At 39.0% G+C, this 72,089-nt stretch overlaps 1 protein-coding gene and 1 long non-coding RNA gene across 2 annotated transcripts; one reads left to right on the top strand and one right to left on the bottom strand.

Annotated features, from left to right (window-relative positions):
• Positions 1-51,357: 51,357 nt before the first annotated feature.
• Positions 51,358-51,808, top strand: LOC147857170 (uncharacterized). Its single transcript, XR_015530571.1, has 2 exons — positions 51,358-51,496; positions 51,601-51,808. It is a non-coding gene; the product is annotated as an uncharacterized LOC147857170 (long non-coding RNA).
• Positions 51,809-53,247: 1,439 nt separating this feature from the next.
• SRS (Seryl-tRNA synthetase) lies at positions 53,248-60,618 on the bottom strand. The gene is made up of 10 exons (XM_087328640.1): positions 60,379-60,618; positions 59,278-59,438; positions 56,985-57,078; positions 56,741-56,889; positions 56,572-56,664; positions 55,238-55,417; positions 54,993-55,159; positions 54,597-54,731; positions 53,706-53,799; positions 53,248-53,615 (listed from the first exon to the last, which is right to left on the bottom strand). Exons 1-10 carry the CDS (start codon positions 60,578-60,580, stop codon positions 53,340-53,342), a joined length of 1,551 nt encoding a protein of 516 aa, XP_087184766.1. The 5' UTR covers positions 60,581-60,618; the 3' UTR covers positions 53,248-53,339.
• Between the last annotated feature and the right edge of the window lie 11,471 nt (positions 60,619-72,089).

The following is a 72,089-nucleotide window of genomic DNA, read 5'->3' as shown; positions in this document are numbered from 1 at the left end:
AGGAGCATTGGAACGCGGTCAAATGGATACTCCGGTATTTGAAGGGCACTTCAAATATGTGTCTCCGATTCGGCTCCGGAAAACCTCAACTTGATGGTTTCACCGATTCGGACATGTCGGCTGATGTGGATACCAGCCGGTCTACATCCGGGTATGTAATGTCATATGCAGGGGGAGTTGTTTCGTGGTAGTCGAGGTTGTAGAAGACAGTTGCATTGTCAACCACGGAGGCGGAGTACATGGCAGCTGTGGAAGCTGGCAAGGAAATCTTATGGATGAAGGACTTCATCGGAGAGCTTGGTATCCGGCAAGATGAATACCGGCTCTATTGCGACAGTCAAAGTGCCATCCATCTTGCTAAGAATGCGGCCTACCATTCCCGGACGAAGCATATCCAGCGGAGATATCACTGGATCCGGGAAAGAGTAGATGACCAGGAGTTCGCACTGACGAAGATCCACACGGCCGAGAACGGGTTAGATATGCCGACCAAAGTTCTGATACCCGACAAGTTGGATGCATGCCGGAAAAGGATCGGACTAGTAAGACACCCCATGCCGGAGTGAAGGGGGAGTTTGTTGGGAGACAGGTCCCTCCGGATGGGAAGGAAGAAGAATAGTGCCGATGAACAAACTCGGCCGAGGCCGAAACCGGATGGGGAGTACCCGGCTACGGAGAGCCGGATGGTGCAGACCCGGTGAGAACCGGATGAGGAGTACCTGGCTACGGAGAGCCGGATGGTGCAGACTCGGTGAGAACCGGATGAGGAGTACCCGGCTACGGAGAGCCGAATGGTGCAGACCCAGTGAGAACCGGATGAGGAGTACCCGGCTACGGAGAGCCGGATGGTGCAGACCCGGTGAGAACCGGATGAGGAGTACCCGGCTACAGAGAACCGGATGGTGTAGACCCGGTGAGGAATGCTCACCGGATGGTGTAGACCCGGTGAGGAATGCTCACCGGATGAAGAGACATATTCGTAAATATGTTTCTGAGAGTCCATCTAGGCTATATTTGTAAATAGCCGAAAAGTCATATTAGTATAAATATGACTTAGGGCAAACTTATATGTATGGTTATTCTTGTTGGTGCAAGAAGTGAGAGCGCATAAATGTGTACAGAGAGAGAGAGAGAAAAAGAGGTCGTTGCCTCTGTTGTAACTGCCGCCTGCGGCGAGGATCGTGAGCACGAGGTCGTTGCCTCCGTGAACTCACTGTTGTACATTCTAACATAGTGATAGTTTGCGGCCTGTGGGCTGCCGTGGTTTTTCCCTTAGTTTTGGGTTTTCCACGTAAACATCCTGTGTGCTCTTCTCTCCATTGTGTCGTGCATTATTTTTCGTTTTCTATGCATGATTCTAAGCTCGGTTGTGGCCGAGCGTTGCGTACACGGAGCGTTTTAGTTCCCGTCACTTGGAAGGGGCTTGTGGGGTTAGGGTGGACAAACAGTGGGGCTATGAGAAAAATTGCCTTGAGGGCATCAAAAGCAGTTCGCGCCGGGAAGGTCCAAAGAAATGGAGTATCTTTTCTAGTAAGGATGATTAGAGGTTGCATTAAAGAGGAAAAACCATTGATAAATCATCGATAGGAATTTGCAAAACCAAGAAATGATTGTACCTCTTTCAACCGAGTGGGGACAGGCCAATCAGTGATTGTCGCTACCTTGCGTGCATCCATTGTGATCTTGAAGGGTGAAATCATGTAGTCTAGGAATTCGACAGAGGTTCAATCGAATTCACATTTCTCACTTTTGGCGTAAAGCCCATGTTCCCGAAGTTTGGATAGAACCAGGCGGAAGTGTTGTGTGTACTCCTCTGTGTTGGAAGAAAAAACTAGAATGTCATCAAGGTAGATCACCACGAAGTGATCGAGATACTCCCGAAATATATTGTTCATCATATGTTGGAAGACTACGGGGGCATTGGTGAGACCGAAAGGTATTGATTTGTACTCGAAATGTCCATAGCGTTTCCGGAAGGCCATTTTCGACTCGTCTCCAGGCTTGATACGCACCACATTGTAGGCTCCCCGAAGGTTGATTTTGGAGAAATACGCTCGGTTCGAAGTCGGTTGAGGAGGGTTGGAATTAAAGGCAAGGGATAACGATTGTGTACCGTAATTTTGTTCAGAGTCCAAACCCTCATAATCCACACATAGTCGTAATGAGTTGTCCTTCTTCTTGACAAATAAGATTGGGGCCTCAACTAATGATTTGGAGGGTTGAATGAAGCCCTTGACGAGGTTTTCATCTAGTTATGTGCAAAGAGCCTCATATTCGGGTTCAGATAGCCCATAGATGGGCCTCAGCTGGTGATTTGAAGGCTTGAATGAAGCCCTTGGCAAGGTTTTCATCCAATTATGTGCGAAGAGCCTCAACTTGACAAATAAGATTGGGGCCTCAACTGGTGATTTGGAGGGTTGAATGAAGCCCTTGGCGAGGTTTTCATCCAGTTATGTGCGAAGATCCTCAATGGTGGATGTGAGCCATCTTGGAGTTCGATTGGGCAATCATAAAGGCGATGTGTCAGTAACCAGTCTGGATTTCGCTTTTCAAACACATCCAAAAAGTCGTTATATCTTGCGGGGAAATTGGTGACCGGAACAGAGACGTCCTGTGACACAATGGGCACAAAAGCGACCAAGCTAGAATCGGCCACAATAGAATCAATAGTGCCGGAGATTGAGTTGAAATAAGAAGAATGTGCACCCAAGCTGAAAGTAACCCCCACACAAGTAACGGGGTGGGGAGTCGTGACCAATCCACCATATATGTGTTTCCAATCCAGGAGAGCCCTAAAACAATCAGATGTCAAGGGGTTGCAATAAGGTAGAATGTTAATACCTCTTGGTGGACAGTGGCTTCGGTAACCACCCCCGAAGAGAGAACCCGCCCGTCGATAGTTTCAACGGATATGGGTTATGTTGTGCGGACAGTGGGGATTTTATGTGCTCGGATGAACAAGATATCGATAAAACAAGTAGATGCACCAAAATCGAGCAAGGCATGGGATTGTATTGAAGTAGAACCAAAACAAAGATTTACTTGCAAAGTAAAACCTCATGCTGGTGTGGCTGAATTGTAGGAGCACAGAGAAGTAGGGTAACAGAAAGTGTCTAGCGGCACAGCTCCTACTTGGTTGTTTTCCTATTGTCGAGAAACCTCCGCAAGACGTGCTTGGTGGGATTGATGACGAGGGTCGTGCATTGGATAGTGGCACATGACATGGTCGGGGGTACCACAATAGAGGCAGAGGCCATTGTCACGTTGATTTTGTCGTTGGGCATCCGTTAATGGTTGGAACCGAGCATGGTCAATCTCCATTGGGGTATGGGGGTCGACCTCCATCAGAGTATGGGTATCATTGGAGGATGGAAACCATGGCGTGCTTGGTGAAACTGATATATATAGCTTTGTGAGTGGAGCATTGTGGGAGGAAGATGGGAAGCCTTGAGTCCCCCATTCCTCCTATCGAAGCTCAAAAAGACGATTATCACATTGAATGGCTTGGGATATTATATGAGACAACGATGTGGGCTCCAAAAAGTTTAAGAGAAGAGTCTTGACATCGTTTCGGAGGCCTCGATGAAACTAGTCGCATAAGGCTTGGTCATCCTAGTTAACATTGCACGCGATTTGACAAAACTCTCAAGCATAGACCGAAGTTGGATGAGAGCCTTGTTGTAAGGAATAGAGCTTCGTGAGTGTTGTTCGTCGCCGGTCTATCTCTCTGAATGTGGCTTCAACCTCCACAAGGAAGGCATGAAAGTTGTCTAAGAGTGGGGATGAAGTTTCGATCAATGGTACAAGCCACGCTTGTGCCAGCCCAAAGAGAAGGGTGCCAACGAGGCCGATCCGAGAGAAATCGCTAGCATAATGTTGGGGTTGTAAGCGGATGATAAGATGAATTTGATTGATGAAGCTGCAAGATGCACCATGGAGCCATTGAATTTGTCAGGTAGGTTGACGCTAGGTTCGAGGACATATGAATGGGAGAGGAAGGAGTTGGGCTAGGTGTTGACGGAGGGTGAGGCTCGATGAGTGGGAGCACGAGCGGAAAGTAGAAGATCGACCCAAGGCTAAGAATCAAAATAAGACATGAGCCAATCTAGGCAAATGAGCCATTTCAGACGCAAGACGATTTGAACAAGTCAATCCGACCAACTCAGACAAGCCGGCCCATATAACATACGATCCGGACAACTAGCCAAATCAGGCTAGATCCTAACTTTACCTCTGTTGATTCGGCCATATGCTGATCGACTTGTAATCATAACTTTAGATTAAAATTGTAATCTAGGGTTACGGGGGAGATAACCCCATATCATTGTTTTTACATCCTTTTATGGGGGAGTTTGTTGGCATAATAGGACAACTCCTTCTATCTTGTATCTTAAGCGTGAACACGTTCTTAAGCTACAGTGTCATGAACTCAATGGAATGTAGGGGGTTGAACCCATGACCTCCTGGTCTTATTGGGCAACCTTACTAGTTGAGCTACATCCATCTATACATTATTGACTTGTATAAGATTCAACTTATTACATGTAGGTTAATCACTAGAACTTTCAAGAAACTTCTAGAGAATGCATCTTCATGCACTCTCTAGATGTTTCCTAGCTTACATGCATATCTCCACATTCTTGTATACATACTTGGGTGCACCTTGATTACAATCAAGGTGAACAACACCAGTTACGGAAGCATAATTCAGTTCTCGCCCTCTTGTCTACTTCCTCTCTCTCTTTCTTGCTCTCTTGTCTATGCTCTCTCTCTCTCTCTCTCTCTCTCTTAGTATTTAGCCTCGTCGTCCGTGACAGTTTGTTCACCTTCCTCTTCTTGTTACCATGTCCGACTTGGTCAACAACTTAAACCAAGTAATGGCAATCTTGGAACAACTTCAACTAGAAAATGAAAGCCTTCATCAATCATTACGAGAGCTTCAAAATGGCACATCCAACAACGTATGCTGCTCGTTGGATCCTCGATCTGTTTTCAGATTCGTTCGCCCCTGGATCGTCTCATCTCTAGTCGGCATCCTTGTTTAGTGATGCGTCTTCAAGCTTTTGGTATTCTGATTCTATGGACTTTGCCATTTCGGCTTGTCTGATCGGGTCCATCTTCGACTTATGTTTTGCTACTCGTTCGACACTCTTCTGCTTGGTTGCTTGTCGTAGTCCCATCATTGTCCTTAATGCTTGAAAGCGTTGTTCTAGGAGTGGTTTCGTCAAGCAATCGACGATGTTCACCTCGGTGTCGATCTTCTGGATTTCAAGCTTCTTCTCTATTACGAGCTCCTGGATATGATGGAACTGTACCGTCTTCCCATGATAGATTGGATTTCGAATGAGGTGTATTGCACTCAGAGAGTCACAATAAAAGGTCGGCTTTGGATGGTCGATTTGATTTGTCGTCGAAAAATCAACAGATAGTCGGTGCAGCCAGATTGCTTCCTTCGCGACCTCCAATGTTGTTATGTACTCTGCCTCTGTAGTGGACAGGGCCGTGCACTCTTGAAGCTTCGATCTCCATGATATTGTGCAGCTGCCACCATAAGTGAAAAGGTAGCCTAATGTCGAGTTTCTATTATCCATATTTCCGGCATAGCATGTTGGTATAGCCATCAACTTCGGCCGGATTTGCCGATCCAAAAGTCAGTTGTATGTCTTTGGTTCCTCTTAGATACCTGAAGATGTGCTTGACGGCCTCCCAATGCTTTCATTATGGATTCTACATGTACCGGCTAATGACCCCTACGCCATATGCAAGGTCGGGTCGGGTCGCCACCATCACATACATGACACTTCCTACAGCTGATGCATAGGGTATCTTTCCATTGAGCTTTCTCTCCTCATCTGTCGATGGAGAGTCTCTGTCCAATAGTCGAATTGATGTCGGAAGCAGTGTTGTGCTGGCTTCGAGTTCTCCATATTGAAGCAAGCACCTCAACATCTTTCGGATGTAGTTGGACTGGGAGAGCTAGAGGGTCTTTGCCATTTGATTTTGCTTGATCCTCATGCCCAATATATGTCGGGCTTATCTGAGTTCCTTTATCGCAAATTTCTTGTGAAGGTTCCACTTTAGTTTTCGATCTCGGCTTGATTGCTCCCTACAATTAGAATGTCGTTGACATATAGGATCAGGTAGATCTGGAACTCATCGGCCAATTGCCGAATATACAAGCATGGGTCAGGGCCAGACCAATGGTAGCCAAGTTGCCTGATGTAGGAGTCAAACTTCTGGTACCACGTCGAGGTACCACATCCTCGACGCTTGTTTTAAGCCATAGAGGCTTTTCTTCAATCGACAGACGAGGTGACCTTCCTCCCCGGTCACCGTGAAGCCTACCAGTTGAGACATATAGATGTCTTCTTCCAAGTGTCCGTGTAGGAATGTCGTCTTGACATCCAGCTCCTCAAGCTCTAGGATTTTATTCTCCACGACCCCAAGTAGGAGCCAAAGGGTGGTCATTTTGATTACTAATGAGAATATCTCGTCGTAGTCGACCCCATGTTCTTGTTTGAATCCCTTTGAGATGAGTTGAGGTTTGTATTTGGGCTTCTCTGAATCGGCAACGCAAACCCAATTGGTTTTGCTTTTGACATGTTGAATATTTCCAAGATCTTTGTCACATACTTTTGTTGTGGGGTAAAAGCATGCGAGTGGAAACACTATTATAGCTAATTAGCTACTAAAATGGCCATAGCTAATTAGCTATTTGTTTAGCTAGTCTTTTTTGTGGGAAAATCAAATATTTGAAAAACTAATTTATGAAAAAACTCAAATATTTGAACTTCTGTTTCAGACGTAGTGGATCTTGGGGAATAGCACCATCATCTAAGGTCGACTTCAATGTCATCAATTTCCTGTTTAGCCTAAGTTTGATTTTGAACGCAGATGGAGTACTCAGAGCACGAACGCAGACGTAGCTCCCGCAGCAGCAGAAAATTGACATTGCAAATTGAGAGCTACAACACAGAACCCTCTCGATCATCGTCCAGGTATGTTTCAGTTACAAAAACCCTAAACATTTGTTTTTTCTTTTTGACTACTGTCTGAACTTCGGTGCCGATTCATATTTCCCTAAAATCGAATAGGGTGAAGTCCTTGGAGTACTCAGAGCACGAACGCAGACGTAGCTCCCGCAGCAGCAGAAAATTGACATTGCAAATTGAGAGCTACAACACAGAACCCTCTCGATCATCGTCCAGGTATGTTTCAGTTACAAAAACCCTAAACATTTGTTTTTTCTTTTTGACTACTGTTTGAACTTTGGTGCCGATTCATATTTCCCTAAAATCGAATAGGGTGAAGTCCTTGGAGTCCCATACAAGGATGTCTCGCAGATCGGGGAGTAGCAGCAGGTGTGTTTATATTACTTTTTTTGTGTTTAATCCTGTCTTTAGTGATGATTGGGGTTTCTGATTGAAATTTCTGATTAGGGTTTTTGTTTATAAATTTCTGATTAGAATTTCTGATTAGGGTTTGTGATTGAAATTTCTAATTAGGGTTTCTGATTGAAATTTCTAATTAGGGTTTTTTATTATAAATTTCTCATTAGAATTTCTGAATAGGGTTTTTGGTTACAAATTTTGATTACAGATTAGAATTTCTTATTAGAATTTCTTAATAGGGTTTTTGTTTATAAATTTTTGTTTAGAATTTCTGATTAGGGTTTGTGATTGAAATTTCTGATTGAAATTTCTGATTAGGGTTTTTGATTATAAATTTCTGATTAGAATTTCTAAATAGGGTTTCTGGTTACAAACTTCTGATTACAGATTTTGATTAGGGTTTCTGATTTCAAACTTCTGATTATAGATTTTGATTAGGGTTTCTTATTTCAAATTTCTGAATACAAATTATGATTAGGGTTTTTGATTTGCTAAGTTAAAGATTTTGCACTATTTCTGTTATTGTTGATTGGGGTTTTTGATTCTGACATATTCTGATTTTGCACTACTTCTGATTTCTGAAATGATATTTCAGATGGCTTGTTCCTCCGTATTCGAGAGTGCTAAACTTCGCAAAATTTTGCGAGACAAAGGAGGACTTCCACGATACCTATGGTCTGTCACTCGAGGGTGTTGACCTTGCTGTCCTAAGTGATAAATTGATCAGTGATGTAGACTAGATGACAGTATATACAGTGCCTAGAGTCAAAGGCAAGGTCAAGCTGAAGCATGTACGAGCCCACTTGTACGATGATTGCATGAGGCTGCACCAGAAAGTTCATCAGGAGATCCCAGTCAACAATGAGTTGTCAGTTTCATTTCCTAGAGCATTTGCATATGAGTACTGCAAAACAGGGAAGGAATCCAGAGACCCTGAAATGTATATGGTAGCTTGGGCAGTCTATGGTGAGGCATCGGTAAAAAGATGCCGAAAGATGGGAACCTTGGCACAAAAAATAGACAGATTTTGGAGCATGGCAGCTGTTGATGCAACTACCGACTCCCAGCAAAACCGGGGGCATACACAACACCGACACCCAAGGAAAGCCAATGTCGATGATACAAATGAGACATTGGTTAGCTATATGCTAAAAAATGTCCATGACGCCTGTGAGACATTGGCATTTTTTAAGACTGATTTAGAGAAAGCCACAATGGCTTCTGCAATGGAGAGCAAAGTTACTTCCGCTGTTACAACGATTAGAAATAAGATTCAGGTAACTATTGTCTTGCTGGTATGTGATTGTGTTATAAATAACTTTAAGGTAAAATGTGCTAATCAAGCATTATCTGGAATAGGTTGCGCAACAGGAGCTTGAATTAGAGGGGCCACTAGATCCCTAGCGTAAAATACAACTGCAAATAGAGATCCAGGTTCTTTCAATGAACTTGGACCTTCTAGGTGTAAATACTATTGTAGATTACAATTTGGAAAAGCTTCAAGTAAGTTAACGATTCCTGCGCAAAGTTGGTGTATCTTTCTTAGACAGGAATAATTAATCGGTAAATTTCTCTATTGCATTGAAGGAACAATACATTCATCAAGAACATGTAGTTAGCTGCCTTAAGAAGCACCTACATTTTGTGGAGGGAATGGTAACGACCAGACAGGATTTGGACCTGAACATTATTGCTCGCTTACCAAATGAAGGAGAACCAAAAAATGATTTATTGACAGTTCAAGCACGTTGCATCGCTTGCGGGTTAGGTGTGGATGACAAAACTGCGTCGTTGTTGGTTCACCTACAACCATGTAACCACACATACCATCTGCTTTGTTTTCAACATGCCTGTCGAATTGCTGCATTCTGTTTGGGAGATTGCAGTACAACTCTTCCAAATGAGTGGAGAAAACTAACAGGTATACCATACTGTAGCTAATAAACTTAGTCTTTTCTAATTAGCTAAGCCGTAAAAAGTATGGAAACTATTTTGTTGCTATTGTTGTAGCTAATTAGCCACTACCATAGTTGATTAAAGCAGCTAATAGCTATCCTATTAGCTAATTAGCTACTGCCATAGTTTACTACAGTAGTTAACTAGCTAAGTGGTATCTAGTTAGCTACTAGCTAATTAGCTATCCTACTGGCAGCTAGTTAGCTACTAGCTAATTAGCTACTCATAGCTAATTAGCTAGTACCATAGTTGTGTAAAGTAGCTAATTAGCAATCCTACTAGCAGCTAGTTAGCTACTGGCAGCTAATGAGCTACTAGCTAATTAGCTATCCTAGTAGCTAATTAGCTATGGTACTAGCTAATTAGCTATCCTAGTAGCTAATTAGCTACTCATAGCTAATTAGCTAGTACCATAGTTGTGTAAAAAAGCTAATTAGCTATCCTACTAGCTAATTAGCTATCCTACTAGCTAATTAGCTACTGGCAGCTAATTAGCTATCCTAGTAGCTAATTAGCTACTGCCATAGTTGTGTAAAGTAGCTAATAAGCTATCCTAGTAGCTAATAAGCTATCCTAGCTACTACATAGTTGAGAAAGTAGCTAATTAGCTATCCTAGTAGCTAATTAGCTATTCTACTAGCTAATTGGCTACTGCCATAGTTGTGTAAAGTAGCTAATTAGCTATCCTAGCTATTACTATAGTTGAGAAAAGTAGCTAATTAGCTATCCTCGCTATTACCATAGTTGAGAAAAGTAGCTAATTAGCTATCCTAGCTATTACCTTAGTTGAGTAAAGTAGCTAATTAGCTATCCTAGCTACTGCCATAGTTGAGTAAAGTAGCTAATTAGCTATCCTAGCTACTACCATAGTTACTAAAGTAGCTAATTAACTATCCTAGCTACTACCATAGTTGAGTAAAGTAGCTAATTAGCTACCATAGTAGCTAATTAGCTATCCTACATACTACCTTAGTTGAGTAAAGTAGCTAATTAGTTATCCGAGCTACTGCCATAGTTGAGTAAAGTAGCTAATTAGCTATCCTAGCTACTACCATAGTTACTAAAGTAGCTAATTAGCTATCCTAGCTACTACCATAGTTGAGTAAAGTAGCTAATTAGCTATCCTAGCTACTACCATACTTAGTAAAGTAGCTAATTAGCTATCCTCGCTACTGCCATAGTTGAGTAAAGTAGCTAATTAGCTATCCTAGCTACTACCATACTTAGTAAAGTAGCTAATTAGCTATCCTAGCTACTGCCATAGTTGAGTAAAGTAGCTAATTAGCTATCCTAGCTACTACCATACTTAGTAAAGTAGCTAATTAGCTATCCTAGCTACTACCATAGTTGAGTAAAGTAGCTAATTAGCTATCCTAGCTACTACCATAGTTTAGTAAAGTAGCTAATTAGCTATCCTAAATAGCAGCCATGTTATTGTACAATCTTGTGGATTAAGGACGGCACATGATGTGTCTAGTGCTAATGACGCTGCAACAGATGAGGATATTGCTGCCAACGTGGCTGAAAGTAAGAGTCCTGCTATCACATCTCCTTCAGATCAGCTCCACCCTATTCTTTTGGAACAGTGTACTGAATTAGGCAACGATGTGAAATGCCATGAAATAGTGGAAACAACATGTAAAACTGAGGTTCACAACAACAATGTTTATGAACACTTGATGCAACATTTCTTCATATCTCAAGACCTTGATTCCACTAAACCGAGCCCAACTACTGAAAATGTCCAAACAGATCCCTCTGTACTTGAAAAGCTAGCGCAATTAACGGTTGATGTGCAATTAGCTGCTGAGGCGATGGGAAGGTTGTCGGAGGAGGACACACTTGCACATTGGGTGAAAGAAGCAAGGCTAAATGGGCAACCGACCAGAAAAAGGCTGAAGAAGGGGCCACGATCGGGAACAAGACCAGTTACTTGGTCAAGGGGCCCAGACGTAGTGGAACGAAATACTGTTTAGTTGGATATGATTGTTAGGTTAGGGATTTTGTTAGGGTTTTAGGAAGTTTTACTATCCTGTTGGACAAGTAAAACCTCAGATTGGTTGTTGCTTGATCCACATTATGTAATGGAACTCTATGATGTTTTTCCAAGATAATTTGAAGAGTGTTCTTCTATGACTGAAACTCTTTGATGTTTAGGATGTTGTTTTGTGAGACTGTTAGTTACTTTGTGAGTGTGAATATGTTGGTGTTTTCTGATGTTGCAGAGTCTAAAGAGTTTGATTCTATTGCTCGTAAGGCCAATGGCAGTGTGGATACTGTTGATGTTGTGGCGTGTTTAAAGGGCCCCATCTATAAAGTAGATGTAGCAACTAACACAAGTGATCTGGTCCCACAAGTTGATCAAGCACGTTGCACGGATGACTTGATGTTGCATGTAGATGCAGCATGTTGCACATATGACTTGATGTTGCAGGTAGATGTAGCATGTTGCACGGATGACTTGATGTTGCAGGTAGATGCAGCATGTGATACCAGTGGACTGATATCGAGCAGATCAGTAGCTACATGCACCGAGGTAATCCAAGGATTGATAACTAAGTCGACAAAACAAGAGCACCAGAATGTGAAGCCAGGCCCAACACAATCGACTAGGGGTTTGAAGAGGAAAAGGACGCCAGTTGTGTCGGCCGAACCTGAGCTGATTGAGATTGATCGTGTCCTACCAGAAAATGGTGTAACAGGGGCTTAGTTTCAGGAATGGAAACCTAAACCACTAGAAGTCAAAAGAAGAGACTTGATCTTCGAGCTTGATAAAGTCTTGATGAGTGTGAGATATATGCAGCCAAGGAGGGACGCGAATCAGTTTCTAGAGTGGGTTGTGCAATACTTTGATTTGTTTATTTGGAGTGAAAAACCAAAATCAGATGTGTGGAAGTGTTTAGCAAGATTCTTCCCAAAATGGCGAAGTCATTTTAAAGGTCAATGGGCACGAGAAAATTGTGAGCAAATGGAAGCTGCAAGATTCAAGAGACTTTTTTATTTTTGGGCTACTTGGCCTGAATATAATGCCGACAACACATTGATTTTGGATACAGAACATTTCCGACACTACTTCAATATTCGGAGATGTTGTCTCATTCTACCCGAGGAAATGCCTGAACAGTACTTGGTGCAAACAGTGAGCTGCCAACTAGGTGCATGGTTGTGGACTCCATACCGAGCTCGATATGCGGATAATATATGTACACTCGTTCCACTGACTAGCAAGAGCTTAGCTGTTTATAGGAGATTTGTAGACATTTCCAATGGTAATTTATAAATATGTAAAGAGATGACATTATTCAATGAAGAATTTAATTACTTGTTCCCACTGTACTTATCTATTGTGTAATTTGAGGAATATGTTGTAGATTGTTGATTTCATGCTATTGATGACTATTTAGCTATTGATAGCTAATTAGCTACATTTGTACAGCTAATTAGCTACTGATGACTATTTCCTATAACTTATAACTTAAAACTTAACAAAAAAGACATGATTTTATTGAGAAAGAAGCGTAGAAAGCAGATTGTATACAAGAAATTGATTCTCAAACGAATTTATTTAACTGTTTTCGCGAAATACATGTTTGCTTTACAAGAGAACATGGTAATTGCTACTTGTAGCTACAAATTCCATGGCATACTATTGTAAATACATTCATACACATTAGCACCAATAGTGTATAAACCTAAGCAGCTATTGTATTCTGACATTGGGACGTTGATGCACCTGACCAAATGAGAGTACATGTACGATGTTGGTTTGTCTTCTAACAACCTGTACACATATTCGTAGTCATCTAGTTTTGCATAAAAAATGCCTTCGATGTAGAATGTCCTAGGAGATACAAAATTTCCCCATGCATCTAGAATATTCAGCCTTGCACACTATTTATTAACCGTGCACTTCAATATATAGAAATCGGCACCCTCTAAATTGCCTTCTTCAGCATTTACAACGAAGTTATCCCCAACGTTCAAGACATCACTCAAAGTATCTCCAAGTCCCTCATATGTGAAGTCAGCATTCTGCCCTGTTTCTCCATCAACTGCTTCCTTATCATTCAGAGTGTGATACTCCCAATTCTGAATGTATTCTTTGTTTAGACAATATCTCCAATTTCCCTGCACACAATGGAAGCAAAATCAAGTCAATTCTCTAACCGCAATACAATGACCATCCAACCTGGAATAACCGCGAATAGCATGCAGAGATCGCAATTCGGGAATTCCTTGGCACTCCCAGGTCTTCTCCCTATTTACTTCATCTATCTTCACTTCCCAAAATTCACGTTTGATATCTCGGACTTGCGAGGAATAAACACCTGTTGCACTCGTTGACATATTTGTTCTTAAAAATTTAACTACATGTGATGCACAATTTATGTGCACACCATCTATCTTTAGTTGTTCATGGGTAAGTGCCCGCTTTATAACATCCCTTGCACCATCATGTTCACCTTTACCATGGCTAGACCCAAAAATTTCCATCTCATCTCCAAACCTGTTATAGCAGGATTCCTCCCCACAAAATAAAATGGATGTCGAGCCTGGAATTGTGACGCAGCTCCGTCAGACCAGACCCAATGTTGACTAAGCTCCAAACGTTGAGCTAATAACCACTGCCAATGTAACTTCAAACAGTGTTGGACGAACAAGGTATCATGCTTCTTATCATCAGAAATAAAGAAATGAATTACTTTTTTAACATCACCTGAAACTCGAAAATATGTTATGTGCACAAAAATGGTTACCTGAACTGAACACCAATGCATAGATTGAATTTCATTCTGTTGCTTGAAAGTATAATTCTCTGCGAAATCTACTACTGAAACTACTACATCATTTGGGAAATCAGATATGCAAGTCTTAAACTGATGGGTCTGCCATGAATAAATGAAGTTGTGTTTAATGAACTTTCCTAGAGATACTACAAACAGAGACACCAAATCCCTTGGTTTAAGCATCTTCTAAACTAGATCCTTTCTTTTACACACCTTTCCTTCGAAATTGGTGTTCATTGACTCAAATAAGTTCACAGATATCAATATTTCACTACTCAATTCATTTAGACACCACCTAAATCTAGTAGGGCCACAATCTTGACATAAACCCATGACACATTTATGACTATGGAGGATAGCGTCAGTTTCTCTCGGACACAATATTGAATCTAATAAATAACTCATGGAAGAGATAACGTGCTCAGATGATTTACACTCCTCTTGCGGGCTTGATCGACAGATTGGGCACCCACATGTGCAAACTGTATTAGTTAGGGATGCGCTATGGTGACGTAGTAGATTAACAGTCCTTCAGAAAACCCATCTATACATGGTAAATGCAACAACATGTGTATCGATCCTTTAAGCGTCTCACAAAGTGTGGCTTAAGAGACTCGAATGTTCGTAGTTGAACTTTGATATTTGGATGCACTCATTTGAACCTAATAAATAAATCGACCTGCGTAATAAAGGGGAACTAGTTATTCTCGTAACTAGTTAACTATCTTAGTAGCTAATTAGCTATTCTAGTATCTAATGAGTTGTTCTAGTAGCTTATTAGCTGGTCTAGTAGCTAATTAGCTATCATGGTAGCTAATTAGTTGTCCTAGTAGCTAATTAGCTATCATGGTAGCTATAGGATAGCTAATTAGCTGGTCTAGTAGCTAATTAGCTATCATGGTAGCTAACTAGCTCTCCTTGTAGCTAATTAGCTTTCCTAGTAGCTAATTAGTTATCATGGTAGCTAATTAGCTGGTCTAGTAGCTAATTAGCTATCATGGTGGCTAATTAGCTGTCCTAGTAGCTAATTAGCTATCATGGTAGCTAATATGCTTTCCTAGTAGCTAATTAGCTGGTAATAACGAAATTAGCTATCCTAGTAGCTAATTAGCTGTCCTAGTAGCTAATTAGTTGTTCTAGTAGCTAGTTACCTATCATGGTATCATAGTAGCTGTCCTAGTACCTAATTAGCTATCATGGTAGCTAATTAGCTTTCCTAGCAGCTAATTAGCTAGTAATAACTAGAGTAGCTAACTATCATAGTAGCTAATTAGCTATCATGGTAGCTAATTACCTATTCTAATAGCTAATTAGCTAATTACCTATTCTAATTAGCTATTCTAGTAGCTATTTAGCTATCATGGTAGCTAAAACCCTATTCTAATAGCTATTTAGCTATCCTAAAAGCTAATTAGCTATTCTGGTAGCTAATTATCTGGTAATAACTAAATTAGCTATTGAGAATAGCTAATTAGCTATCATGGTAGCTAGTTAGCTATTTTGGTAGCTAATTATCAGGTAGTAACTAAATTAGTTATTGAGAATAGCTAATTAACTATCATGGTAGTAGCTATTGAGAGTAGGCAGTTACCTATGTAGTAGTTATCCTACTAGCTAACTGAGGTAAATGTAGCTGATAAGCTAATTAGCTTTTCTGCTATCTGAGCTAATTAACTTTCCGTGTAGAGTCAAAACAAATGTTGAGATAAATGTAAATACCTTAGGTACATCAAGAAGATGAATGGGATGCTCCTCGTATTGATGTCTTCCAACACGTTTCCTGCATAAATCCTTTTTATTGGTTGAAACCCTACTCTCATTTGTCCAAAACATTGTGATTACATCCTTGATTTCAAATGTTATGGGTGTCATTAGCTTACATCTTGTAGTTAGCTTTAGTAGACTAGTTCCTTCACCCGAGGAAATTATACGGTTCATTGTATTGTACACTGTTTTTCTACTAACACCAATTACCTTAGATAGCTCAGTGATGTTTATATCGTCAACATCACTATTAAGTAACATCATTAGACTAGACCTTTTTAAGACAAGATCATCTTCTGACTTGCTCATGGATACGAAACTATTATAAAGATTATTTACTAAAATAGATGATATGTTTGCATTAAGACCATGACAATCAACTAAGTCCTTTATCGATGGATCATTACATATTCCATAAAGTACTACCTTCTTTTCTTCATTGTTGATGTGCTTGGTTTGAACATTGAAATAGTCTACAACCTTTCTCTCTATGATGGTAGTCGCATTAATTACATTCTCAGCTAAACTATCATTACCTTTACTAAGTGTGGCTTTCGTATCCTTCAACAATTGACGATGTTTCCTTTTTTTTTCTGCCCAATAGTTTCGTATGGCTTGTTGTGTCCTGATAGCATCATCCCTATCCTTATGATCATTGAGGGGTAATTCTAAACACCCTTCTTCCCCTTCCATTTGGCTGGACATATTAAAACCCTAAATTTCCAAAAAAAAAAACAAGTATTTAAGATGGCTATGGGCAACAACAATACACAAAAATATTCCACAATACACAAGATTAGACACAACAATACACAAGATAATCAATAGACAGAAAAGTTATTGCAATCCAAGACCAAACAGTAGAGGAGTTCACTCCGTTGGATCGAACAGTTGAGGAGGCGATCCAAGACCGACCAATGGCGACAACTGAGTGTAGATGTTGTCGTTGGATGAGTGAACTCCGTCAAATCGAAATGTGGAAGCAATCCAGGACTGGACAGTAGCGGCAACTGAGTGTAGAATGATGGAAATGGAGGAGAGAACCCTGTCAGATTGAACAATTACCGATGATGCTTGGAAAGCACAGAGAAGGCACCTGAGAGTAGAATGGCGGCAATGGAGTTGTTAACGTCGTCGGGTCGAAAAGTGGCAACAATACACGACCTTCACAGTAGCGGCCCTTGAGTGTAGAGTGGCACAGAGAAGAGAACCCCGTCAGATTGAACAATTACCGATGATGCTTGGAACGCACAATAGCGGCCCCTGAGTGTAGAGTAGCACAGAGAAGAGAACCCCGTCAGATTGAACAGTTACCGATGATGCTTGGAACGCACAGTAGCAGCCCCTAAGTGTAGAGTGGCACAGAGAAGAGAACCCCATCAGATTGAACAGTTACCAATGATGCTTGGAACACACAATAGCGGCCCTTGAGTGTAGAGTGGCACAAAGAAGAGAACCTCGTCAGATTGAACAGCTCTTTAATGATGCTTGGAACGCATAGTAGCGGCCCATGAGTGTAGAGTGGCGGTAGGTGGACTCGATAAGGTTTAGCAACAGTGGTAGCAACTAACCCACAATACTCAACTAGAGATGGCCTACGTGATGTGGCAAAGGATCATGCATAATGGACCTAGGAATTCGATATATAATTTATGGTACACATTTATGGTGCACATATCAATTTATGTTGCACATTTATGGCACTCATTTACATATGTAATTAAAACACTCTAGTATTTTCAATGGTAGTTTTTTGCATAGTTAATTTATTAATGATGGCTTTTTACTAAAATGACTATTTATCAATGGTAGCTTTTTGCATAGCTAATTAGCTATGTCAAGGACATAGCTAATTGTTTCCACTCGCATGCTTTCACCCTGTGACAACCATAGCACATTCTTAGTTCTGTCATGAACTATGTGCATCCCCAAAATTTGCCTTGCCGGCCCAAGATCTTTCGTGGCAAACGACTTGCCTAGTGCTTTCTTCAAGCTCATTATCTTCTTGGTGTCTTGTTCGACCACTAACATGTCATCAACATATAGCAAGAGAATCTAGAAGTTGCCTTCATCATACCTTTTGACAAACACACAATAATCAACTTGTGTTTTATGGAATCTAGCAATGGGCACGGTTCGGTTTCTTGACCTTGAAACCAAACCAACTATTCATAATAAAAACCAAACCAAACCATTTAAAATTTTTGAAGCCATTTAAACCAAACCGTTTAGAGCTAAACTGTTTAAACCAAACCACTTAAAATGTAGGTGAAACCAAACCGTTTACAAAAAATTTAGAACCAAACCGAAACCGGTTTAGCAAAAATCAAAACCAAACTAGTTTTTCATACAACAAAACCAAACCAAACCAAACTGTTTTGACATAATCCAACAAAAACGGATCTACAAATTGAACCAAACCAAATACTCTAGAATAATAAATATCATAAAATAAACAGAAATTCACACCCCATTTTCTGAGAATTACTAATTTTTAGAAAATGATAAGATATAACATAAAAAGATAAATGTTGTTTGGAATGATAATAAAATCCATATAGTAGAGTTCAAACTTTAAATCCAAATATGTAACTAAAGAATAACAATCCATATAATAGATTTTATACTTCAAATGAAGCATTTTCCAAATCCATATATGTAAATGAATGTTCATTTTCTCATTTCCAATCTTTTCTTTAAGTTTGAATTAGGGATTCCTCAAAGTATAAAATATGTAAAAGAATTAAGTAATTAACAATAAAAAATTTATAAAGAATCAAATAGAAAACAAAATAGTAAAAAGTATGTAGTAAAAATTATATTGACTTTGAGGATCTCCAACTGCAACCACCATAGTCAAGTCATTAACTTGTGAAGAATCAACATGATTCCTGTATATATAAAATACATAAAACATGTAAGTAATTAGTAATAAAAATAACAAGTAAAGTCTCAAATAAAAAACAACCAAGTAAAAAGTATGCACACCTTAATTTTCCTTTGACTATCATGTAAGATGTAATCTATTACCTCATCTTCACCAACAAGATCATCCAAATTCATTATTAGTTCTTCATAAGTAGTGTGAAAATTATCTGTCAACTAAACATTAGATTCTTTTAAAACATACATCCATGATCGAATACACATTTTAGCTTTGAATGTGCATGAATGGAGTTTGATCCTATTATCAAAGGTCACTTTTGCTGCTGAATTAGCCTCTTCCGCAGGTATTGTTGATGCCGGTACAATGAGGTAATCACATGCCATCCTATATAGTTGTGGCATTGCAGATTTATTATCATTCCACCATTGTAATGGATCCTTGTCTGTGCCAGCTGAAGGAAGTCTTATAAAGTGCTCAATTTCTTATCGTGAATCAGAAACAAGACTTTTATTATTTACACCCATTAATCTCCAAATTTTAGAGTTATTATTGTTTGGAGGTATTGTGGTTGAAGCCAACGATGGTTCGATATCACTCAAGAACAAGTGGTAATGGGATGTAATCATGCTTTCAACCAACTTAATATCTAACTCTCTTTCTATATGATCATTTGGAAGAGGCAATCTATGTAACGAATAAAAATAATTAAAACCCAAATAAAAGATTAGCAAGCATGATGACAATTGTAAGACATAAAGGTAAGCATTACCTGGGATCAAGAAACATTGCTATGCGAGATGGAATAGACTTTAATGATTCTTGATACTTAATAAATATTTTAAGCAATTCTCAGACGCACTTTGAAGCACCTCTTGTGTGAATCTAGATGATGTTGGAAGTGAAGAATCAAAAATTTGATTACAATAATTTAGTAAACAATTATATGCTAGCGATAATGTGGGATATCTTGACCCTCCTAGAAAAGTAGAAACCTCTACATGTGTATCTAGCCATTCCTCCATGGCATGTATATGACTCCAATCTTCTCCGGTCAAGACATAACCATTGAAATCACTTGATATTGTTAAATCTGAAACTATTAAAGTCAATACATCTCTATCCTTGATAGCTTGCCTAAACATTCCCAAGGTAGAATTCCATCTTGTAACAACATCAAGCCTTGGGGGTTCTCTTTCACGATGTTCAACTAGCCTAGCATACTTCCTAAATACTTCCCTTTGAACCTTACTAGATCTTATAGTATAGAGAACTGTTCTCAACTTTTCTGTTGAGGGTGAGATAACCTCTAATGTTGACTTGATGCCCAATTGAAAAGAATGTACCATACACTGTAACATATGTGACGGAGCCAAAATTTCCTTACCGTTGTCGTGCCTTTCGGCTCCGGATCGTTGCGTGAGTCGGGTGGGAACCGCCGAGGTTTTGGACTAGGAGAAAGAAGAATATGAGATGAGGCTAGTAATGAATAGATTATTAGAAAGAGAGATAGAAATTTCGTGAATCCCACGAGTGTATTGTATTCGATTAATCAATATTTAGATAAGAATATGTATTTAGATTGAAAGAAAGATATAAGAAACTTGTGAATCCCACAAGTATAGATTATATTATTTTCGTGAATCCCACGATTATATTAATCGGTTGGTGTTTTCGGAAATATATCCAATTTCCAAATATTTCACACACCTATTACATTGTGCTCCCCATCCTTATGTAGTGATGGGAGAGACTAAGCATAACTACATGCTTTTTCTAATATGTTCATGCACACTAAATGTGCATGTGATGCTTTTCTAATCCTTGCTTTTATTTGCTAAATATAGTGCTCATGCACGCTAGATGTGCATGAGTCACTTTTTAGTTGCTTGCGTTTTTCTATAAAATATTCACGCACTCTAAAAATGCACGATTTACCTTTTAATAAAGGTAGGTGCAAATAAAGCACTTATAGTTATTAAATCTATTTATAGAACACTAAAGATAAGGTAGCGTAATGGTAAAGTTGAGATTTGGCTACGTGGAGGTACAAGGTTCAAATCTTGCCCTATGCATGTGATAAATATCTTGATATTCTTATTTTATTTATTTATATGTAATTAAATCGGTTATATTATTTTTACTTTTTCACGTAGTGTTCGAAATACACTACGGCACCGTGTTCATTTTGTAACAACGTGCTCAACTCCTTTGCAACCGCTTGTGCATCACTAGCTCCATCAAAAATTGTAGCTAATAATCAACTAGAAATATTAAAGCATTGAAGTCGACGAAAGAGGGCATGTGCACAACGTTTCCCTGATCCTACACTTGGAAATACATGCACAAAATCCAATAACATTGACCTCGACCCTGCTGTCTCAAGACATGCCGAATGAAGTGTCATCGAGTAGAAGCCCTTTAGACTACTATTTGACCAGCAATCAAAAGTTATGGAAAATCTTGATTCGCATTTAGATAGCAAATCTATCACCTGATAGCGCAACACCACATACATTTCTAAGATGGAATGTTTAATCATGCACCTTGTCTTCGCTTGATATCCAGGCACAATTTGATGTATGAACTCCTTAAATTCAAGTGACTCCATATGTGCATGGGGCAATATTCCCTTCACAATATACTTTGTGATGGCACCATCAGCTTTATTCTCTAAAACATGAGATACTTTAGCAGACTGAATCGTCGGATAGACGATGCTTTTCTGCCAAATGCTTTGCTATAGTACCTGTGGAGGTTGTAGAAGACCAACAAATAGCACAATGATAGCATCATCGTCGAGGTGTGCAATTATCCATATAATATATTAAATGTGAGCATCTGTCCATGATGTGTGTTGCCTTTTTCTTCACCTGCTTGTAGTTGTTGGACCATGGCTAACATTAACTGAAGATGACTCCATTGTTGCATGAGTTTGAGATGATGATTCCATTTAATGTTGTTCCTATAAAACTCAATCAGCTCATATCAATCACTCAAATAGCACATATAGTTTCTTCTTTGCTATAAAATGTTATATAGAATTGAATTAGATTACTAAAAACTCACCCATAGAATTTCCTGGTTTAATCAGCACATGAAGGTCATCATGCATCAAAAGATTGAGCCTACTTACCAAGCATGTGGTAAAATGTTCCTAAATATTGTTTGTTGGAAGCAATGGCCCCGCTAATTCCCAAATGATAACAAAAAACATAGCCCAAGTAGGTTTCACTAAAAAGTTGTGTAATTGCGCAGGTTTCACTAAAAAGCCGTGTAATTGAGCTTGGTTATCTTTGAATTTTCTAGAATCTCCATTATATGGGTTTTTGTTAAATTATTTACATACTATACAAGAATTAACAAGAAAGATATCGGCATCACTATTAGCGGTTATAGTAGCAAAGCTTGAAGAAAGAAGCATAAAACAAATGGATGAACATATCCATTTAAGTTGTAACTTGTAACACAACCAAACAAGTCAGACTTCAATCATTATTAGATTATATCTTCTAATAGTTAATTCAACGATATATAGTAGGAAAACAAATAGCAAAGACATTATCTTTACACATCTCTATAGCTCACATACATCTGAAATAGATGATACATCCTCATCTATATCAAGTTTACCTTGGGAATCTTTCTAGAAGCAAGTGGTCCTTCAAAAAGAGTAAAGGATCACATCATGGATATGTACACACAAGCTTACGAAAAGCTAATAAATCAGAGTGTATCTCAGGCAGTATTGAGTACAGAATATACATCCATCCCTGTATATCATAAGGAAATCATTTAAATACATTGTTTCCTCCGTCAATAATAATATTCTTGAATATTACCAAAATACAACACCTATGTGTGAGAGAGAGGGTGTTCGATCCATATCTGTGTTATAGTAGCAACAGTAAGAGGTTGAGGTAGAAAAGTGGAGTGGAGTATGGAGGTATGATACGTGAGGAAGATAGAATGATAGGAAGAGGGATGAAGTTGGTGTAGCCTATTGCCGCCTGCATAGGGCACTTCCTTTTCGAACTTCTTGCACAGATGATTCAGTGAGTCGTGACAGAGGGATGAGGTTTAATTTTTAAAATTAAAAGTTGAAAGTGAGCACTAGAAAGTGGGAACTTAGAGACTAGTGTGAAAAATTAGGGCCCAAGGGCTAGCGGTATGTATGAACCTATAAACCTATAAACCGAACCACATATATAAGGAACCGATAAACCGCATAAACCGATAAACCATCAAGTTTAAAACCAAACCGACCTAAAACTTTTTAAACCAAACCAAACTGTTTATTTATATTTGAACCGATAAACCGGTAAGCCATAGTTTAATGGTTCGGTTCGGTTTGAGCCGAAACCATGCCCATTGCTAATGGAATCCATGTTCCAACATAAAGGATTCGAACTTCTTGTACCATTGGCATGGAGCTTGTTTCAAGCCATACAAGCTTTTCTAGATTCTCTTTAAATCCTTTCTTCACAAAACCTTTGAGCTGCTACATATAGATCTCTTCGTCTAATTCCCCATGCAAGAAGGTTGTCTTGACATCCAATTGCTCTATCTCCAAATTCATGCTGGTGGCAATACCTAGCACTATTCGAATGGATGTCATCTTTACGACTGGTGCGAAGATCTCATCAAAATCAACCCCTTTCTTCTGTTGAAACCCCTTTACAATGATCCAGGCCTTGTATTTGGGTGAGCTACCATCGTCCCCATTTTTCATCCTGAAGACCCATTTATTTCTCAGGGCTCTCTTACCTTTTAGTAGTTCCACCAATTCTTAAGTATAGTTCTAGTGCAAGGAGTCTATCTCATCTTGCATTGCACTCTACCATTTCTCTTTGCACTCGTCTTGCATGGCCTCCTCCTAACATTCTGGCTCATCTTCATCGGTCAATAAAACATATTGATTGGTGTATCATGGGGGTGCTCTCCTTTTCTTGAGCATATATCTTCCACCTCCCATTGTCAGCTCAGGTTCGGATGTCTCTGCCAACTATTCACTCAGCTCATGTTTATACATGTCGATCGGTTGTTGAAGATCGACCGACTCCGACTCCTATGCCTCAATTGACTTCTAGAAGTTGGTCGACTCCGACTCATACATATTAGTCGGTTGCTCCGAGTCGGCTAATTCCGATTTGGCTGTGCCGACTGGTTGTCTCCTACTAGCAGACTGTGTAGAGTCGACTAGTCCTGAGTCGATAGTAGTGGGAGTCGACTGGGAAGCCGGTTTCGACTTCTACTATTTCTAGTCCTCAATTATCTTTTCTTCCAAGAACACGATGTCCCAAATCCTCACCACCTTCTTTTTTATTAAGTCCCATAGCATGTAGTTGAATTCATCCTCCGAGTACCCTAGGAATATGCATGGTTTTGACTTGTTGTCGAGCTTTGACCTCTGATCCTTTGACACATGCATATATGTTAGACATCCAAACACCTTCAAATGCTGGTAGGAGACATCTTTACCTGTCCACAACCTTTGTGGGGCATCACCTTTTAGGGGCATTGAGGGAGACCTGTTGATCAAATAAATAGTCGTGTACATTGCCTCAGCCCAATACTATTTCGGCAGTTTTGCATGTTACAACATGCTCCTCACTCTTTCCATGATAGTTCGATTCATCCTCTCGTTTACGGATGGAGTTTTGGATGCCGTCGCCGGCCATGAAGTCTACAGTTTCTTAGACGGATCAAGCCCATTCAGCTTAGGGATCTTAGGCACTGTATATTTGAGTCGAATACCTTGGGACTTGCAATACTATTCGAACTGTCCTCTGTACTTGCCACCATTGTCGGTTCGGATAGCCTTCAGCTTTCGACCTGACTCTCTCAGCTCTGGCCTGGAACTCTTTGAAAAACGACAGCACTTGATCCTTCGACTTTAATACAAAAGCCCACAACTTTTTATTGTAGTCATCAATGAACGTTAAGAAGTATTGTCCTCCACGATGCGATGGAGCATCCATGTAGCACATCTGTGTGTACTAGTTCCAGTGCAAGTTCTCTTCTCTTTGGTGGTCTTGAGTGGAACGCGTCTCTATTTTTCTTTCCAACCAAGCAGTTGACACAACTCTCCAAGTGCACTCCTTTTACTTCTGGAAGAAATTTCTCATCAGCTAGGATATGCATGTCTCTCTCGCTCATGTGGTTGAGCCTCTTGTGCCATATCTCTCCACTCGAGTCAGCTGCCACATTTTCTTCGTCCTTGCACATCTTGGCATGCATCATATACAAGGTGCCTTGTTCAGTGCTCGGGCCACTATAAGATTTCCCCTACAAAACTTCCATTTGTCGTTTCGAAAACTACCACTATAGCCTTCATCGTCCATTCTTCCATTCGATATCAGATTCAGCCTAATATCTTATACATGTTGAGCATCCCTCAGGGTCAGGCGACAACCGATCGACGTTGTCAAGCATACACTTCCTATACCGACTATCTTGAATTCTCCATTATCTCCCATCTTTACATAGCCATAGTAACCGGCTGTGTAAAACAAGAAACACTCTCTCGAGGGAGTTATATGGAACGATGCACCGGAGTCGATCACCTAGGTACACTCTTCATTTGCAAGATTTTCACTCTCTTGCTCGCAAATGAGCAAAAGCTCTTCTTCTCTTGTAACCACGACAGAAGTTCCCTTCTCCTCAGGACTCTTTCTGGGTTCGACATCGTTTGAAGTACCTTTGTCTTTCTTAAGGTGTCAACAATCATTTTGGAAGTGTCTAGGTTTTCCACAATAAAAACATGTGAGCTTTCCTTTGGACTTGGATCTGGCCTAAGACTTTCTCTTCATTGTGTAAGTTCAGGACTATCATTCCTAGGAAACCGCTCACACCTCCTTCCATTCTTGCACCTCAACCTCTGATACCAGTTTGTTGGGAAATAGACCGTAGATCGACAAGAAAGATAGACAAAAAATATACAAAACATAAAACAACAAAATACACAGAGAGTACACAATATACAGTACACAGATTATACATGGAAATCCTAAACAGGGGAAAACCATGGGGCGAAAAAACTTCGACTATATACAGAGAATACAAGAGAAGGAGCAGATTACAATGACTCTACAGAACAGAGTATCCCGAGTTAGGGTTCTGGCAAGTTTTGCTCAATTATACCTACACACCTGTAGAACCAAGTATCCCGAGTTACGGAATAAGGGTTTAGGACTCAATGATCTAGCTCAAGGTATGGATATTATATTTTTGGCTGAAACATGGGAGCATGAGGCAAAACATATACCTAAAATAGACGGTTACCTCATAAAATCGATATGGCCTCACTCCAAAGGGAATATTGGGCGTGCCCAAATAGCATGTATCTACCATGAGAGCTTAGATAATTCTATCAAAGTATGCAAATATGATGACTATAAGAGATACATATGGATAGAGGTTAATTTGGGGAAAGAGAAGTTGTATATAGTTGCATGTTACATTCCTCACAAAGACTCAAACTACTATAGTAGGTTTGGGTTAGATTGTGATGATCCTTTTACAAAATTATGCCATGATATACTTTCGTTTGAGAAGCTTGGTAAAGTTTTAATTATAGGAGACTTCAATGCAAGAGTTGGAAATTTCCAAAATGTGGAGACATTTGAAGAAAATGTAGTAGAACATTGTCTAGTGCATGACTCCGAGGATTGTGTCATGTCAGATTATGGAAAACTTTTGATACATATGCTAAATTGCACAAACTTGATTATCCTAAATGGTATAAAGGCATTCCCATTAACAAATGTGCTCACATGTTTACCATCCTCAGGTGGAGGAAGTGTGGTTGATTATCCATTAATGTTGGGCCAGGCATGTGATCTATCATTGGTGAATGTGTTTAAAGTTTGTTCTCTATCTCCGGACTCAGACCACAAGCCATTGTACTTAGAGCTTGCAATTCCACATTCCACTAGATTCCCTGGAGTGAAAGACAAAAAGAGATGTGTCATCCGACCTTGCTACGAAAAAGCTAAGATGTATGCAAAGGAAATGGAGAACCATTTGTTAAATTTTTCTCTAAGCAACGATGTTAAAGAAAATTGGCAACATTTGAAGGATATAATCCTTAAGGTTGGATATCAATGCTTTAAGAGACATGTGAGTGGGTATAAGGTGTGTAGTTTTCCATGTAATTCTTGGTTCGACGATGAATGTAAGATGTATCTCAAATGGTTGGGAATGAAAAGATTGTTGCATGGCACATATACAAGAAAGTAGTGAGGAGAAAGAAAAGAAGATATTTCCAAATGCAAGAGATGAAAAAGAAAAATTTGTTTAAGCTCAAACCAAAATTAGCATGGGGACAACTCAAGGGTAAGAAAGAAGATGTGAAAGGTCACTTTACAAATGAAGAGATGCTAGACTATGTACAAAAGTTATATATGCATGAAGATGTGGCTCCTATGGTTGAGAAAATTGAAACTCCATGCACTACATGTATCGATATTGATGATGTCAATAAGGGAATAAAGAAGATGGCAAGTGGGAAAGAAGCAGATTCAACCTACGTCTCAAGTGACCTTTTAAAATGGACAATGCCATACACTCATCATTGGATAATGACAATTTTAGAGCAAGCTATAAAACAAGGATTTCCAAATGATTGGCTTATGAATTGGATTAAACCAATATTTAAAGCCGGAGATAGGAATCAAGTATCAAATTATCGTACAATAATGGTGAGCTCAACTATTGCTAAATTATATAGCACTATTATAGAGCAAAAGATAAGCACATGGGCTGAGAGTACAAGCAAAAGAGCACTTGGGCAAGCCGGATTTAGACCAAAACACTCCATCGTGGATCATTTGGTCACATTAAGAGTAATCATGGAAGAGAGTTGACTACAAGGAAAAACACTTTATTGTTGTTTTGTTGATTTCAAGAAAGCTTTTGATACCGTACCATGAAGTGAGCTTTGGAATAGAATGGTAGACATTGACATGCCATTAGCGTACCGAGTTGCGGTTGCACGCCTATATGAACAAGTTAAATGCCAACTAAAAATGGATAGTGGATTCTCAAAGCACTTCTTAAGTAACATGGGGGTCAAGCAAGGATGTCCACTATCACCCACACTCTTTGGCTTATGCATTGATAAATTAAAAGAAGTGGTGAATAAGGTTGCAAGAGAAGAAAGATTGAATGGCCCCAATTTGATGCAACATGTTATCTTATTGCTTCTATATACAGATGATGTGGTACTCTTCTCATATGATGTTGATAGTATGCAACATTTACTTAGGGTATTAGAAGAATTTTGCCATAGTAGTGGACTAGCAGTGAATGTGGAGAAAACAAAAATGATGGTAGTGCAAACCATCCAACCTCATCATTACCCTATGCTCACATATAAAGGTGAACATATACAATTTGTTCAAAGCTTTAAATACCTTGGTATTGATGTACCCGCCACAAATAAATGGAGTGCATGCTTTGATTCTAGACTCCAAGACGGTTGGAAATCATATTACCTTTTGGAGAACCAATGCAACCAAAGTGATACTTGTGGATGGGAAGTAAAACTAATGTTGTTCAATGCCATGGTAACTCAAGTATTGCTTTATGGAGTAGAAGTATGGGGTGGCACCATCTCTCTTAATGCATGGAACGAGAATGAGAAAATTCAAAAGATGTTTTTAAGGAGGCAATTAGGAGTTAAATGCACTACCTCTTACCAGGTTATGCTCTTGGAAACGGGTGTTTGGCCCATAGAACTATTGGCACTCCAAAGAGTATATAAATACATTACAAAAGTCAAGAATATGCCGAATCATCGATTACCACATCTTGCTTGGAATGTTGGATGTAAGCTACAAAAGAATCATAAAAGTAAGATTCTCTCATCTGGTTGGGTTGTTGACAAAAGGAAATGGTTTACAAGATGGGGTGTGGATGATCTTTTAGAGCTTTCGGGCAATGTTATGCAGTATGTAATGATTGAGGAAAGGTTGGTGGAATCATTAAGGATGAAGTGGGAGGATGCTAAGAGGACAAAGCTAGAATACTACATTACAGATGTCAACCCTCAATGTTGGTCTCAATATAAAGCAAGAATGTCTATTGATCGTATCCAACCTTATCTCATTACCAATATGAGTAGTAATGCTCGTAGAGCCCTTACACTACTTCGCACTCGATCTCACAAGTTAGGTATTGAAGTTGCATCATGGTATCAAAATGTAACGAATTTGAAGACATGTAAAGTATGCAATGAAGGCATGGTAGAGGATGAATGTCAGTTGCTCTTCACATGCTCGACATATAGTGCAATTCATTCAAGATATGTTGACATACTAAGAGGGAGTGATAACTTAAGTGCCATACTTAAGACACCACCTAGAAGGTTGAGCTCATGTGTATGCTTTACTAACACAAAGAGACTTTGTGCTTCAACGTATGAATACCCCTTCTTAGGAAGGAGACATATATCAAGAACACATGTATACTCTGGTCCCATAGGTCAAAATTGGCCTCTTTATGGACGATAAAAATTCTAATTCTAATTCTAATTCTAATTTTTGCGCCTCTTCCTACGCTCTCTTGCACACCCTTTTGCTCTCTACCATAGAAGCTCTATAAGCATCATCACTGTTTTTTCTTCACCTCATAAGTTTGCCCTAACCATCCTATTGATAGGAGGGATATGTTATTACTATTATTATTTTTACTCAATAATACCAGTGAATCGGCCGACTAATCGACTCGACTGACCGACCCACAAATTGACAGTCCCGTCGATTCAACTAACCGACTCCTATGTCGGATCTAGTCAATCTGACTCGCTGGTCGATCCGGCCGACCAACCAAACTTACTTCTCCCATTGGGAGGGAAAAATTCCTAACACAAAGTTCTTGGCAAATATATTACAAAAATGTTTGCCAAAGTTGATACATCCCGCCCAATATGGTTTTATTGCATGTAGGAATATATTGCATAATGTGTTGAATGTTCAAATTGTTGAGAAATCGATGCGGAATATGAATCACAATAAACGAACTACGCGTTGAAATACGAATTGCAGAAATACACCAGAAAAGACAAGATAAATAGATGTACACAGAAATTTACGTGGAAACCCTAAAACGGGGAAAACCACGGGAACAGAGTCTTCACTATATAGATAGTGGATATACACCACCGAGAGGAATACAACACTATGTCGAGTGCATCAGCCGCACAGGGCTCTTCACGTCTACGTTTACTCACACAACTATGGCACGGCTCACACACACACTCTCTGTCTCGCTCTCTCTCTCTCCCGTTCTACAACTTCTGTACACAGTTCTTCATTATCACTAAGGTTTGCCCTAGTTACGTATATACTTACGCAACTTTCTGGCTATTTACATACGTAGCCCTCATGGAGCGCACACTTAGACTATTTACAAGTATAGTCTCCCGAGTTGGCTATTTCCACGATTCCGGTTTCGGCCTCAGCCGAGTCCCTCCTCAACTCGGCTCCTCGACTGTCAGCTTTCCTGATGGTCGGATCTTCCTCCCACTGGAGGGACATATTCCCAACACAAATGACAATGGATTATGCACGAAACAATCATCAAGAATTGATTATGGTGCAATTAGATTTGGAAAAAGCTTATGACCATGTTAATTGGTCTTTTGTTTTTGGGTTAATGTATACAATGGGCTTTGGATGACGTATATCCCCCCTCATATTTTCATTGGGACAAGATGTGGTGTCTCAAGTAATGCTTAATGGGGGAGTACCATCAGATATTGCCCTCACAAGATCTGTTCGTCAAGGATGCCCACTTAGCCCATTGTTGTTAGTTATTGTTACTCAACCCTTGTTAGTTATGCTATCAAGGCTTGTAAAAAATGGTGACATTGTGGGTCTACACCTTCCTTCTACAGGGCAACTAGTAGCACAAGCTTTAGCAAATGATTCTTTCATGTTTCTACAAGCCTCATAGGGGAATCTTGAGAAGGGGATGCTTGTATGGAAGCAATTTACATTGGCTTCTGGATTACGTATTAATTGGAGGAAGTTTAGGCTCATATCATGTACTCAAAGGGATTTGGAATATTTAGGATGGCAAGGATCTGTGGTGAAGAAAAGCTATTTTTCGACACTTAGGGTATCCATTGGGAATGAATGTTACAAATGGTCAATTGATTGAATGGATTTCTAGTAAGTTAAGGGATAAGTTCATGTATTGGAAGTCACATTCTTGGTCATTTCATGTACGCTTGAAGGTTGTACAATGTATTATGGAAACCATGATATTATATTACTTGCCATTGTTGCCATGGACAAAGAAGGTTTTGCATTCTGTTTTGCAACCTCTTCGATATTTGTTGTGGAAGAAGAGGGATAAGATGGGAATCACATGGGTTGCATGGAATCATCTGGCAACCCCTAAGCGTTTGGGGTAGTTGGAATATCGGAATTATCTATGCATATGATGGCTCGTAGATTTTCATTATTACAAGACACGTGTTCAAACTCACAACCATGGATATCTATTGTTCAATATTTCATTGAGAACAAGGGTTTAACACATGGGAGGATAACGATTAAGGCTTCATGGTAGCAATTACTAAATGGATGTATATCACATAAGATTTCGGGCTCTTCATGTGTTCAACACTTGGTTATCTCATGGCAAGAAGCAGTCTTATTATGTGTATGGAAACCATCATCTAGTAGAGAGCATTATAATCCTTTGCGCTCTCAATTATTATGTCTTCTCGGTTATTATGTTGGCCAAGAAAGGAGAGATTGCACTCTCAGTTTAATTGTTTGTTTCGTTTGAGGGTTAAAGAGGTGGGAGATATAGTTGAGGCTCCATCTCAAAGAATTTTGGAGTTTGTTGAAGCGCGACAATTTTATGCATCCCGCCTAATTATGGGTTTATTTCGCAACAACTACAAATATTGCATTGAGGCAAGGTCCTTTACCTTTACCTCATTGGCTAATGTTTAAGGGGCCAGACGTCATTGTTACAAGTGACTACTAATCTTTTGTATCATTGCTCCATTGAGTCTCTTGGATGGCTATCATCTAAGGTTGAAGAAGAATGGAAAATACACAAATATGATAATGGGTGATGGAAGATCTCAAGACATAGTTGCCATTCTAAATTGCCAATTGTAGCAAAGGTCTTCATTTGAAGAGTTTTCATTGGGGGTTTGGACTTTGGGATTAGCTCTAAAGCGACGTGCACTTGCAACAGGCAAATTGCTTCTTTTGCACTGTTCAAATGGAAGATAATAGTCATCATTTTATACAATGTCCGGTTGCTTGTTAAATTTGGAGTTACATTTCTCAAATTTGGCAAGTTTTATAACGATGTTATTTGACGCCTAAACAATAGGGGGTGTTTGCACAATTTATAAAGGTTGGACCCAAAATCAGAGATGGAGGTCATTTTTTTTATTGGAGCAAGTGGAAATTCATTCCTCAATGGAGTGTTCGTCTTGCCTATTGGCAATTCAACATGTTCTACTACCCAAATGTAGTTAGTTACTTAGCGGGTGACTAAACTCACTCCATTCTGACCCCCACCCATTGTAAGTAGTGTTCTCTCTCTCTCTCTCTCTCTCTCTCTCTCTCTCTCTCTACATTGCAACTGTCAACCCTGAATGTTGGTCTCAATATAAAGCAAGAATGTTTATTGATCGTATCCAACCTTATCTCATTACCAATATGAGTAGTAATGCTCGTAGAGCCCTTACTCTACTTCGCACTCGATCTCACAAGTTAGGTATTGAAGTTGCATCATGGTATCAAAATGTTACGAATTTGAAGACATGTAAAGTATGCAATGAAGGCATGGTAGAGGATGAATGTCACTTGCTCTTCACATGCTCGACATATAGTGCAATTCGTTCAAGATATGTTGACATACTAAGAGGGAGTGATAACTTAAGTGCCATACTTAAGACACCACCTAGAAGGTTGAGCTCATATGTGTATGCTTTACTAACACATAGAGATTTTGTGCTTCAACGTATGAATAGCCCTTCTTAGGAAGGAGACATATATCAAGAACACATGTATACTCTGGTTCCATTGGTCAAAATTGGCCTCTTTATGGACGATAAAAATTCTAATTCTAATTCTCTTCTTTTTTTGTGAAAACACACAATTATATTAATAAATGTGTGTAAAAAACACTACTTACAATGGTGTGACCATGAAGTATGGTCACCCACTAACTACACTACACTACATGGGTAATAGAACATGTTGAATTGCCAATAGGCAAGACGAACATTCCACAGAGGAAAGGACTTCCACTTGCTCCAATAAAGAAAATTGCCACATTAGTACTCCCTTCAACTTTCGTAGATATGCTTTCACTCCATGTCTACCATCGAATACAAAAGCGTTGCGCATATTCCAATTATGACGCAATCCCCAATATCTCAAAAATAGAAAAACAATCTCCATCTCTGACTTTGGGTCCACCTATGTAAATTGTGCAAACACACACTGTCTAGGTGTCAAATAACACCGTGATAAAACTTGCCAATTTTGAGAAATGTAACTCCAAATCTTAGAAGCAATCGGGCATTGTATAAATCAATGAGTATTATCTTCCATTTGAACAGTGCAAAAAAAACAATTACATGTTGCTAGTCCACGACACTTTAGAGCTAATCCCAAAGGCAATCCTCCAATCAAAACTCTCCAAATGAAGACCTTTGCTACAAGTGGCAATTTAGAATGCCAACTACGTTGTAAGACTTGCCACCACCCATGATCAGATTTGTGTAATCTCCATTCTTCTTCAGCCTTGATGATAACCTTTGAGATGGAGCCTCAACTATATCTCCCACCTCTTTGACCCCCAAATGAAACAAACGATTAAATTGAGAGCATAATCTCTCCTTTCCTGGCCAACATAATAACCGAGAAGACATTTTCAACAACATCACTACTAGTTCTATCCAACGGTTTTTTCCCCTTATCTATAACCACCAAATTTTGTTTTTCCATATCCATAGATTGAGTTCCCTTATTCTTAGGGCCCAAACCTTGAAGTGAAACCTCTTTATAACCTGCTCTAGATGATGTTCCTTCATCCATAACAACCACCATATCTAACACACCAACATCTCTCCCAACTTCTTCCTTACCATTCCCTTCATTAGGAACCTCTATAGTTGAAGGACAATGATGACGGCATTCCACCATAAAGTGACCCCATTCACCACATCCAAAACAATGACCTGCAAATGTCTCCCACTTCAATTTAAAACAAAGTCTTTTCATTCCAGGTGTGTTCGTACGCACCCATCTTGGCCTCTTACGACTTGTATCCCATAACACACAAAATTTGCACTTATTTGTAACATTTGCATGTGGAGATACCAACACTTTACCCATTTGACTCATCAACTCTGGTAAAAGTGGCCAGAAAAAAGCATGCTTACAATCCACTATTACCCAAACAGGGCATTCTTGTTTCAACAAAGCATGATAGTCCACAACAGGGGACCATTGCATTACATGCACCAATCATTTATCAAAAAACACAAGAACTTTAGCCAACAATGCACTTCGATGTTTCAGTGAACGAAACACTACATCATAAAACCCTCATGGTCCTGCATATATATTTTCAACACAATTTGGTGACACGATTGTGTTCAACCATTGTTTAATCCAATTAATGTATGGGAGTTTCCCAATAAAAAACAATATAACTGCACGATCATAGAATACATCAAAAGATTGCAACACTACCTTAGCATCAACATCCACATCATGCACATCCTCATGATTGCATTCTTTCGCTGCATTTTCATTTTGTTCCACAATATCAAACAATAAGGTATTGGCAATTCCCCAAAAAGTATCCCAATTACAATTATCCTTGTCAACCTCATCTACATGTATTACTTCGGCATATGTTGCATTTTCCTCATTAATTTCCTCAATGCCCTTAAACCTCTCAGAACTTCCAATGTCTTCCCTTTCACGATTACATTCAGAACACGTTCGCGTTCACAAGTGGAAGGATCGTGCATAAATGGAAGGATAAGGGAAATTTTAGGGCTTTTTCAATGATTTTACAAAACACATTGATACCAGTATCATACATGTTCAAACATACTATGAAAAAGGTTAAAAATCCACTATTTTCGTGATTTAGAAGTAACTAAAAAAAGACGAATTTCAAAACGATACATTCTCAATTTATATCACAAACTTTACAACCAATGTTATTTTATAAGAAACGATTTTTTAGAAATCATAAGAATTCAAAACACATGCTTTTATATTACTCGATTTGTTACAAGCGGAATGTAGTTACACTTAATAGCCAAATATACATTCATGATCACTCCTTTAAGGAGAATCGCTACTATAACTAATATACAATGACGATTCCTCCTCATCATCCTCGGATGTACCAATCAGTGCATTATCTTCATCATAAACCAAATGGTTTGACTCTAGATTATATGTAGCAGATCTCGTTTGCCTTTGACTCGAGCCACCTTGTAGACCTGGTAATTTTTCTTTTATTATATCTATTGTTGACTTCCTTAATCGTCCGGCTTTTGTAAGTGTGAAGTCGTACACGATGATATCCACATCAGAGATATCAAGGGTTGAGGTGTTAAGAATGTTTCGCTTCCTCTTCCTACCTCCCCTTCTTGTTGGGCATTCAATCATCTCCAATGTATACTTACCTGTAAAAGCATTTGCACTTCTAGTGTTGTACCAATGAACATTTATAGACTTGATCGTGTTTTCTATTTCATGCATTAGCACTTCTAGAATTTTACCAACCCAAAATTGGTGGCCATGTGAGTTCTCATCAGTCGGCGTTGCAATCAACATCCCCGCGGTGAGCTCTTGCAAATTGCCTTGCCATCTAGCTTCGGCTGCTTTGGTCATCCTTGGTCCCACATAAATGTCTCTTTGTTGTGGATGGACTAAGCTGTCATTAATCGCATTTACTAGTTGCTCTGGAGTTCTATTTACGCGATCATGTTGCAGCGACCATGTGAATGGCGTTTCCAAATTCCAATTATCAACAGATACACAATTGTCTATAATTTCTTTTTGATCACTATAAAATACATCCCACCATGACGTGTCTTGTCGTGCGGCATATTTCTTGGTGGCCTCAATATGCTTTCTTTTTTCTTCTAAGGCTTGGAGCCATGACCGTTTTTGTTCTGATACCAAGTCGCTCTGCAACTGTCCTTTCTTCTCAATTGGCATTTGCTTAGCTCCATGGACAATTGTACTCGGCATACAAAGTAATAACTGGCAACCACCTTTAGGTTCCCATGTTGTAGAAGATGAATATTGTTTAGCATACAAAAGTGTAGAACCACTTATTCCATTTTTCTTTATCATAAAAATGTGATTGAAACTTATATTTTTTAACTGAGCAAGCACTTTAACATTCCCACCACCCCCATCTAATATATATCTCTTAAAGTCATATACCTCCTTCAAGTGTAACACTTTTGGGCGTGGTGTATATGCATCACAAATGACATCAAATAGTTTAGGTAAAGTGAAAGCATCATGCCGAGACAACTGTCTGGAGAATGTGCTAAACATCTGATCTATATGGTCATGTGTGTGGCCAACCAAAAGGAAATTTACTTTCACTTTCCTAAACAATTCTTGGTTGACCAACATACTTAGATAGCCAAATACAGTTGAATTTTTGTTCTCTCTAGCAGTATTGTCCAATTGAATGTATAGAACAGGGGGGAAAGGTTGGCCCCAAGACATCAAAACTCGGTGAATCACTGTAACTGTTAGGTTAGGGTCATTGTGAACATTGGGGTAAGTAATGAAGACGTAAGGTCGAACAGACCTATTATAAGCCAAGCATCCCACCAAGTGCATTTGAACAAGGCACTCATCATTGACATCTTTGGGGAGCCTCCGCATATGCGGCAAGCATGTCTTCTTCTGGTCCATGCCATCTATCATTAAGCACATGTATTGTTCGGGCCTCTTCAAACACTTCTCTCTATGATGCATCACCTTCTTTCGTTCTAAGGATTGTGCCTCACAATGCTCTTGTAGTAACTTCTTACTCGTATCCTTTTCCATTGATGTCTTTGCACCTTTAGCCAAACTTTTAAGATTTGCACAAATGGAGCAATGCCCCATACGTACTTTACGAGGAATAATAACATTTGAAAACCGAGCTCTCCATAATCTTGTGAATTGGCTATAGGTGATAGACTTATTACGTGAGCCCAACATATCAGATCGATAAACATCATAAACTTCCCGACGTGTATAATTATCAGAAAGGTGCATCCTACCTGTAGTGGGCATTACTTCACAATTTAACTGAAAGTAAGTTTTCATCCAACCAATAGCATGTCTTCCAATTGCACCTTTCATACTTGGAACCTCTTTACAATTGAGCATCTGATCCCCGCTAAGTAGACGTTGTTGTACTCTATGTAGCCGCATGTTACTAACACATAACGCAATTTTGAATGCAACTCTACATATCTGTTGCGCATGGAAGATATAATACTCGAATGATACTTTGATCCTCGTACATTTGTCAGATACTAGTTGCATATGTGACCCGAGGTAAGTGTCTTGCTCATCACCGGTCATCGAAAAATAGTATCGCCTTAATTCTCGCAACTTTGATTTTCCAATCATAGACATACAACCACGAGCACAACATATTTTTTTGACATCAAATCCAATCTGTTTATCTGATGTCACCAAGCTAAATCTAGCCAGACGAATTCTTCGTGGGATTCTTCTAATATGCATAGGGCTCCCAGATTTCTCTTCCTGCATAGAGGTTGGTGTAACCTTGTTACAATCTAATTCTCTGTTGTGACCATCGCCAATGTTATTCAATGTTTCCTGAGCACTACCTTCATTCTCTGTATCTTTATTAATATCGTATTCTTCAATAGAGAACTCTTCACATGTGTCATTATTTACATTCCCTGTAGATGAGCTCAGACAATATTCTTCGATAGAATATGGTGAGTCTATCGACAGACAATATTCTTCAATCGAATATGGTGACTCTGTCGACAAACAATACTCTTCAATCGAATATGGTGACTCTGTCGACAAACAATACTCTTCAGTAGAAAACGATGAGTCTGATGACAAACAATATACTTCAATCGAGAACGGTGAATCTTCACTCATGGCTTAAGGTCTAGATAGGGCTCTGTAAGTTATGTGCTTAGGGTAAGGAAAAAAACTAATAAGCTCCTCTCTAAACATATACTCCTCTCTAAACATAAATTTCTCTCTAAACAAAAGCCAAATCAATAGAATGTCTATATTATGTAATATTATATTAATACAATACATAAAAAATTTATTTTTAATAAAATAATTGTATTTAAAATATCAATTATTATTTAAACTACATCTATATGAAGTTAAATCAAGTATAATATAAATCTAATCATTAACAAGCCATAAATATGTTGGATTAATGTTAAAATCATTGGCTAATTAAAGGCACCCATTTTGATATAGAACCTCTCACTCATTGGTTCTTTAATGCTCACCATTTTAAATATTAGACTTATCAATCATTGGTTAATTCATGCCCACATCTTTAATACACAGCATTTGAGAGTCATAAAAATTGTTGCTTTTAGTAATCAATCATTGGTACATTCATGAACCTTTATCATTGTCTCCTTCATGACCTTTGAAGTCATTGCAGGTTGTTATGACTATAAAAGATTGATCAATATGTTAGTTTGACTTTGTAATCATTAATGCAATCATAAGTTACTCTAGTTAATGTGACTGTGGTTACCAACTAACTATCCTCAAACTTACCAACCTTGGTTAAGGTGACTATGGTTACTTTAACCAATGTGGTCAATCCCTATAAATAGGAAGACCTCGTCATATTTCACTCACAAGAGCGTACAGAGCATACAGAGCACACAAAGCACAAAAGCGTGATCTCCGCCTCCACTGCCACACGATCAACCATGTCTTCAAAGAGAATCGAGTGCGAGGACTCCAGGTAGGCCTCTGACACTGTGGACATTTTTGTAAATATGTTTTGTCGCTCAAGAACTCTATACGCCGTATCGAGTTCCTGTATACAATACAAACTTTATACAGGAACTCGATACGGCATATCGAGTTCATATTTTTTTTTTGCTTTTTAAACAGGAACTCGATATGGCGTATCGAGTTCCTGTTTAAAACCTACACTTTAAACACGAACTCGATACGCTGTCGTGCCTTTCGGCTCCGGATCGTTTGCGTGAGTCGGGTGGGAACCACCGAGGTTTTGGACTAGGAGAAAGAAAAATACAAATAAGGCTAGTAAAGAATAGGTATAAAGAGTTATAAGATAAGAATCTCGTGAATCCCACGAGTTTAGTACATTTAGTCAATATTTAGGTAGTAAGAGAGAATTATTTTAGCAAATTCGTGAATCCCACGAATATTTTAGATTGATTGATCATTATAGAAAAATAATCAACAAAAACTACAATGTGCTCCCCATCCTTATATAGTGATGGGAGAGACTAAGCATAGCTACATGCTTTTTCTAATACGTTCATGCACACTAAATGTGCATGTAATGCTTTTCTAATCCTTGCTTTTATTTGCTAAATATAGTGCTCATGCACGCTAGATGTGCATGAGTCACTTTTTAGTTGCTTGCGTTTTTCTATAAAATATTCACGCACTCTAAAAATGCATGATTTACCTTTTAATAAAGGTAGGCGCAAATAAAGCACTTATAGTTATTAAATCTATTTTTAAAACACTAAAGATAAGGTAGCGTAATGGTAAAGTTGAGGTTTGGCTACGTGGAGGTAGAAGGTTCGAATCTTGCCCTATGCACGTGATAAATATCTTGATATTCTTATTTTATTTATTTATATGTAATTAAATCGGTTTTATTATTTTTATTTTTTCACGTAGTGTACGAAATACACTACGACACTCGCCCCCTCCGAACCCGCACATCCTCCGGTATGTGCCGAAGTTGCCGATGCTCGTTGTCTCCCCTTCATCCTCCGTTTGTCCCGCTATGTCAACTTTGTCTCTCCATTTTGAGTAGGCCCATTCTTTCCACCCGAACCATTGTCGCCATCCGATCCACCATATTCTTTGTTCTCTCTCGTCATATTCTTGGCCCTTGTCATTCGTGGTAGTGTCTTTTACTGGCCTCTTTCTTGTCTTCATCAACCTTGACTTTTTTCCGGATCGCTCTCGTCCAATCGACTTTCGGTTTGATCGGCTTCCGATCGGATTCGTATTCGGCCGAATCGGAATCGGTTGTTCGGTTTCGATTAAGTCGGTCTCCTTCCGGCCCGGTTTCGATCTGTCGGTTTTGGTTTCGGTTGGCTTTCTTTTTCTCGTTTTCACCAGCCTCGACCGGTCCAACCTCCGGTTGAGTCGGATTAATAGCTTCTTTTCGGATCGGTTTCGTCCGATCGGCTTTCGGCTAGGTCGGCTTCCATCCATATTCGCGTTCGGCCAAGTCAGACTCGGTCGATCGGTTTTGACCGAGTCGACCCCTTTTCGGGTCGGCTTTCTTTTGGGTCGTCTTTCGACCGAATCCTCATTCGCCCGATTCAGCTTTCGTTTGTGTCGTCTTTCGGCCGAATTCTCTTCCTTTCGGTTCGGCTTTCTTTCGGGTCGACTTTCGGTCGAATCCTCTTTTACCCGGTTCGGCTTTCTTTCGGATCGGAATCCCGTCCGGATCACCTTCCATCCTAACTGGCTTCCGACTTTACCTTTCTTGCCGCCACCTCCCGTCTCTCCGGTCTTACGTTGCTTCTCAGACACAACCGCCGAAGTCTCTAGGATTAGTGGGCAGGAATCCTCGGTATTATCATCCTCCATTGTTTCACCCATAGCCATATTCTCGGCTATCTCTCCGTCATATGCATCGACTTCGACCTTTGTTTTCTCTCCGCCACCTTCCGTCTCTTCGGTCTCACGTTGCCTTTCGAACGCAACCGCCGGAGTCTCTAAAATCAGTGGTGGGGAAGTCTTGATATGGCCATCCGTCGTTGATTCGTCCATAGCCACCTTCAATTCGATGTCATCTTTCATGGTGACCTCCTCAATCAAGTCCTCCTTGCTCTCTTTCACTGCATCAATTATGCTTACCCCTTTTTCACCCGATGTTTCAGACACTTGTATTCTGAAATCTTCTTCTACACTTGGGTTATCGGCCTTATCCTTTGTCGTTGTTCTTTCGCAAGACAAGAGGGTAGCTTGTTTTACACCCTCTTCCGTCGCACCATCATGTTGTATTTCGGCCTTCATATCGGCTCCATCGTTTGTCTTCAATCGACCATCCTTCATCGGCCATGTCGTTGACAAGATTCTCATCTTCCTCTCATCATGTCTCCGGCATACCCTTTGGACTTCGGCCCAATCTTCAGTAAGACCATTTATACCTTCATCGTCTTCGAGTTCGATCCCGATGTCCATCCTTTCTTTTCGATCGATCGATTTTACGAACATTAGGACTTTATCTTCTCCCACCAATCGTTGTTCCCGCTCCGAGAGTCGAGCAAAACGATGCTCGAACTCTAGGAATGCTTGTGTTGCACTTCGGTGGGTCTTCTCCGATGCCACCCATTCGTCGAATTCTCGCCGATCTTTTCCCTTCGATCTCTTGTAATCATATGCCTCTCGTAAAGCTTCTTCGAAGGACCCCCATGTTGGATTTTGTTGTTGTATCTTGTAGATTCTTTCTTGTAACTCATCCGTGGCTACCCGATTGAAGGATGTCACTTGCAATCCTTCCGGTATCCCACATCGTATCATCTCCGCCTTGTAGTCACGTAGATAGCGTGACACATCGTTTCCGTTGAATTGTCCGTTTCGTTGTACGAGCCGCTTTACTGCCCCCGTGATCTCCGACATCACTCGTTGTTCTTGTAGCATCCGCTCGAACATCATCATCATCGTTATACTCATTGCCTCTTGTTGATTCTCCATCTCCTTGCCACCCGCCTTCACGTCGGGTTCACCAACTGTGTCGTGCCTTTCGGCTCCGGATCGTTTGCGTGAGTCGGGTGGGAACCACCGAGGTTTTGGACTAGGAGAAAGAAAAATACAAATAAGGCTAGTAAAGAATAGGTATAAAGAGTTATAAGATAAGAATCTCGTGAATCCCACGAGTTTAGTACATTTAGTCAATATTTAGGTAGTAAGAGAGAATTATTTTAGCAAATTCGTGAATCCCACGAATATTTTAGATTGATTGATCATTATAGAAAAATAATCAACAAAAACTACAATGTGCTCCCCATCCTTATATAGTGATGGGAGAGACTAAGCATAGCTACATGCTTTTTCTAATACGTTCATGCACACTAAATGTGCATGTAATGCTTTTCTAATCCTTGCTTTTATTTGCTAAATATAGTGCTCATGCACGCTAGATGTGCATGAGTCACTTTTTAGTTGCTTGCGTTTTTCTATAAAATATTCACGCACTCTAAAAATGCATGATTTACCTTTTAATAAAGGTAGGCGCAAATAAAGCAGTTATAGTTATTAAATCTATTTGTAGAACACTAAAGATAAGGTAGTGTAATGGTAAAGTTGAGGTTTGGCTACGTGGAGGTAGAAGGTTCGAATCTTGCCCTATGCACGTGATAAATATCTTGATATTCTTATTTTATTTATTTATATGTAATTAAATCGGTTTTATTATTTTTACTTTTTCACGTAGTGTACGAAATACACTACGACAATGCCGTATCGAGTTCCTGTATAAAAGAAGGCTCTGAACGAGAAAATTTGTGTTTTTGGGGTAACAATTAATTATTGTGTGGAAAAGATATCAAATTGTCTGTCAAAATCAGTCTTTTTTATGTTGACTTGCCTTACTTTTAAAAAAAAACATGCCCTAATTATAGGTGTTTTATGACCTACTATAGCTTAAAATAGTAGAAAATGATCCACAAATTGCCTTTATGATAGCAAATTCTCCTCAATATAGGTTTGGAATCTCTATAAGTCATACCTACTCTTTAAAAGAATATATAACCCTGTTTACTTATTACAATATATATTTTCTAGTTTGAATAGCCCTGCCTAGAATAGATTTTTGAATATAGGACTACCATGTACTCTGAATGCATGATTGATATTTTCACTTCACCACTAATCGCCTGCTAGTGAGAACTGTTCTTCATCTTCATATTTATATTTTAATATACAACCTTAATCTACGTGACCACCTAACTTATGTTTTTGCATATACTTTCTTAAATTGGTCGTTTGAGAACCTGTCGGACCGACCCGTGAAGAAAATAAAGCTTCGCATACAGGGTTCTCCAATCGAAGCCCAGACCAAGGTAGCTCCTGAGACCATGAAGAGAGGAAAAAAGCTTCTCTTCAACGAGGAGACAAAATCTCAGCCACATATTGATGTTAGCCAAAAGAAACTTGTCGCCGCTACTGGAGGTGAAGACCTTCCTGACCGTGATCTAACGGACAAGGAATGGTGTATGCAATATGTCGACTCAAAGAAAAAAGTCGTATTGTATACAGCAAAGAAGAAGGGGGAGGGGCAGCTTGGAAAGGAAACCCCATTTATGTATGGCCGTATTCTACGATTTGACTACAAAGATGCAGATTCAGCCAACATACTGGCAATGATAGAGTGCTCCAAGGGGGTACGTAAAGTGTTCCTTCCAGAAGACCTTTTAGTAAAGGAATCTTGTGGCCAGAAGCGTTCAAAAAAGATCTTGAAAGCTCACAAAACCTTATTGTTACCTTGAGGCCTTATATACAAGGCCATGTAACTCTAAGAGATGAAGTGCCCTCCCCATTGAAGGCCACAAAAAGGGTATCCAAAGTCCAGTCAAGACCACCAAAGAAGAAGACAACCAAAATGTCGGACACCGATTCAACAAGTGAAAACGAAGAGGAGGATAATAAGGGGACGTCAGGAGCTGAGCTGGCATCGGGTGTTTTGTCATCCGAGCAGAATAAGATAAGGAGAGAGTTAATGCAACGTAAACTGGTCAAGAAAGGGCAAGTGTTTAATTTGCCTATAACACACATCCATCGGCCCCCTATTGATGAAAAAACAAGTCGACGACCACTTGAGATTAGAGAGCCACACCGCATGCATGTTCAAAATCTCAAGAAAAAAATGAAAATTAATCCTCATGCCACTGTGGTGCCATTTATTGTTATGGTAGATCCTGAAGAATGTGGAACCATTGAAGATTTTGATATTAGAAAGCATGATCAATATAATTATTTTGTCATTGGTGGATCGCATTCAGTAGAGGCACGTCGGCAGCTTGTGAGAGAACATCCAACGACTTTCTTCTTCAAGTATGCCGAGTGCAAAATTTATGTTGGGCTCACAACCGAAGAGGCTAAGCTGTTGGCATTGGACCATAATAATGATAATGACTATAGGCAGAAAATGTCGTCCATTGAGCGTATACGGTTCTTCCACCACGAGTATTTAGACGTGAAACAAAAGTTTGGTGTGAAGTTACATCTAGGCCTACGACGTCAATGTCTGCATGAAGTCGGCATTATGGTAGATGATAATGTTAAGTCCGATGGTCTTCGAAAATATGAGTCTTGGTTTCAATTGGCGTTTAGAGATGGAGAAGTATGGGACCTACAAGATGAAATCTTCTCAATGTGGGAGAATAAGGAGGTAAAGGGTCAACGACAAAAGAAATGTAAGATTGACCCTCAACTAGAGTTAAAGTCACAAGCTGCCAAGAAAATTGACTTGACAATTGAAGAAGCGGTAGACGACATGAAGCTGTCTCTATGGAGAGCGATGCAAGGTATTAAGGACGAGTAGCTTCTTGTGTCTGTTTTGTCAAGGGTTGTGGCGAAAGATTTAAGCCTTGAAGAAATGGTCACTGAGTTCAATAAGTAAGTCTTTCAAATACTAAAATTGTAGTCTATCTGGTGTAATTCAAAGTTCTAATCTTGATTTCTAATTTTACAGTCATAAGGTGTACATGAAGATCCAAGAAGTTATGATGAAACAACTTGGATGTATAACTTGGGAACAAGTGACTGAGGATTATCCTCTAACGTCTTCATATAAGGCATTATCAGAGTATTTTATTGCATTCAAGAATTGGGTTAGTATTGATGGTTTTTCATTACCCTTTCATCATATGTAGAGCTTGTATAATAATACCTGATGTCCTATTGCTTCTATTAGAAACCGTGCCGAGGCAAGAAACAAGGAGAAGTTAAGGATATACACGATTTCCCTACATCCTTCCTTGCACATCTCGAGCGAGCCAGAAAAGAAAAGGATCGTCGCTTAGTCAAGGCGTACGAAATGGAGGAAGATGGCTCCTTTAAAAAATTTAGCCTCAAAAAAGATATTACGAGAGATCTTTACTACAATGTGGTTTGCGGTGATGTCGTCGACTTGATCCAAAAGGTGCCAAAGAAGGAATATACGCTAATGATTGCGGATATTCCTTACGGATTTCGAATGGCTGGGTCATCATACGACGATGAACCGTTTAGGTTTAAACAATTGGAGAAGATGGTCAAGGATTTCGCTGAGCTAACGACTGCATCCTTGTGGCGAATAGTTATCTTTCATAGTATGGACCAAGGGTACTCGGTAGCTCAAGCTTTGAGATCTCGTTGCCATGGCATCGAGAACCTTGCATGGTAAGGATTATTTATAGGTGTCTTTCACTATATTGCATTTCTTAAGGTTGTTCAATCTATTCTTAACTCGATGTATTATTTTTTATAGGATCAAGACCAATGTAAATAGAGGGCCAACTTTTCGGTTCGTTAATGCCATTGAATACATCACGATTGGCTACTTCGATGAAATTAAGAAACAGAGAATCAAGGAGCATTCTAATGAAGTGGGAGGTTCAAATCTGTTGGTATATCCAGCAGTGACACAGAAATTGTGACATGTCACCACGACAAAACGGGGACTTGTCAACCCATACCAAAAACCTCAACGACTTATGATGCACTTGATCGAGATGTTTTCTATCGAAGGAGACTGGATATTAGATCTCTTTTCTGGCACAGGTATTCCTCGAACTAGGGTAACGATCTTGAGATAACCAATCCCTTTTTTTTTCGTTTGACAACTAAATCTTCTTGTTACTTACATCATAGGAACGACGTCTGTATGTGCATTGAAGCTTTTTAGAAATACAGTTGCATTGGAGAAGGACGAGGTCCAGGTTATATTTATTAATATGCGGATTAAGGCTTTGTGGGAGTGCCCAGACCAGGATGAGGAGGTCGGTGCAAAGAACCTCGCTAATACAGAAAGGTTTCAACCTGCTTCGCGAGAGCCTATTCCTCCGTTAGCCGGCGAACCGGGGGAGCTAATAGAGCTTGATGATGAGCTTATAGAAGATATTTCGTTGGCTCGGCTAACAGGGGAAGCCAATGCACGTATAGCCGAAGAGAGTTCTACACAAGATGATGAAGAAAATGACGTTGATGAATTGATTGCTATGTAATAGACTCTATGAAGAAAATGACACTGACGATTTGTTAGGATTTCACATTATTAATACAAATTTTGGGTTTTACCTAGTGGATTCTATTCTTTATAATCTTCTATATGTTTCAATTTTATTTTTATATACTTGGTTAGTAGATTTATGACATTGGTTTCACCGCGTGCATAGCTGACTACCAAATTTATGGAGAAACATGAATTAGTTTAAATTGAGGCTGATTTTGGTCCAAGCTAACCTTAACAGAACATGGCCCTATAATTGTTGCCATGACTGTCCATGTTGTTATTATGGATCTTTGTCTTCTATTGTTAAAACTATTATGTTTCTATTCCATTGTTGCTTAGATTGTGTAATGTGTTGATAATGGTTCCAGTTGCGTTATCGTTCGGAGTTTGATCCTGTGTGAATCACCTAAGCAATAGAGTAGATCAATTTTAAATACAGGTATGAAAGCCTAATAGGTTTGTTATTTCCACGACATTATCCTAAAGTTCACTGCCTTACATTGTCCACAATTATATACATATGGTTTGATCCCATATGAACAAACTGAGGAATAGATTAGATCAACTTTAAATACAAGTATTGAATACTTTAATAAGTTAATTATTCCAATCACTTATCCTAATGTGCATTATCCTACATTTTCCACAATTACATACATGCACGTATGGGTCAAAGTATAAATTATAACTCATTTTATTAGTATGGATACAAGTACACCTGATATTTTTGTAAAACTTACCTAATTACTATAAGTCTTTAAGTTAGTGTTTCCCTTGTCGCACAGTAGTGACATATTGAGCCATAGTTGAACTTTATTATGCCTACATTAACTTATCAACGTGTCTAAACTTGCATGATTTCTAATGATCTCCACTCGTAGATCTATCATGTATTTTTATATTTGCAAATTTTCATCAAGTTCAGGAACATGTGATACTAGTGCATCCAATTTTTGTAGAGAGGGTGTATTTGCTTCGTTTTAAGAAGATTCTACAAGTGGAATGCGCAATCCTTCCACTTGTGAACGCGAACGTGTTTCAACCATCACATTACTCTTTTTTGGATCAATTGTTTCCATATCGATGTCCCCCACAATTTGAGAGGAATTCATGTTTATGTCCATTATTCTTGATGTGATAGTGATCCGAGATAAAAACAATTTTCCATGAACATGTAAGACAACCGGAACTCACCCGATTGAAGAGGTCGAAGATGATGAATACAATTGAAGACCCGCAATGTGTGTTGAGTATGTGGATGCCAACAACACAAGATTCCTTATTTTAATCGTTGCTTCTCGCACAGACCACCAAATTTAACTTGTTATATCTCGTTACTGATTCTGTTACCCATAGAGAGCGCAGCAATAAAAACAATTTTGCTTTTTCTTCCCCTCTCCACTCTTGCTTCTCTCTCTCTCTCTCTCTCTCTCTCTCTCTCTCTCTCTCTCTCTCTCTTTCACACAATTATATTAATAAATGTGTTTTTCAAGAATATAAATATTTGTCAAAAATTGGATACCGATTTTGAAGAAGCTGAGGTGGAAAAGGTATTGTTACACCTTCTGAATGGTAAAAGCCCTGGTTGGGATGGTATTACAAATGAAGTTTTTAAGAATTACGCTCGCATGCTTAAGAGTCCATTCACCAAAGGTACCATCTCCAGAGTCATTTCATCAATGGAGGCCTATTTCATTGATGGGAAGGGTTATACAAAGTGTTTGCAAAGATATTATCCAACAGACTTTAGAAGTTCTTACCTCAACTTATTCATCCATCTCAATATGGTTTTATTACAGGTAGAAATATATTGCATAATGTTTTGAATATTCAAATGGCTACCGATTATGCTCAACATACACATCAAGAAATGGTTATGGTGCAATTAGATTTGGAAAAAGCATATGATCATGTTAATTGGTCTTTCCTCTCACATGTGATGTATAATATGGGGTTTGGTCCTCGTATGTGTCGTCTTATCTTTTTGCTAGGGCAAAATGCGACCTCGCGTGTGATGCTTAATGGCGGAGTTAGTCCGAAAGTGTTTCTTACTAGATCTGTGTGGCAAGGATGTCCACTAAGCCCATTGTTCTTTGCTATTGTTACACATCCTTTGTTAGTAATGTTGTCAAATCTTGCAGCTAATGGTGATATTGTGGGTTTGCATCTTCCTTCTGGTAGACAATTGGTGGCACAATCATTGGTTGATGATTCTTTTATGTTTTTACTAGCCTCAAAAGAAAATCTTGAAAGGAGTATGCAAGTTTGGGATCAATTTGCTTTGGCTTCAGGGTTGTATATAAATTGGTGGAAGTCTTGCCTTATTTCTTGTACGGAGAGTGATTTGGAATGTTTGGGATGGCGAGGGTTAGTGATTACACGAGGATCAATTTATCGACAATTGGGTTATCCATTGGGTGCTGATGTTAGAAATGTTCAATTGATTGATTGGATTGGTAGTAAATTGAAGGACAAATTTATGGATTGGAAGTCTCAATTATGGCCCTTTCATGTACGACTCAAAGTGGTGCAATGTATCTTGATACCCATGTTATTATATTTTTTGCCTTTACTACCTTGGACTAAGAAGGCATTACAAAACATTTTACAACCTATTCGGTTCATGTTGTGGCGGAAGGGAGAAATGATGGGAGTTACATGGATTTCATGGGACCATTTGGCTACTCCTAAAAGGTTAGGTGGTGCAACAATATTAGATTTGGAAAGGCATTTGATGGCTCGTAGATTTGCATTATTACGAGATATATGTCAACAATATCAACCATGGATATCTATGATGCAATATTTTATTGAGCATGAAGGATTGGTGCATGGGAAAACAAAGATTCAAGCATCTTGGTGGTCATTACTCAATGGAAGTATTCCTCTAAAGATTCGACATTCTGTATGTGGACAACATTTGGTAAGATCGTGGCAAGATGCATTATCTCTTTTTGAATGGGGACCATCAAGTGATCGAGAATATTGTAATTCATTACAAAATGAATTGTTTGTTTCTTCTCGAGTGTTGTTTTGGCATGGGAAAGAGAAGTTGAGATCTCAATCCAGTCGTTTATTTCGATTGGGGATTGTACATTTGGAAGATGTGGTTGATAATGAATCTCAAAGGTTATCGGATTTTAAAGATGTGAAGCGATGGTTATGTATTCCCCCCAAATTATGGATTTATTTGGGAGAAATTACTAGATATACCATTGTTGCAAGGATCTTTGCCATTGAAAACCAAATTTGCACATTGGGTAGATTGGCGGTTACAAGATGATTGGTACACGCTTGTTATTACGAATGTATTGTATCATCATGCGATGGCATCATTATCTTGGCTATCTCCTAAAGCAGCGAAGTTGTGGAATGTATGTAAGTCAGATACAAGGCGGTGGAAAAAAAATATTACAACATAGTTGGCATTCCCATCTACCATTTCGTGCAAAGGTATACATATGGAGGAGAGGCATGATTGGTGGGCTCCCATTAGGTTCGGCCTTAAAAAGAGACGAGGACCAGGGTTCGGCACTTGTTTCTTTTGCATCGTTCCATGGCTGGATAACTGTACACATAGGTTCATTAAATGTCCGATATAGCGTACACATAGGTTTATTAAATGTCCGATATAGCGTACACATAGGTTCATTAAATGTCCGATATAGCGTACACATAGGTTCATTAAATGTCCGATATAGCGTACACATAGGTTCATTAAATGTCCGATATAGCGTACACATAGGTTCATTAAATGTCCGATGTAGCATGTACCATTTTGGAAGTACATAGAATGTCTGTTTGTGTGTGTGAAGTGGGCGTTTCTTCCAATCCTATAATTCTTTCTCCGGAAAACTAACACTTCAATTCGTCTCCTTCCGTCAATGGCAGCGACACAGAGGCAGAAACAGAGACAGAGACAGAGACAGAGACAGAGGGGAGGAAAGAAGAATTACTCAGGCTTTCCATCCTCTTTTACACTCATCTTGAGGTAAATTTTCTTTTGTTCCAGACGACGAGATCTTTTCCATGGCCTTGTTCTTTCACCCATTCAAGTTATACCCACACACAGAATGAAAGTTGAGCAAAAGAAATTTCATTTCTGTTCCTGTTCCTGTTCCTGCTTGTTTGGCTCTTTATTAGTAGACTGAGAGAAGAATCAGGATGTCATTAAGAAATGCGTACTAGAAACATGGTCTTAGGTGCCAGTTTATTATAATCCTAAAGAAAATGGCGTTCTTTCTTTAAGAGTTAGAGTTAAAAGTTGGGTGGATCTAACATTGAGCATGACATGCATGGCCCATGTGTCCTATAATCCAAAATAAAACATTTTAGGGTTCAAATTGATCCTGACAATCGAGTTTTCTAGGTTGTGGCCAATGTAAGTTATAAATGACAAGGAAGTTCTTGAGGCTAATTTAGAAACGAAATCTCCATCATTCTCTATATTTTTCATCAATCTACTCCATTGTGTGGTATATATTTATTTATTTATTTATTTATTTATTTATAAAATCTTTCCTTGTGTAGACGAGATGCTAAAAACCACGGTATTTGTGTACATTGAATTGGTGTTTACATTATGAGAATGTAGTATTTATAAAATCTTTCCTTCTGTAGACGAGATGCTAAAAACCATGGTATTGGTGTACATTGAATTTGTGTTTACATTATGAGAATGTAGTATTTACTTTTGTTCTTTCACTATCTCTTGCTCATTTGTTTGTTTACTCAATTGCATGCATCTAATCTATAAAACTACACACATGATTCTTGATCTCCATTGCTTGCATTGACTAAAAAGAGGCATACCAGAGAGATATGTCAAGGTAGAGAAGCCTAACATTTGATGCCAATCTACAAACATGCCCCATCTTTCTACATTCTAGCTTGGACTTTCTACTCTACGCAAACAAATCTTATGGAAGTATATAAGCTCTTTATAGTGCCCCTTCTTCCTCTTTCATTGTAGCCATGATTAAATTTTGAGTCTGTTCACAAAAATGTATTAGTAGACTAACCTTATGTTTCTCTCACAGCTAGGTACATTAAAACATTAATGTAAGTTGGTTGATTGATCATTTCACTAAAGGGAGTCATCATGGTTCTCATTTGGCTCATTACTATCGGATGTGTATGGGGCCTCACAAATGCTCTGATAAAAAGAGGAGCCACAATTGCTGAGAAACAAAAACTGAAGCAAAAAACAACAAACGCCCCAAAAGCGAAAGGTATCCGTGCTCATGTTGATGAATGGATTGTTATGCTATGTGTGTGGCAATACTCTCTACCTTTTCTCATAAACTTGTCAGCATCGGCCCTCTTTTTTATGAAGCTAAATGATGCTCCGATCACTCTTGCGGTACCGGTAACAAATGCAGTTACATTCGGAGCCACGGCTATTTCTGGGGCTGCATTTGGAGAGAAGATGGATGGTGTGAGAACTGTTCTAGGAATCACACTTATCATCATTGGTGTTTGTATATGTGTCTCACCCACACAGAGTATTCCATAATAAACCCTCCATATCTAAGCTTGCCATTCGAAGGTCCGATGACAATAGAAGTTTTAATGATAAAAATATCTTTCATTTTTGTCTTTGATAATTTATCTGCCTATCTATGTCTAACAGATTTGAAGTTTTTGTTTCCATTGATTACTTTCCTCTTTCGTTTATAAATCAGAAGTTCATGGATTGATTGAGTGTGCTTATATTTTTTCTTGGTAGTGTTCTGTGACTATCCCAAGGCCCTTTTTTGCAAGCATACCACACCAACTCAAATCCCAAGAGGTCATGAGAGAATTTCTTCAAGAAATCCATGCAGTAACTACTTTCCCAAACATTTATATTCAAGTTTTTATTGTTGAGCGTATGAATGAATGCTCAATAGTGCATGCTATACATGGTTACAATCAAAGTGAACTTTAACTACATTGGAAACATCAAAAATCAAACTCTATGGCAAAGCTGAAAATATCAGAAGAAAAACTTTGAAGCATTTGCGCCTTTCTTTGTTTGAAATGCAATTTGAAGTGTCAACCACCATTTGCAAGAAAAGTACCATTTGTAGTAAGAAAAGAGTGATATGTTCTTAATTGACATGTCTCAAATTTTGAGACCTTATTATCTACACTGATACAACTGATACACACAAAAGTGAACGAGCCCATTTACTAGAAGTACATGAGGATACCATATTGAATACATCAGTGATCGCCAGCTGCACAGTGTACAGGGTGTTAGACACTCTGGCGATGTAGTTTTATACTTCAGATTGCACAGTGGCCTCATGGAATCTTATTTAATGTGTCGATGTCTGTTTCACTTTCTCAGAATAAACGAAATACAACTGCTAAAAGATGAAATAACCTAACCCAGGCAAAGAACCAATCACAAACTTCTTCATTGGTGCAATTCCACCCACATGCATCTCATAGAGCTCAATCACACAGTAAAGCACATGCTCTAGCATGTTCCAGGTCATTTTGACCTTTCGCAGACAATTATATTACTTCCTTTTCTCTAATGCATAATGTGGCTTACATACATCATGAGATTTGAAAACCGTTAACAAAGACAATTTTATGTTGATCCTCACCCTCAACCACAATAAACAGATACCCATTTAATAAGTTGCCTTTCAGTATAGCTCTTGCTTTCTTGACACTCAATCACATAACACGATGAACACATAAGCACGACATCATGTTCAAAAATCGAAGGCCATGCAAAGTGAATTCCTCATTTTCCATAATTGGGAATATTCTATAGATACAAATAGGACAAAGCAGGTTACCCTCAACCTCTTCATGAAGACATCTCTGACAAGAGGGAGAAGATGACGAAGCCTAGTAGTTCAAGAGTGCATTGTGAGCATATGAGCATTACGCCCTTTATATGTTCAAGTAAGCCATCATGGGATAAGCAAAGTACAGGAAAATCCAAATTTGCACAACCTATATAATGCATGACTCAGATCTCTCATCAAAGAAAGAATTACAGATTAACTTATCCAAGAAAAAGAATGGCATGTTATACATGGATAAATATGGTATTCATCTTGTTTTAGTGCTTCATCTTTGGGATGGTCGAGATTTGACTTTAATTATGTCACAACCGCCCATAAAAGGTTGTAATGGTTTGGGTATGGAAACAGAACCATCTGGTTGTTGAAAATTCTCCAAGATTGCCACAATCATCCTCGGAACAGCACATGCAGTGGCATTGAGTGTATGTGCAAATCGCAATGGCGAGGCCTTCTTTTTCTTGTTAGAAGGATCACTTTCTGGGCGATAGCGTATGCTTAAGCGACGGCTTTGATAATCTGTACAGTTTGATGCACTTGATATCTGCAAGAAGAAAGAAACCTCAACACTCTAGATGATAAACACAATTGACATATGTATGAATACACAGTTTGGTTTGGTTTTTTTGCATACTTCACCATATCGATCAAGCCCTGGCATCCATGCCTCTACATCATACTTTCTGTAAGCAGGTGCTCCAAGATCTCCTGAGGGCATATCTAGAGTCCTGGAGGTAAATTATCATAATTTTACCATCAGCATGCTTGGTTTCATTATATCACTGCCCCCAACATAACCAATGTTTCTAATCTTTCATTGGCACGCACATGAAAGGACCCGCTCTTAGACCATCAAGAGCAAGATCATGAACTTGATCACTCAATCATTGTGCGTATCTTAGAAAATTGGAAAGATTTACTCGAATAAAATGTTTAAACCTATTAACACAAGGAGGGTAATGGGAATTGTATGTCAACTTCATTAAATCACTTTTTGCCTTCAAGAAGAGATACGGAATCATCAAAGAAAAACATGGAATAAACAAGGATTGAATAGAGAGGGAAAAGAAAGAAAGTTATGTTAATTTCTCAAAAATAACTGCAAGAAAAGAGTAGATAGTGTTGAGAAATCTGAGCAGTGAATTTGCAAGCACTAAAGCCTTAATCATTACCGTAGTTGATGCTTCATGTCCACATAAGATAATAAATTAGTATGAAAATCAGAGTGGAAAAGGCGCTATTTTAGATTGTAACTTGAATATTGATAAACTGACTCTAAGTGCCTCTGCTATTACTACCATGCCTGCAGGGAATATGATGATATTATATCTACTACAGAAGATCAAAAGCTCAACTAAGAGAATCTTCAAAATTATGATCTCTATTTTTCCTTTTCGTACTGCTGCATCAGCATAACTACGCAATAGAGAGAACAATTCATATATCAAAATGACAAGAAGAGTATTATTCCTAGATTTAAATAGACTACAAAGCCAGAAACATAATCTAGAAGGTTTGAACTTACTTAAAATGAAGCCCAAGAGAAGAAAAGAGTTCTTCTTCAATTGAAATAACCTCTTCATGAAATAAATCACTGTCTTCTGGCTTGCAAATCACAAACATCTCCAATTTGCTAAATTGATGTACTCGATAAAGACCCCTGTTAAAAAAATATTTAAGATATCAACATCAAGCACCTATATGTTGATGACACATTCATCATTTTGATGCCTTCACGAAATATAGAAAAACGTCAAAATACCCCTTGTTTTATAATTACAAGACTACCCCTATATAGCATAAAATTTACAATTGCATGGCTATTCTGGTGAAGTTTGAAACTTTTGGGGTACTCTGGTAAATACAAAACAAACTATGAGGTATATACCTCCTATAAAACTTAAAACATATTAAATGAAACCTAGTTGCTGATCCTGCAGCACCAGCTTCAGTACGAAAGCAATGTGAAAATGCAGCTAGCTTCAATGGAAGAGAACTTTCTTCGATGATCCGATCCATGTATAAACCTCCCATCAGAATCTCTGCTGTTCCTGCAAGACACAAATCAGTGCCTTCCACTGAATAAACCTGTCAAAAAAACATCTGAGTATTTAATAATACAAGATTGAGCAGATAATTTACAGTGATTTAGATTTCTAAAGCAACCTGTGTGTTTTGACCTCGAGGCTGAAACCCACATTTCTCTACAACAGAAGATCGAACAAGATCAGGTGTGCTAAAGGGTGTAAACCCCCTCTTTATGAGCTCAGAAAGTGTCCAGTTAATCAACGCCATCTCTAGAAGTGCTCCCTCATTTTTCAAGTAGTAGAACTTTGTGCCTGTAACCTGCAAATACAACAAGACTGCATCAACTTAGTTTGTGTATCAGTATCAATATCTTGGGTGTAGAATATGCAATTGGCATATTACGATTACAAATGTGAGAAGTTTAATTATTCTTTGGTTTAATGTGGTTGTAGTCCTGTGAGTGGTTTACTACCCAAATATGTCATATTTGCCTCCTGGATTCTTGAAGTTAATGAATTACCTCAAGTTAATTGAAAAATAAATACCCCTAGGAACAATGGCTACCCTTTAAAAAACCAAAAAGACATGCTAGATATATGCAAGAAAATCTAGATATATTCTATACATGTTGGGGACAAAGGCCCCAAGGACTCCTGTTTTAGTATATTTTGACCCTTCCATGTGAAAGCTCTCTTTGAGAGCTTTGTAGACATACTTTTACTATATCTAGATATATGCAAGAAAATCTAGATATATTCTATACATGTAGGGGACAAAGGCCCCAAGGACTCTCCTGTTTTAGTATATTTTGACCCTTCCATGTAAAAGCTCTCTTCGAGAGCTTTGTAGACATAGTTTTACTATATCTTTGGCCCCAATTTGAGGGGTTATAGGCATTTACATTATTTTTGTAACTTTTGGTCATTGGCCGTATGAACATGCCAAAATGACCTAAAAGTTACTTATGAATAATAATTGGTCCCAAACCTCTCATAATGAGATAAGGGACTTTTAGCGTCTAGGGTTTCCTCTCCGTTTTTCTGCACAGTTTTTCTATTTTCTCTCTCCTCACACAGCAGCTCACTCCCTTGGTGTTTTGAATCTGACCACACCATCACATCATCATCTCTCTTTCAATAGAAACTTCACATATCAAGGACTAGCCTATGCAATTGCATCACCTAGTAAATTTATCAAGTGCGTATATTTATATCCTGATTATTGGGTTTTGAATCAGTTACCTCATGTTAAGAAAAGAAAAACTACTTCAACGAGAACTGACCTTAGGACAAGTGAAAATACGTTAATGCAAGACAGAAAAGTTTAAAATTGTCTACATTAAACTCCATACGTCAAGGTGGAAAATATGTCATTTGCCACCTAATAACATTAACCAGCACCTAACCTAAAGTTTCAAGAACACAAGGCTTATAAGACTTCTTTTTTTTTAAATCTAGCTTAATAGGATATACCTCTGCTGCAGCTTCAAAATCGAGAAGTTCAAGGGCCTCACCAAGCTCCACATGATTTTTCACCGGAAAGTCAAATATACGCTTGCTTCCAACCTGCCAGCATCTATTTAATCTAAGATTACAAACTCAAAATCTTTTACAATGCTTTGAAGAGAGTAATTCATCTTACCACTTTCCGAATTGTTGCTGCATCTTCTGATCCCACTGCAACATCTGGATGTGTCATGTTGGGTATTCTCTGTCCTTCTCTTTGAAGTTGCTCAGATAACACTGTAAGTTCAGCCTCGAGGCCAGCTAAAATGTCCTTGAGCCTCTTGCCTGAAACTCAGTCTGCTAATAGTCCTTATGACTATTTTGGATGGAATCATGTAATATTATCAACCCAATCAACAAGGACAATAAGGAAAATGCACCTTCTTCTATCAATTCATTTCTCCTTTCTGGTTCTAATTTTCCTTTCATAAGGTTTGCAACCCGATTTCGTTCTGCTCGCATATTTTCGACTTCCTGTGTTGTGTAACAGTGTCATATATATTTTTTCAATAAGAGGCATGAAAAATCATATTACATATAATACAACGACTACAAAGGCATAATGCACTAGACTTAAATGCCACTACAGGAAGAAAGAAAGTTATATATTAACTTCTCTTAACAGGACAAAATGACCTATAAGACCAAACAAGAGATTACAGAGAAACCAACGATGAGACTTGTATCAATTTATGTAGGCACTGTGCTGCCCTCTTCTACAGAATCAAAAGCTACAGCAAAACTTAGGTTCCAAAAACTGGCAAACCCTCAGAAGACTCTGCATAAGAGCAATTACTTATCTTTCAAAAAGAACTTTGACTACAGTTTTGACAGAAAGAAACATGTAGGTAGATATCTTTTTAGTGTCCACAGGAGATCGACTGAGATCTATGGGGTGGGGCTGAGCCCATGTTGAGGATCTATCCACCCGAGAACGGATAAAAGTTGTACATCCCTTGCATCGCAACAAAAGATATAGTGTAGGAAGGCCTCTGGAGCTCTTCATCCAAATAAAAATAGCATATAGACAATGAAGAACTGAGTTTAAGTTTGGGCGTGAGCCTGGTTTTCTAAAACATTACATGTTTTGCATCAACGAGAAAGGCTTTCTTGGTGCTTTTGCAGGGACAACAGCAGTTATTGAAGACAGTCGAGATGGATTTGCGCAGACATGAAATTTCGTATATGATTATAACAAAGAAGGTGCAAGAACTTCTTGTGTCAAAGAAAAAAGAGCACATGTCAATAAAAGAGTAGAATATTGAGAACTTGCAGAGAAAAGAAAAGGGCTTGAGAAAAGGTTCAAGCATCTTGATAATGAACTTAGCTTATAGTGCTGTTTTTTTCTTGCATATAAGACGGCTTCAATTATCTGCGCAGAGTCCATCAGGATTTCTGGGTGACCTAATTCTAAAGCAATACAAAATCTAACAGAGTCTATAAAAGCTGCAATAATTACAAAATCTAGTAGAAAATTGCAAAAGGCGGGCCTATTAAGTGCCTAATCACACTTTTCAAAAGTATGTATTCATAATAAAAACACAATTCACAAAGCGTGAGATACAGCTTCAAGGTGAAGAATGGAGAATAGGTAGCAGATTTAGTTGATTAAACCTCCTCAATACCTTAGTAAATGGACACAAACGTGGAATGGATGGAAATCCGGCATTCTTCTAGCATTGGCTCTTCTTTCAGACAACTATGAGCTAAAATGCCTAGATTTATATCAACGATTGTTAAAGGATGTAAGGCGGAGTTAGATATGTAGAGCAGAAGCCAAATCAAAATTATTATCATGGAAATGAGCTACCATCTCTTCCATGATCCAACTTGCAAAGCACTCTGATTAGTTTACCTGGAGTTAGAACACCAAATTGTGGAGCATAAAGTGCTTTCACCAGAAACCTAGCTACTTTGTGGCAACATGGATACAGGAATGGCCTTGAGAGACCCAAGCACGGCAATAAGCAAATGAAAACTTGGCTGGCTAGAGCAAGGGATATTCTATCAATTCTAAATCTTCTAATACATTTCTATGATCTACTACTATTCTACTTCCTCCTCCTCTTCTTACCAGAATTTCTAGTGCCTCAACCAGGTCCTTAAGTATTGTCTTTCACTGAAAGTGTGTATCATGTATAATTGCATACATAACGTCCTAGCATGCCAAAGGGGCTTGCATACCCCTAATGCACATCTGCAAAAGGAGGAATCATGTCCTATACAGTAACAATGATGTTCCTGTGACAATTATGAAAAATACTTGTGTTTCAGGGTCCTCCATGAAGTTGGAGTAGGTTTTGGTAATCAATCTCTAATTTGAAAAGGCAAAAGATGATAATCTGCTTTAGTTACATAGATTTCTTGTCACAGGTGACAATTGGATTCTTTATTCCAAACTTGGTTTTGGCAAAAACACACACCATATGACACAGAACAAGTCAAGACCAATACTACACCGAAGCTACCAAAGGGATATGATCCCATCTTTGAAGATAGTGATTCATCACATATACATCCAATGTCAAGGACTCACAATGACCATGAGATGTGTACAGCATTTAATCTATCTGGTCAGCAAATAAATGTGGTATTGCATGTGATATGGAGGCATACCTTCAATTAAGTCTTAGGTATCAGAAACAATATTCACAACAAGAAAATAAATGATACCTGTCCTAATGCAAGACTCTTATCATAGAGCTGCACAACCAAATCGACATTCGCATATGTATTTCTGTTTTGGATATTCTGTGCAACAGCATCCCTGTTATCTCGAATCCATTTGAAATCCAAGCTAGCTTTCCAGGTTTGCCCTGGTTGTTCAGTTGCCCCTGGATGTGAGACATGCAAAAGCATCAAAAAAAAAGTAAGCTATTGCATTCTCCTTTCAAGTTTTAGGCTTCTTTCTTTATAAGAAAGTGTCTCCCTTTCATCTCACGCTTCTATAAAATTCTACTGTTACTGTTCCAACATCACAAACGTTTGTTAGATTCTAAACAGCTAGACGGTTTTATGGATGCTTCCATATGGGACAAATGTCCCCACAAAGTTCAACGCTATGACTCTTTTGTATGTGAATGTGGTGAAAAACACAGCTAGACATGGAAGATAGATTTCTGAATCTTTTCATGTTTCGGGCATGTTTTCCATATGTCTCTCATTTCCTTAAATATTCCAAATCGTGAGCTTTTGCATGTGAAATTTGATAACACTAAGCTCGCTATAAACAGACCTGTGTTCTGTCTAATATTGCAAATGGGTAATAGTTCCCATTTCACTATTCACAGTTCTGCACCTAAGCATGTTTCCATCACTCAAAATGTTAAGCAAACTTGGCTATTCTTGGTCCTCTCTTTTAATGATCCTGATTAGTATAAAAAATATGGAAATTAGACCAATTAGTTCACAATGAAATCAGAATTGAAAGGTGACAATTTCATTAACTTGTCTAATGGAAGCGCATTTTTTGTCGAATTCCAAAGGAAAATGTGGCAAATTGAGAAAAAGCATTTATTCAGCAAGCATCTTCTCAACCATAGAATTGAATTTTCAATCATGATCCTTAGCATATGGATGCCGGGAATACCAGGCAAGGCATGGATAGGCTTCTCAACCTTTTTCCTCAAGTGCTGCAAAAAATGGGATAGAGCCCCTCTCTACCATTCATTGACTCTTATTTTTCTCTTCATTTTGCAGGGAATAGAGGGAAACAAGAAAAATGCAGAAAAAATATCATCAAAAAGACGAGGATGAGGAAGAGGATGAACATACCAGAGAGAGAGGCAGAGGGGATCTCTGTGGCTAGGGAGCTTGCCACGACAGAAAGAGACCTGCACCATAGCCTTTGGTGCGATGGCGCATAGCTTCTTTTCCGTCTGCTCTGGGAGAGGAGGATGCTGTTGAAAGCAGGGCTGAGGCGCCGCTGGTGCAGGGCTCTGGCTAGGAAATGCTCCATCGCCAGAGATGCCGCCATGTCTTCTTCTTCTTCTTCTTCTTCTTCTTCTTCTTCTTCTTCTTCTCTCTCTCTCTCTCTCTCTCTCTCTGTGTGGAACAGAGGAAACGAAGCTCGTTTAACATCTCGTTTAACATCTATGTTATGTATGTATGTATGTATGTATGTATGTATGTATGTATGTATGTATGTATGTTATGTATGTATGTATGTATGTATGTATGTATGTATGTATGTATGTTATGTATGTATGTATGTATGTATGTATGTTATGTATGTATGTATGTATGTATGTACGCACGCACGCTCGTGACTAACTACTACCAAATATTTAAGAGGGCAAGTGAGAGGGAATCGCGGAGAGGGACGGTGCAGGTCGCACCGTTGATGGCGCGTTCGATCTCCACCGTCCAAGATGGATAAAAAGCTGACAGCGTCTGTCACCAGGAGCCCGACTCTGTGAAAAGAAGCTCGACTCTGTCAAAAGGATCCTCGTTGTCAGACAACCTCTATACACAAGAGCCCGACTCTGTCAAAAGGAGCCCCATTGTCTAACAGCATCAGTAAGAAGGAGCCCCGTTGTCTGACAGCATCAGTAAGAAGAAGCCTGACTCTGTCAAAAGGAGCCCCGTTGTTTGACAACCTTTGTCATCAGGAGCCCGACCAACTCAGGGAAGGAGCCCGACTTAAAAACAAACATCAAAAACTCCAAAAAATAGTAAGTGTACAACAAATATTTTCCATGAAAATGATCATAAAATTTCTCAAAAAAACCTAAAGATTCAAATAACAAGTCTTACATAAAATATTAAAACGTCAAATGTTGACAACCCTAAAATGAAATATGAATATACACGTTACATATTAAGATTATGGCTCATGTTGGGATGATTGCAAGATGCAACCACAAATTTTACAACATGTAACATTCGAGTCCCTTGAAGTCAAGGTCAAGCCATCGCAACGCAAACACCAAACCTTCTCATGGTCACCTATTGGCAATCGCCTCCTAGCCCGACTTGCACCTCTTTGTAGTTTTCCGGAGTGGGATTTGGAAGTGTTTGGGGAGCACCAATAAGTTCTTGCGAGATGTCTATTGTTGCACTTCTTTTGGCACCGATTTGTTGGTTGTGACTTATTGATCTGCCATCTTTTTCATTGGTTGATTTTGGTGCACCAACGCGATACAGCTTCTCAGCCACGTCTTCCAATGTTTGTATACCTTCAACAATAGTTGCACGGTCGAAGGTTCCTAACCCTTGCTCGAGACATTGAAGTGCTTTCACAACCGTTTGTATTTTGGAATTGAATGATTCAATCTCGGATGTTGTGGGGTTTGTCTCCTCAACTCATTCTACCTCTGCCTCCACTTCTATTTTTGTATTATGGTCCATTTGCATTTGGGTCGCGTATATGCCTCTCAATAATCATTCGGATACTGAGTAAATGCTTAAATTTACTCGCAATGTCTTGGCAATCACAATATGAACATTGGAGTGAGACATTATACCATAAAGTGGGAGTCTTCATGCTCAAGATTCTAAACCAATATCGGGCCTCGTCGACAATTTCCATTGTGGAAGTATTGTCGACATACCTTTCCAATATTCTCTCCGCTTCTTTAAGTTGGGACCTTTGATCCCTACAATTCGCACAGGGTGCAAACCGACCACTCTCACATATTTATTGTCGTTGCTTGTACCACTCTATTACCGTTCCTCCTATGCAAGTGCCAGTTTCACTGTCCCCAATTAAGACATGCAGAAGGTCGGTAATTGATCGGTTTATTCTTCCTCTCAAGGCAGTATACTTGATAAATTGCCAATGTCTTTCCACAATATTGGTAGTGTCAACGTGTCCATAGTTGAACATTCTACCAAACTTAGGCCAGAGTTTCCTCCACACACATGTCAGACCACACAATCCTCCTTCTATATATTGCCAAACACTGGGCTTGTTTGCATATTCTACCTTTAACTCCTCACACATCGCATTGAATGTGGATTCAGTAATGCATTGCATCAGTTGGCACATTCGTTGATAAAGATGGCTTCTCTGAGTTGCACTTACTTTTGGCAACAAGTTGTCCACCCATGACTTTTTGGCGTGAAACTGACACAACAGAAGTCGACAATGTGTTTGCGACGGTTGCCCATTTACAACAATCCAAGATTGACGGTCTGTTGCAACCACATTAGTTATGGCATTATATGATGTCCAACATTTATCAATCACTATCGCATTTGGCCTCACCGTGGGTATCCTTGCGAATATGACTCTCAAACAAGTTTCTAATGCGACTTGCTCATGGTTTGACCCCTTATCAGAACTACAAAGCATGTACCATAATGGGATCCTAATTCCCATGGCATTGGGGGCAACTGCTGCATATAATGGTAGCCCGAATTGGTTTGTTTTAAATGTCAAGTCGATTGCCCAAGAGTTGTTTAGGGTCAACCGCTCACACATTTCCAACATCCATTGATCTTGAAGTATCAAGATAAATGGTTGTTTGATGGGAGATCTTGATTCACCAAGCATGTAGGGTTGAACATGAACCACTTTCCCAAGATCTCGAAGTGCATAGGCATCTTGCATCATCAAAGCCCAATCAACCTTAGTCATGGCACTCCCGAATTTTAACCTATTTGCCATGTTATGGACCTCCTTTGGTATCATAAAGAACATATAGCTAACAAGCTCTAATGGACTAGCCTTGGACTTATGATATGTGTCCTTACTTATGCTCATTTGTGCCACATGCCTTGCACACACCCAACATCAAATAGGTCATCTTTGCAACAACTTATGACATTGGGGTGTACTAGCAAATGGTACACATCCGACCTACTACACGGTACATGATCACTATGAGATCCATATATTGAAATGGTAAGTGTCTCATTGTCAACACCGTCATTCATTCTAACGTCCACATGGAATGTGCACCCACATCGGGGTGTGCACCTGCTTTGTCGAGTGGAATTAGATGCAAGTCGAGATGTCCTAGCATGATGGCAACTATACCTAGTCACACACATACCCTTCTTGACTCCTTTCCTTAAACGTGTGTGGTACTTGGTTTGCAAATTTGTGAGCACATCATCTAACTGGTGGGTTTCTACCTTGATCACTTCTATGGGTAGGGTCTTGCTATATTTGGCCATGCTTGATCCCAAACCTTCTATCGGGTCGACCTTCGATACCATTTGGCAACCACAACTTGTAATGAGTGCTTTTACGTACTCCGGTGGGATGCCATAATCACGTACATCAGTCGCATAAACTAGCTTTTACTCTTTAAGAGTCTTTGAAAACGAGTGATGGGATGTGTCACCATGTGACGCTAATACTACTTCCCTTCATTTCTCGACGTATAATACTTGAAGATTAGGTGATGCTTTAAGGTAAATTGCACTTTCATTCCTGAGTATGCGATGACTCTTCATGCACCTCCATGCATGAAGTGAAAGAGGTGCTCCCCTCGTGACATCACGTAATGCTTTCAATGTTACCTTAACGTGTCCCAATAAATCTATAACCATCAAATTATACGAACCTCTTGAAAATGCAAAATACCTGGGGGAACAATACATGAAGGGATCGACTGCCTCATCCTCACAATCGGAATCTAATGACTCAAAAGGAATCTCCAATTCATCCTCAAATACAAACGATGCATTGGACGATCATGATGTATCCTCCGATTCATCTTTCGACATGGAGAAGACACCATGATGCATTGTGCTCTCCACAACAAATACAATATGATCGAGAATGCCAGTGATTGAGGTGAATTAAGTCAATGTGAGAGATTATGTGAATGAATGAAGTGAATGAATTCAAATAATTCACATGAATGGAGTGGATTATTTCAGTTCTTCTTCAATGATTTAGTTCGAGAATGTTTAGGGCTATTAGTGAACAATCGAGAATGAGGGTGAATGAAATGAGTGCGAGTGATTAATAGACTGTTAAGGAAGGGAGTGAGTTCAATCCTTAGTGAATGAATCTACCTCTTAGTGCATGCTACTGAATTCGGTGAATCAATTTGTTGTAGTCATTAATATGATCGTTGAAACGCCATCATTACACGTAGTTGGGCAATTGACTATTAATGAGTCAGGCTCCTCTTTAATCAGTCGGGCTCCCTTTTTGAAATTAGTCGGGCTCCTTGTTAATCAATCGGGCTCCTCATTAATTAGTCAGGCTCCTCATTAATCAGTTAGGCTCCCTACACCAAAATTTTTTGTACATTGCTTTGTCTACCTTCTCCATTATTGATTAGTATTGCATTGTCTAGTATTTCATTATTGTACATTACTTTGTCGGCAATCTCCATCATTGACTAGTATTGCATTTACTACTTTTGCATTATTGTACATTGCTTTTGATACCTTCTCCATTATTGACTAGTATTGCATTATTGTACATTGCTTTTGAATAAGATTCACATTGAGTCACACACAACCAGAATGAGATTCAAATAATAAGACTCACAACCAAAATGTACATCAAATTGAGTCATATACAACCAAAATGAGATTCAAATAATAGGACTCACAACCAGAATGAGATTCAAATAATAAGACTCACAACTAGAATGTACATCAAATTGAGTCATATACAACCAGAATGAGATTCAAATAATAAGACTCACAACTAGAATGTACATCAAATTGAGTCATATACAACCAGAATGAGATTCAAATAATAAGACTCACAACTAGAATGTACATCAAATTGAGTCATATACAACCAGAATGAGATTCAAATAATAAGACTCACAACTAGAATGTACATCAAATTGAGTCATATACAACCAGAATGAGATTCAAATAATAAGACTCACAACTAGAATGTACATCAAATTGAGTCATATACAACCAGAATGAGATTCAAATAATAAGACTCACAACTAGAATGTACATCAAATTGAGTCATATACAACCAGAATGAGATTCAAATAATAAGACTCACAACTAGAATGTACATCAAATTGAGTCATATACAACCAAAATGAGATTCAACTATTTACCAGATATTACAAAAAAGTTGGCAATCCGCATGAGATCTAGTAAATCGAGATCATATGTTTGATGTTACAAAGTACAACATGCTAGTGATTAAAATAACCCTATGCCTAGAGTCCTTCGTGTCCATTTTGCCATGATTTTCCGAAGGAGCTCCACGTCTTCGAATCCAAACCATTGCTCCTTACCCTACACCACAAGATGCCATCAACCTAAGCCCTTACAAAAACAAATGCTCAAATTCAATTCTCATAAATACTTACAAATTGATCGGACTCAAATCCTTGAATGAACTCCTCAACCAACATTTGAATGGTTTGCATTACATAATACCCACAATCCATCCCATTAGGTTGGGTTGGGATATGCAATACCTGGAACCGCTCATTGTTGATGATGCAATGGTCGTGTGTGGCGCTAGAGATATGTCATACAACCAAATCACCCAATGTCTTCATGCTAGCAGTCGGATGATTATTTAGTGGATCAGAAAAAACAATTGGGCTCCTCACCTTGGCATCGAGACCTATAGGAGTCTGTCGCAGCTTCAACCAAAGCACCCAATGCCCTGAGTGCAATATTGGAATGAAGACATATTCTCGTTCAGGGACCCAAGTGAGTATTTCTTCACCCTTATCACTTTGGCCTTCTAGTTGTACCCATAGTGGATCCACAATATGAAACCACTTGTTGATCTCGGGGGGCAACGAGTAATCCATCCATAAGTGGAAGAGGGTCATCATCCATGTGGATGCCATCTCCCCTACAATGCACAACGAACATAGTTCTACCTCCGTCAAAAAGACTGCTAGATCTAGTTGTCGGCAAGCCACCTGGAACCTGTTTATTAGGCCAGATTAGGAACTACAAAAAAAACATGAAGTTAACTATTGATCTCATGCCCCCACCATAATGGTATACCTAGTGAACTTATTTCTTGTTGTGTTATCCCATGTTTTCGTGATTGTCCCAGGACCAACAAAGACAATCTCAATGTTTGCATCCTCATCTGTGTCAGATAATGTAATGAACGACAATTTACTGTTACGGGCATGACCATATAATATCCCGTGGTGAGAATTTACCGTAGTATTCTATACACGTGGATAAGTGTGAGGGTTAAACGAGAGTGTAAAGAAGGGGAGGATTACTTTTTGTTGAGAGACAAGCTCAACATCGGCCGGATCGGCAGAAGAAGCCGAGGACTAGATTGGTTGGGACCGATCGGTTAGGCCGAGTGCGTAAACCGGGAGGCCGTTAGGAAAGATATTCCGTGAGGAATATATTTGGGAGTTAGTGTAGGAGCTCTTAAAGAGCATTGAAGTACGGCTAGTACTTCGGTTAGTCCTTCGAGGACTTGTATAAAAGTGTTCATGGAACACACATATGTATACAGTAGTGAATCGAGATTTTGTTAGTTGTTGAATATAGTTCTTGTGTTCTCTCTCATTCTCTCTGTCTCTCCCGCGTATACTGCGTAAGCTCAAGCTCTCCATTAAAACCTGAGTTTTCTTCCTTCTGTTCGGTCTTCATACCTGCTTCCGCACGCTACTTTCTACACTTTTAAATCTTCGGGATTGAGACAACCCATTAGGCCAAGTATGAACTTGCCTAGGGGCCTTGGGTATCGTTATAAATAAGTGGCCTAGCTACCCTCATTTGATTATCTTGTTGACTACGTCGAGACTCTGTCTTGTGGTGGGTCAACTCTTGTAGCGAGCGCGCCAGCACCAGGTACGACTTGACGCCACGACGGTGGCATGGGACGCTGATCGAGGCTCGAGTCCGTCTCGATCCCTTCGCTCGGGGGTGGTCGGGTGGATCGACACCCTTCTTTCTCTCTCCCCTTTATTTCTATCTACCTAGATCTATCCTTATCTAATGCTTACTTTAGTACATGTCTCTAATATTTGGTATCCGAGCCTATGTACTAATCTTTCTTTTGTTGGTCTTATCTTCTCGATGGATGACGATCGAACGTTGTGCGGTTGGCCTTCATGCAGACGAGGATCAACAAGGAACTTCGGTAATCTTTCTTGTTATTTTTTGTCTATTTTTTCTTCTCCCATCTAATCATATGTATGGTTAATATGTAGATTATTTTCATTAATTAAATGATGTTGTAGTGGTATTTAATTGGTTATCTAAAACGTTTACATATATGCTTGAGGTCAATACCTTGTTTGACATATAGATAATATGTGATGAGTGTCGTATGCGTAAGAGGTTAATACCTCAATTACGTATTACGTTCACGAACATATGTTGCGTTTGCGTATGAGGTCAACACCTCGATTTTGTTGTAAATGATATGCGTTTGGTCTCGTATGCGTAAGAGGTCAATACCTCAATTTCGTATTACGTTGAACCCTTATTTTTGGATGTCTCGTGTGCGTAGAGGTATATGCCTCGATTACGTCATTTTTGGCTATTAAATATAACGATTTCTTTAATATAGGCATATGTGGTCACGTGTATACGTAGTTGATCGTATATATGTGATAATATACATATGTGTATATAAGTTATTACGTGATTTTAAATCAAATGTTTTCCTTTTCGGGGAAAGGTTCTTGGTGGCCGTCCTCACATTTTTGTGAGAATCGTGTTGTCACCATCCTTTTTTCTTTCAACAATTTTTTATTGTTGAAATCCCCGTTGGTGACTTCGATATTTCGTTACGTAAAGAAACGCCAATAGCCATAATGATGTTGAGTACCAGGGTCCACTTTTTTCTTGCGGATTTGGATTTTAGGCCTCCTTGGTTGTTGGGTTGTCGATTCTAACAGTTGGTCTTGACCACCATCGATCTCGACATGTGCCTCATCTTCTGGCATGGGAATTCCATGATTCTTACACTAAAATTCATACATAAGATTCACACATAATCATTCACACACTAGATTTAGACTCACATAAGATGCACACATAATCATAAACCATACTTACATAAGCTTCAGACACAACTGCAATCTTCAACTTCAAATTTGCCATCCTATGCTCCTTTCCCTCGTCATACCTGGCCATCTCTTGGCTAACGAATTGAGCAATGAAATCGACCTCCTTGGATGTTTGAAGTGCGTCCAGAGTGGCTTTGAAGATCTTAATCGCTCTTGTCCTCAACTTCCTTATGTGTGATTGGCGTGATCTGTTGTACTTTAGCTCTGGATCCAAAAAACGCTTTATTGATCGTTGTCTTTCGTAGTGGGTGAAGAATGACGTGGCTATACTCCTCATGGAGGTCGATTTCTCTTCTTCTTCTATCTTTAGCCCCCGAGGCAGTGTTACACGGATGCCATGTGCCTTCTGTAAGTGAGCCTCCATGTCAGCTTTTTTGTGAAACCATCGTACCTCTTTTCTACATGAATCTCCAACGATACATGTGCGACATTTGATACCTATCGAGTCTTTTCCCGCCTTGAAGAGGGACATAGGGTCCACTACAACAATGGTGTGACATTTGCATTAGAAAAACCCAATATATACTTACTTCAATAATGATTATAAGAATGTACATCAACTCACCATTTACATTGATATCTTCAACACCTGGCCCCACGTCATGTATGGGGTTCATATCCATGTTCGAGTCTTCAGTAATGATGTTTTCAGCATCCATATTGTTGGATTTGGGGCACCTAGCACCCTTTATTACAAAAACCCTAAACCATCATTCAAGTTAGCACACAAACATCACTATTTATACACAATATATACTTGAGAAATAATTTAGGCCATACCTCCCTTCATAGGGTATTGTTTCACCCCAATCCACATCAAAGTCTATGAAGGTCTTGGACCGACTAGCCATTTGTACAAAACACATGCCATTTTCAAAAACCACCAATGGATCTACGATCATATTTGAACATCTAAAAATAACTTAGAATTACTACTAATTGTATCAATCTTACTTTATAAGACATCCCAAACTAACTTGAATGGTTTTTATAAATCAAATTGATGCAAAAGATTGACCCTTTCATTTGTAAGGATAATAGTCAAATCACTTTCATTGCTTCCAATTGTTAAGCTTTTCAAACATTAAGAATGCAACCAAATGTAGAGACAAGAAGAATTTATAAAGGGGCTTCAGGACCGTGAGTATGCTGTGCCCATAGAGAAGCTCATTGTGGTTGCTTTAGTGGACAACTTAAACACTTAACCTATCATACTTCAAACTATGCAAGAGAACAATTACATGAATATGCCATGCTCATAGAGAAGCTCATCATCATATTTTACGAACAATCTAAACGCTTCAGATTATGTGAGAGAACAATTTCATCATGATCCTATCCTTCATCGTATTATGATATTGAGGAGTTTATGGACTATTAAATGGACTCTATGTTTTGTTTAGGTTTTTTCTTATTACCTAAGTTTCTCAAGAGTATGTCACCAACTTGAGAAGGAAGTATTGCAACATGGCCAAAACTGGAGAAGACTATTTTTGTCTGGGTTGATTGAATACAAAATGGAGTAGGATACACCATAAGAACATTATTGTTATCTCATGGAGGATTTTAAGTAACATAGTTGTTGTCACATTAGCATGCATAACCTTCTAAGTAGTTCCTCATTCATCAAAAAACCGAGTACATAGAAACATTGTGAATCAGCTTAACGGCTAGAAAGACTCATTTAGGATCAATATCATATAAAAAAAAATCTCCAACAATTCCAAGAGAAAAATACACGGGCATGTCATCTTCAGTAAATAGGATGAGATTTCTGAGCTTTCACAAATTGAACACACAAATCTTAATCAATTCATAAATAGACAAGAATATATGATACATACCACTGGACATCAGGACAACAGGTGCTCGCGGACAACAGGTGGTGCGCCTCGCTGAAGAACCCTAAACCCTAAACCTCTGGCTACCTGTTTGTAAACAGGCAAAAATGACAGGTATGGGTTTTTATACTCAATCCTAAACTAATGAGTCGGGCTCCCTTTCACAGAGTCAGGCTCCTTCTTTAATGAGACGGGCTCCCCAAAATTTGGACTTTTGATGGCACGCTTTTTCTTCATCCACATTGGACCGCAGTGAATGAGTTTAGGACTCCAGCTTGTCTAGGTTCATTCACAAACCGCCTCTGAAAATCATAATCTCATAAGGGGGATTATGTTCTTGATTCATACCGATCAATGAGTTCCTTCCTTATGGTCTTTTCGTTTAACATGGGTGGCTTGGGTTAGAACAATGGATCCGAGGAAATGACGTGACTACTCAAGTTTGTTTTAATTCAGGAACAATAATTCTCTCGGCACACCCTCCAATGAGCCATGAAAAGAGAATCATTCTATTGACTCTTGAGGAATGAGTTTAGAAATTGTGGTTCTATGACTAGATAGCGGTGGCTTAGATTAGAACACACGATGTGATAAAAATGAGTTTTCTAGGTTTATGGACACTCTAAACAAACTACGTAGTGAATTGAGACAAAGGGATCTTATTGTTGTAAGTGATGGTAATGACTTGGTCGACTACTATGTGAGGTTGGTCGACTTATGTAGAATATGTATATGGATCTTGTTGGTAGGAACAAGCAAACATGAAACAAGTAAGAAAGATATTGCACTGTTTAATTACAAGACGAAGATGGAGTGGGAGAAATAGACATTTACACAGTAGGTTGAGAGAGAAAGATAGTTGTTAGAGCTTAGCTACTAATGTAAGCATATGATAAGGATAAAAGATAAATAAATAAGAAAGAGAGAGAGAAAGAAGGGTGCTGATCCACCCGACCACCCCCAAGCGAAGGGATCGAGACCGACTCGAGCCTCGATCGGCATCCCATACCACCATCGTGGCGTCGAGTCGTACTTGGTGCTGGCGTGTTCGCTACAAGAGTTGACCCACCACAATTTCAGAGTCTCGATGTAGTCGATAATGTGTCAAATGAGGGTAGCTAACCCTCATATTTATAGCCAGACCCAAGGCCCCCATGCCAGTTCACACTTGGCCTAATGGGTTGTCTCAATCCTGAGGATTAAAAGTAATCCTCCCCTTCTTTACACTCTCGTTTAACCCTCATGCTTTATCCACGTGTATAGAATACTATGGTACAATGTTACCATAGGATATTATATGTAATGCCCGTAACATACTGCCCCTCTTTAAAACATTGCACTCTTGCAATGGAAAGTTAGGGAAGTTAGTTCTAAGAGTATTTTCACGTTCCCATGTGGCATCTTTTATAGACTCATCCATCCATTTAATTTTAAATTCTCGGATTATTTTAGAACGTAATTTTTTTGTTTTAACATCGAGAATTCTTTCTGGTACATGTGGTTTAGAAGATACTTCTTCAGAAGTAACCAGAGTTTCAGTTGTCACTGTATTGTCGCCAGAACCAAGAAGTTCTTTTAGACGACTTACATGAAAAATTGGATGGATTTCAATGCCATCATGAAGAGCGAGACGATAGGTTGATGAACCAATGTGTTCGAGGACTGTAAAAGGTTGTAAAAGAGTACGTGTGCGGAA

Source organism: Azolla caroliniana, unplaced genomic scaffold, assembly GCF_043228905.1.
Source record: "Azolla caroliniana isolate FFs.n. ecotype wild unplaced genomic scaffold, voAzoCaro1.0.p SCAF_12, whole genome shotgun sequence".
Lineage (NCBI taxonomy): Eukaryota > Viridiplantae > Streptophyta > Polypodiopsida > Salviniales > Salviniaceae > Azolla > Azolla caroliniana.
The sequence above is the reverse complement of the archived record's forward strand: the minus strand, read 5'-3'. Positions and strand labels throughout refer to the sequence as shown.

Coding starts and splice junctions, on each gene's coding strand:
- SRS (XM_087328640.1), bottom strand. CDS start 60,580: ATGGCGGCATCTCTGGCGATGGAGCATTTCCTAGCCAGAGCCCTGCAC. Junction 55,418..56,571: donor ATTTTGAAGCTGCAGCAGAG/GTATATCCTATT, acceptor TTGTATTTGCAG/GTTACAGGCACAAAGTTCTA. Junction 53,616..53,705: donor GGCTTGATCGATATGGTGAA/GTATGCAAAAAA, acceptor TTCTTCTTGCAG/ATATCAAGTGCATCAAACTG.